This window comes from Megalobrama amblycephala, linkage group LG1 (genome assembly GCF_018812025.1).
Source record: "Megalobrama amblycephala isolate DHTTF-2021 linkage group LG1, ASM1881202v1, whole genome shotgun sequence".
NCBI lineage: Eukaryota > Metazoa > Chordata > Actinopteri > Cypriniformes > Xenocyprididae > Megalobrama > Megalobrama amblycephala.
In genome coordinates, this window is record NC_063044.1 from 57,036,409 (window position 1) to 57,106,647 (window position 70,239).

Here is a 70,239-nt window from a genome sequence, read left to right on the forward strand (position 1 = left end):
ACCCAGATGCCAGAGATGCTGAATGTTTGCAGGCTTTTCTTTAAATAATCCCTTTCCTCTTTCAAACGTATTTGTTAAAATCTAATAATGCTCTTAATTTGGCCTTTTAGGTCGAGGTTATTGCAGTTTGCTGCTTTGATGTTTAACCCGGAAATGAGTTAACATAATTCTTCAGATTTTATCGTCTTGGCAGCGTCTACAGTTGTAAGACCTCCAATTTCTTTGGATTAACTTCTCAGTCTCCTAGAGCTTGTTAAATCTTTGGTCAAGATGTGCACTTTGATTGGAACTCAGTCAAGACTTAAAGCGTGTCTGTCGCTGCTTTTTATTGATGTGTGCCCTCTCTCATGGGGGGTGACTGTACTGACCATGTTACATAAAGATGTCCAAGAAAGACATGAAGCAGGAAAGAAAGAATTAATTAGCATTTATAAAAACATACTTGAAAAATGTGGACTACAGCAAAGGATTTTCCAACTACAGCAAATAACAATTTACCATATCATATAACATATGTTAATATAAAGGTTTAATATTTATATAGGTAAACAAAGTGAAATACTGGGAAATACCTTATGGCAGTGATCTCCAACCTTAGGCCTTAGTGGATAAAAAGATGGAGTACCACCTGTTACATATTGTATAAAACATTGTTGAATTTAAACCCTGTCCTATAAAAATACTAGAGTACAATATTAATGTGATGTTTACTTTGCACAGAGTAAGTCTTTGGTATTAATTTATGATATCATGTGCATTGATCTCTCATCTACTTGATAGCTTGATAGTTGAAATCATTACTGCATTGCTGCCATATATCCAGTATGAATCTATTATGGATTTATGACAGTAATTCCAAATGCCCTCAGAGTCAATCCCCAGAGATCTTTCAAGCACACATTGCAGTTCACTTAGCTTGCAGTAGGAGGTGCTTTTTTTTTTAGTGCCATGACATTGTCTGAGCACTGGCCTTGAATCAAACTAGAGAGCTCAACAGAAACTAATAAATGTGGAACTTCATCATTCCAGTGCAGTCACTGTCCTTCCCAACTTCTTAAAATCGCCATCTCAATTTTACAATTGAGCTTTTGATTATGCTCTGTAAATGACTGAGGAATCAATAAAAGATGCCCCTTATGGGCATTTTCCCAGAACTAGGAGACTTGCATGACGTAAGTGGTCCATGACTCAAGGTTAAAGCAATACCAATTGTTCAAGCCATATAATTTATAAATGTTGAAAATGGTCAAAATGCTTTGCTCTGACCCTGGTTTGAAAGCTTCTTTTTTAAGTCAGAAGTGATCAATTAGTATTTCATGAGGCGTATCATATCTAAATTTCCCATGCACACCTGTTTGCAAATGCAATATGTTCACTGCGTGTGTTCATACAGTATCTTTAATATATTTCTATTATGTATAAGACATAACATTTATAAGAGTAAATGAAATAAATCTGTAAAAAGACAAAGACCTCAAGTTTTTAAAATGCATTGAGGACAAGGCCTCTGCTCCTGAAAGTATGGTTATTTCCAGGGTATTTTGTCTTACATAGCTTTTATTTCATTGTTCTTTGCATCTCCGAGGAACAGGCATTGTAACATCTCTAGCTAATACTGAAATGCTTTCTGATAAAAACTGATTATCAGTCAGATTTATTACTAAGCCATTTTTAAAGAGATATAGTGCATTTAAAAATGAAAATACCATTATTTACTCAACCTCATGTTGTTCCAAACCTTATGACTTATGCTTTGTCTTGCTTTCCTCTGTGGAACATAAATGGACTACTTTTATTGTGGTTTCTGGGCACTCTTTGTCATTGTTGGTGCTTGAAAGCCCTAGTCCCCAGCCACTATTATCGAATGGAAAAGAGCAGTGTGAACATTCTTACTAACATCTCCATTTATGTTCCACAGAAGGGCGTCATACAGAGTTGGAATGACATAAGGGTGAGTAAATGACTGAATTTTTATTTTTGTATGAACTATGCAGGTGTTTGTTAGCCTGCATGTGTGCTACAGTATGTATAATACCAGTAATGTGGATAAGCAACCAAGGAAGATCTGACGTGATACAGTCACACAAGACTTTCAGTAACTTTCAAATTCCTTTGCACCAGTGATGGATTACAGTCATGAAAATGAATTTACAGCTCAAGATACTTATGGGAATAAGAGATGAAGATGATTATACAATGTAGGGCTGTTTAACAATTTTTCTGCCCGCCTTTGAGTGAGATGCTTCATAAATCTTCAAAGATGTAAGAGACTTCCTTCTGAGATTTATGATGCCTCTGTCATCAATTGTACATTTATTTTTATATTTTGTGCTAATTTTGTCTGTTGGTGTTGTTCCGATGATGATATAACGGACATAAAAGATGTGGTATAGGTAACTGGTAACCTGAATGTATTATTTTGAGAAAAAAAGACTAATTTGAGAATTGAACGAAAGCGACTGAGAAAAACTGTAACATATACTCACAGAGAGACACAACACTGTATTTCCTCCTGGTGGTCACATATAAGCATCACAGTCTGTGGTTTGTGGGCCTCGTTCATGAAACATAAGCAGAATTTTTGTGTAAATCAATTGTAAAACTGCTTACATAAATTGTTTTATTGAACTGAATGCACCAATTTACATAAGACGTTTCATACATGAGGTCATGTGTATAGTATATGTAGAGTCACAAAATGATGTATTTGGACACTTTAGACACCTACGAATGAAAGTCTTTGTGTTATATAACAATATATATATATATATATTTTATTTTTTATTATGTTTGATCTATGCAATGAAAAACATTAATTGTATTTGGCCTTGATGTCCAAAAGTGTCAAAATACTTGTATAAGTCACTGCAGTTCTGCTGTTGATTGTGGAGCTGAGTCAATAAATGATAGCGCTGACTTGTGATTTTATGTGTTTTAATGAGAGGGTACATTTTGAATTATAGTAATAAAGTGCTACAGAAGACCTTATATTACCAAATCACTGGCCATAAAGTATGATATAAACAGTGACAAATAAAAAATGGACCTCTCGTCTAATGCTACTTGGTCTTCTTGATTCTTGACTGCAGAAAAACTGTATAGATAGATAGATAGATAGATAGATAGATAGATAGATAGATAGATAGATAGATAGATAGATAGATAGATAGATAGATAGATAGATAGATAGAATCATTATATTAAAGAGTTCAAATAAATAATGAAACAAAAAATGTTTTTGGAAGTGCTTCTTGTAAAAGTGTTTGTGATGCTGAGAAAAGAGAATGAGACAAACACAAATATAATGAAAACTAGTTGACTATTACACAAAATAAACACCACACTATTATGCACAAAGCTAATTATGTCAAAAGTTAGCTAACACACCGAAACTTAGGAGTGAATGCAACAGACTGAATTTATTATAGCTTACATGAGATGGCAAATATGAGCCAAGAGATATTAAGCATCTAATTACCATGCTCATCAGATTATAAGCATAAATATACAATGGAACAACACAATTTATTTTGTTCCTGAAATGTTCTTAACTTGTACATAATCAGTTTAAACCTGCATGAGTCATTGATCATTTTGAGAGCTACAAATACCACATATCACTTCACTGACAGTCATGCATATTTGAATATACTCATACAGACTAATTCCAACTACAGGTTTAAAGTCAGTGAAATTAAATACTCTTGTTCTGAATAACAAATGCGGGTAACACTTTAGATTAGGGTCCAATTCTCACAATTAAGTAACTATTAATTATGACTTTTGCCTCACTAAACTCCTAATTACAGCTTATTAATAGTTATTAAGGTAAGTTTAGATATTGGATAGGATTAAGGGATGTAGAATATGGTCATGCAGAATAAGGCATTAATATGTGCTTTAGAAGTATGAATATAACAGCCAATAATATGCATGCTAATAAGCAACTAGATAATAGCGAGAACTGGACCCTAAACTAAAGTGTCACCCAAATGCATATTTGTTTCTTTTTGATTAGGAGTAATAGAAGGTATTCTAAGAATAAAGTCCCATGGTAACAGCTGTGTCTTTTATTTTTTGCAACAGTAATTATGAGCAGGCTGTCACATTTTAAATTGCTGCTTTCAGATAAACCACATAGAGGGACATTCACCAAGTTCAGCATATTGTTTATTACCTGTTTCCCAGCAACATACAGCAACAAGATGCCAAAAGAGTGAGAAGCTCAAAGAAAGACTGCGAAACGAATCTATATGATAGTCGTTTGCTGTTAAGAGAGACCCAGCTCTACTCGAGCACAGAGCTTTTTAGGAGACAACAGGCGCCTTCTTAATGACCCGTCTGCGCACAGGGTTAGCAGGTGCTGCGCTCGCGCTGGCCCTCTCGGTCTTCAGTTCATCGATAAAGGTTTCCAATGGTCCAAACTTCTCTGTCAGCTCACCGAGATGAGTTTTCAGGGCATTGAACTCTTTGAACAAGTCATCTAGTGCCTCAGAGAGAGGTTGGATCCTGGAAAGAGTTAAAGAGTTAAGAGAAATATGAGAGGAGAACAGTATAGCGCAGTCACTGGTTGGCAAAGAGCATTGAGCAATATGAAGATGACTAGTTTCCAAACCATAAGGAGACAGGAAGTTCCCCATTAAGCACATAAAATATTTTGCAAAGTCTCCAGCATAATGAAATGTTCTGCTCTAAAAAGAACACAGTCCACATTTTGACATAACTGCTGATACCAAAATAACAATGTTGTGTTCCTGCTTTTTTTCTGTCTGTGCAAAGAAAGAACGCCTGAATCTGAGAGCTTGATGTGACACATTGAACCTCATGAAAGTCTACCTGGAGTAGTCAGGCAGCAAGGACTGATGGTCGTTCTGCAGGAGTCCTTTAACTTGGCTCAGGATGTCAAACCTCCAGTCATCAAGCACTTGAGTCAGATTTGCAACTCCTCGCATGCTTACTTTCTCAGCTGAGGACCCAAACAGCAATATTGTTTACATTCTTATCAAACAAAACAACAGTAATGTTATCTAGCGTATTTTTTTTTAGGTTCATATGAATGAAAAATTGTGAAACCATACTTCAAAGCATAGCAGCCAGAACATATAAATGCAAAAATAAACCGGTATGTGTTTATTAAACAAAAAAGACATCCGCTCACAGCCGTCACGGTAGTTCCACTCCTCTTTTGCAGGGCGTCTCCTCTGACCACAGACTATGACCACCACGGTCATGGTCAGGAACAACAGGCTCACCCTGAAACTCATTCTAGTTCTTGATGTTTCCTGCACAAGTACAACCAAAAAACTCCTGAAAGCAAATTTCTTTCCCAAGAAAATGTTAAAATCACTGCCCAGGTCTTTTTCTTTACTCTTCTAAGCAGATGATGTGTGTTTACTGAGAGATCAATCAAGCCCTGTGCTACTAAACTCACAATTAATCTTAATCCTAAAAATAATATTGGTGCATAAACACTATTTGGTTTCAGGGCACAATCTGTGCTGACGTGCCTGATAGCTGTGCATGAAATTTTCTTCATGGTCTGTAAGACCATGTGCATGTAAAAATTGAAAATATATCTATTCTTTTTTTTACATGCATGAAAAAAAATTCATTTATATATATATATATATGCATTTAAAAATAAATAAATAAATAAAATATGAAATCTTTAAACTGATACAAAGAACAAAAACAATCTAGATTCTTGGAATAATAAATAATAGAAGTGTGCAGGTCTAAATACCCATGTTTACATACCAGTCAGAGAGTTTGGGAAGATGTGTGCTCTTTACAAGTGCCCCTGTAGTTCTGTGTCTGAGTTGCTGCTCCAGTCTGTCCCAGGACTGCAGAACACTCCCTCCTGCTTTAAAACATTCCCTCATTACACACATCTTTTCCAAATACTTGGCTTGTATGAGCAAGCCACTATGGTTTGAATGTCAAAACTCGTCCTTGAGGTCCAAAGAGTTCTGTGAGGATTTGTTTGCTTATTTGTGACTTATTTGTTTGTTTGTTTGTAGCCTGACACGTTATGTTTTAGTATATTAAAGAGATTTATAAAAGCAGCCTCTTTTCATTTTAAAACTGCCTGGCATTTGAGAAGTTGGATATAATTGTTTTAGGCTATATAAAATGAAGAACTTCACAGCCATATTCCAATGCTGTATCTTATGAAAAAAAAAAAAAAAAAAAAAAAAAAAAAAGCACAAATAAGATGTCTTTCAGCCAAGCAGAGACCCACTGGAGTAATGATAAAATGATTACGTCACATCCGTTTTTGGGACGGTTGCTAAGCGACAGGATGGTTGCGTCGTGTCTCTGAAAAACAGAAGGCTGCATCTTTAACTTTAATCATTTTGACGTTTTGTTTAGAGGATAAAGTTACATGTAGCGCTTGTGTTCGATAATGCCGCTAACGACGATTAAAGACGGAGAATACACGGCCACCGTGTACAAAATGGTGAGTTATTAGCTGCAGATGCTAACAGGCTAGCTTAGTTACCACTGGTCTGTTATGCTGGTTGCTTGCATTCGCGCTTTTAGCGAAACGTTTGTCGTTTTATAGAAATGACTGGCTTTTTACTAATCCTTATTTCTTTTTATAAGATCAAAGAAGGGCGATATGGAGACGCAATTCATATTCTGAGCAAAGAACATCAGAAACATACTAAAGTAAGTCACAGCAGTCAAACTGGACTCGTTCTTTACACTGAATCAATCAGTAAATGTATTGCTCTCTGTTGTTAGGGAAAACAACCTAAACCTGCCTACCTATATATATATATATATATATTATAGAGAGAGAGAGAGAGCGAGAGCGCGAGAGATTTTATTTGACAAGCTCTCTGTTTCTGTCCAGTCCAGGGCTGCTCTGTCTCTCCTAGGCTACTGCTACTATCACATGCAGGACTTCACTAATGCAGCAGAGTGTTATGAACAGCTGACACAGCTTCACCCAGAGGTCGAAGACTACAAACTTTACTATGCCCAGTCTCTGTATGGAGCGTGTGCATTCCCAGAGGCCATGAAGGCTACTTTTCTCTTGGACAACACAGCTAGTCATACTAAGGTGGACCCGCATATCAACTTTTGTCACATCTGCAAAGAGCCTATATACAGTATATATATATATATATATATATATATATATATATATATATATATATATATATATATATATGTAGCTGTGTGTTTTTGGATAAAAATAGGATTCCTTTTTTTTCTTGCATATTTGAATGGTTATTCAGTTGCTTGTAGCATCAAATTTGAAGATTTTTGTTCATTTTATTTATTTATTTATTTTGGTGGCTTATTTTGAGGAGTTTCCCACATATTTTCACAGTTCTGGGGAAGGTAAAACAAGGTATCCTAGATTTTTATGGTAAATTTTGCATTCAGGTAAATGTTAGACGATCCATGAGTGACTAAAGTCACACAGAAGCTCAGCATCTGTAAAGATCATTAGGTAACACTTTACAATAAGGTTCATTAGTTAACATTAGTTAACCTCATTAGTTAACATGAACTAATAATGAACTGCACTTCTACAGCATTTATTAATCTTTGTTAATGTTAATTTCAATGTTTACTAATGCATTGTTTAAATCTTGTTAACATTCGTTAATGCACTGTGAACTAACATGAACACACAATGAACAACTGAATTTTAATTAACTAACGTTAACCAAGATTAGTGAATACAGTAACAAATGTATTGCTCATGGTTAGTTCATGTTAGTTAATACATTAACTAATGTTTAACTAATGAACCTTATTGTAAAGTGTTACCGATCATTATTAGACCGCTATTTTAGTAAAATGTTTGTATGTTACATCAGTTCCTCTACCATTCAAAAGTTATGGGTAAGGTTTTTTTTTTTTTTTTTTTTAAAAAGAAGAAGTGAATACTTTTATTCACCAAATATGCATTAAATTGATCAATTGATAATTGTTACAAAAATCTAAATAAATGCGTTTAAAAATGTTTTTGTTCATCAAAGAATCCTGAAAAATTTTCCACAAAAATATGAAGCAGTACAACTTTCAACATTGATAATAAGAAATGTTTCTTGAGCAGCAAATCATCATATCAGAATGATTTCTGAAGGATCATGTGACACTGAAGACTGGAGTAATGATGCTGAAAATTCAGCTTTGATCACAGGAATAAATTACATTTTAAAATATATTGAAATAGAAAACAGTTATTTTAAATTGTAATAATATTTTTTAGAAAAAATGCAGTCTTGATGGGCATAAGGGATTTCTTTTAAAAACACTTAAAAAAATCTTACTGACCCCAAACTTTTAAACAGTAGTGTCAGTTAAAAGAAAAGCTTTTTACTGTTTACTGGGAAGATCCTAACATGTCACATTGTATTCCTTATATTTTAAAAAGAAATATCATTATTTGTCCTATCTCTAAACAGATGGTCAAACTGCAAGCTGCAATTAAATATGGAGAGGAAGATTTTTCGGGAGCAAAGGTAACATCTTTCTTTCTTCCATCATTTTTTCACCCTCATGCCATTCCAAACCCTTTCCTTCTTCCATGGAACACATTTGGAGAGCATGTAGTGGTCCGGAGGAATTTCTTTTTTATATATATGTTTCTAAGTGCAGTTTTTGGATAAAAAAAGCTTTTTTGAGTGAACTATCCCTTTAAGTGTCCAAATACTTTTTGTGGCCACAGTATACATGAAATATCAAGTAAGAACTCTAAGGGAATGCCACATGTGGAAAATGAATCACCATATGACCACATGAATGACGGTTTGTTTTGTTGGAATATTTGGTTTTGCTTCTCCAGACTCTGGTTGAGCTGTTGCCTCAGGATGATCCAGACTACGATGTGGATCTCGGATGTTTGCTTTATAAGGAGGGCGAGTATGAAGAGGCTTGCAAAAAGTTTATGTCCTCCATGAATGTACTGGGCTACCAGCCAGGTGAGCATGAGCTTCTTTAGCACTGGTTGAGCTGAATTATAACTCTGTGTGTTTGTGGTGTCTACATGCAGAAGCTTAATAGACAAAACAGACAAAAACACAAACTGGTCTCTCCCAGTAAATGTTTTGCCAAGAGTAACAAAACATAACATTGACTGGTTGACCACACTGCGTAAAGGTAGTAATTTTGATTTTTATGGAAATGAATGTGGAAAGGAGACCTTTTGACACGCTGTGATGGTTTCTAAAACTAGCTGTGCTGGACTATGTCTGATTGTTTTTTCCGTTACAGATCTGGCATACAATATAGCACTCTGTTACTACAGTTTAAAGCAGTATGCTTCAGCGCTCAAATATATTGCAGAAATTATTGAACGAGGAATCAGAGAGCATCCAGGTATGTGTAACAGAAAATCCTTTAACAAGTGCGATGTTATACAATTAATTTCAATGAATGATTCTTATGTCTATAGAACTCAGTATTGGAATGACAACAGAAGGCATTGATGTAAGAAGTGTCGGCAACACCCTCGCCCTGCACGAAACCGCTTTGATTGAAGCCTTTAATCTGAAAGCAGCTATTGAATACCAGCTGAAGAACTGTAAGTATAGATAAACCTTCCGACCTGATGTTTCACTTAGGCGCCTTCCTATCATATACTTTTTGATGTGCACTCTATTTATTCATAGTGTATAATAAACCCCAAATCCGCCTCCCAGGATTACTAATGGCATTTGTATTAAGCATTGAAGTCCGCAGCAGTGTTTTGCTCAGTGGCTTTCTGCAAAATTTATTATGGAGTTCTGTTTTGACTGCTTACTGTAGTGGTAACTACTATTGAACTTTAGAGAATGTAATTCAGTGATACTGGCCTGTTATCTCTAAATCTTATTTGCAGATGCTGCAGCACAAGAAGCACTGACTGACATGCCCCCCAGATCAGAAGAGGTACTAATAATGTCACTTCTGTGGTAACTCCTTGCCCCCTTGACACTTGGCGTTCACATGCATTTTGTATCCGGATAGTTTCTGTTTAGCAAAATAGCATTTAAGTGTGTCTGTTTGCACTTATCCATTCGTTAGGAAAACAGCACTTACATAGTGCATCAGAGGTTGCATTTACCATACATTTTCTGCCATTTACCTCATTTTTAAAACAGTAATGGATCACTCAAAATGCTTTCTTTCATAAGGTATCTTGTCTATTGTGCTTTTCTGCTTAAGAGTAAAGGATGCTAATAGGGATTAAATCGGAAGAAAAAGGAGAAAAGTACATTTTAAAGTGCTCTGCAAAAACAGACCATGAAGGAGACGTGAGAAAGGATTTGGGGAGAGATATGAGAGATTCTAAGTGTAGTCGAGTGAAATAATTCATGGGATATTGTTCATTAAATTGGGCGAGCAGATTGCAAGACATCAGTGTCTGTTGACTTATTCATATTTTGCAAGCAGAATAAAAAGAGAAGAAGCTGCAAAAGCTCTTTAAAGGCTAATAAAATAGAGCATGATGGAAAATGTACAACCATGTACAAACAGTCCATCAAAGTGATGGATAATTATTATTTGTAGCGCCACCTCATTATATATTACTTAATCAACGTGATCATTAGATATTGCTTTAATCAAAATGCATTTGCATTTACACCTTGTGGCATTTATACTTGTCAAATACTATCTCTAACCATCTCCGAAGGTGGTTATTCAGTGATGCAAGCACAATCTGATCATATTGAGTGCATTTACACTTGACTTTAAATGTATTCAAGTGCTGTCCGATTGTAATCTGATCAACAAAAGCACCTGCTAATGTATTTATTGCACATTACTATTTATTCAAGTATATTTCCAGGTGATTTATCTAAAAAGATCCGAGTTCTGTTTTCTCATTTCTGTAGCAATTCAGAAAACAAAGGCTGCCAGATAAGATGAAATGCCTGTCAAGAGAATATTTTCTTCATTAGTTATGCTGTTTGATCTGAGCGTGCTCACTCTTGCAGGATAGCGTCTTATGAATCAATGTCATAGGCATGCCAATTCACATGCACACTCGTGGAACTTTTATCCTATATTGACAGACCATGTGATAGACCATGTCAGTTTTACTTGAATAGCACAATTTAAGTTTGATTTTCCTAAATACTTACAAGATTGTCCCTAGATATGCACTGGGAATTTTCTGTTTTTGTGATTCCGGTGCAGGTTTAATCCTTTTCTGCAGGGGTTTGTATTGTGAGAGCTGGTAAGCCCACACCTGCTGGCTGGAATGAGGGTGGGCTGCAGAGACATGTTTTTGTGCTAGTTTGTGCTGCACCTAAAAGTTAATGAGTCCAAACAGTGATCCATCTTACATAAGCACTTATTAAATACACTGTTTCTTCCCGCAGGACAGGTATTTTTAAACACTGCATCTGTAGCTAGGACTGTCGCAAGGAATGCACCAGATTTTAAAAAGAATTTCGGGTACTGCGCTAAGTAATCTTCACGGGGTTATGTTATTTCCGTGAAAAACATCCTAAATAGAAGGAAAATTTCTTACTTAACTGATTTATGATTGAACTAATAATTATACAGTGCAATTTCACTGTTAAGTTTATATATAGATAACCCTCCATGCTGAAGTCTTTAGTTTATCCAGAGAAGGAATTCTGCATATCTGTTTTGAGAAATGCACATGCAAACATAGCCATATGCTGCCCTCTAGTGAACCAGAATGTCACTGTGATGATTTACAATAAATACATTAGACAGTTTAAAGTTTTTTTTTTTAATGTCAATAGCAAGTTATCCTTTAGTATATTTCGCTCCTTTAGTCTCTTTCTATGTGTAAGAAATGCTTTTACATTAGAAAGTTGGTCCATATGATGATATAATGATTATGTCCATTGTAAGTATCTCTTTTTTTACATTTAGGAGCTGGATCCAGTCACTCTTCACAATCAGGCCCTAATGAACATGGACACCAAGCCCACAGAGGGTTTTGAGAAACTTGCTTTTCTTCTTCAGCAAAACCCCTTTCCTCCTGTCACTTTTGGCAACTTATTATTGCTTTACTGTAAATATGAGGTGAGTGTACTTCATTAATGAGTGTTCAGTTGCATAGAAATGATACACGTCAGCTTTAAAGAAACTATAAGAAACTGTATTATATTTTTCTTTCAAGAAGTGAGGTTTCTTTGTTTTGTTGTTTTTGTCTATAGTACTTTGACCTCGCCGCAGATGTCTTGGCCGAAAATGCTCATCTCACTTACAAGTTTCTCACACCGGTAAAGCAGAAATTTTATTTCCCATCAGCAATGCACAGAAAATGCAATCATGTAGAAACAAGTCTCTTCTTCTTATTAGCTCAGATAGTTGTTCCAGTAATAGCATCCACTTGATTCCTATGGCCATAAGCCATTTGCAAGTAATAACACACCAGGTGATAATTACAGAACTGCCTCATTCATATTGACATATCGGTCCGAATTCACATCAAAACTATAGGGCTCATTTTTGTTCTCCTTTATAGTATCTCTATGAATTCCTGGATGCCATGATCACATGCCAGACAGCGCCTGAGGAAGTGAGTGATCTTTTGCAGAGTTTTCTGAGTTGGCAAGTATCTAGAGAGCATTTGTTTTTTAACGAATTTAACTTTGTATGTCATGCAGGCTTTCCGAAAATTTGATGAAATTGCTGGAAAACTGACTGAGCAACTACGCAAGGTTACGAAACAGGTTACAGATTGGCATTTTGCCTTTCAAGAATTCACAGCATTTGTGACACTTATGTCAAATGTTACTCCCTGAATACACCATAAAATCAATATGTCTGACACTGAAAAGGCTAATTAGAATTTAGAAACTAAATTCTTTCCTCCAAGGTGCAGGAAGCAAGGCACAATCGTGATGATGAATCCTTAAAAAAATATGTCCAAGACTATGACGAGGTTCTTGAGAGGTAAACTTAAGACTAATTTATTATATTTATGCGTTTAGCAGATGCGACTTTCAAAAGAAGAAATTACTAAAGCTTCATTCTTTGATTTCTGTTCCTTACTTTATTTATGTAAATGCAAGTAAAATGGGCACTGTATGTAAATATTTTTCAGTGTTTTTTTTTACTTTTTTAAGGTACATTCCCGTGCTAATGGCACAGGCCAAAATCTACTGGAACCGTGAGAACTACAGCATGGTGGAAAAGATCTTCCACAAGTCACTGGAGTTCTGCAATGAGCATGATACTTGGAAACTTAATGTTGCTCATGTGCTCTTCATGCAAGATAACAAATATAAAGAAGCCATTGGTTTCTATGAGCCCATCGTTAAAAAGCATTATGAAAATGTAAGTATAATATTGCTGAATATGCTTTTTTTAGATGAAAATAAGAATAACTTATGAAATAAAAGTCCTCAGAAAGTCTGCACTCTGCAGTACCATAGTAATTTAGAAAATCAAAAGGATAGTTTAGTAAGAATCAAGGTTGAAAATAAATTGTGTACATTTTCCTTTTTCAGGTATCTTTGTGACTAAGTAAATATTGTGTAAAATTAGTGACATTTCATCAGTTCTATGTATATCTGCAGATATCTGTATCTGGAATGGTCATTAAAAACAATACCCTAAATCAGTCAACCAGTAGTGTTTAGCATAAACAGTGGGATCCTGATGTATTTTTAAAACATTAAAATAAGATAATAGCAGTGAACTTAAATATGATCTGAAGAGATGTAATTTATCTTTGATGACTCATGGATATATTGTGTATAAGATTTCCTGTGATGGTGGGTGATATTTCTATGTTGAAGTTCTTGGAAGACAATTATATAACAAATCTAAACATTTAAAATCAAAACATGTTCTTTACTTCTCTGCTTGCTAGCTGGAACAGTGTAACATTCAAGAGTGTCCCTGCAAAACAAAACCCTCGGTAAAATGATCTGTGACTCTAGGAGTCTTGCTGTGTGACTGCATGGAGTTTGCAGCATGATGGGGTTTTTTTCCCCCTTTTTTTCTTTTTTTGGAAGAGTGTCTGTTATTAGAATCCTTTCAATTGATTGTCACATTTTTTCCTGTAGATCCTTAACGTTAGTGCGATTGTTCTTGCTAACCTGTGCGTGTCATACATCATGACCAGCCAAAATGAAGAGGTAAAAATTTGAATCATATTTAAATAGAAATATTTATTACCAATAGAGCAGCCTTGTTTCATCATATTTTTCTCTTTCTGGGTTTTTTATTTTATTTTACCCATCTGGTGTTCCTCTATGTGTGTACAGGCAGAGGAACTGATGAGGAAGATAGAGAAAGAAGAGGAGCAGATCTCTTATGAAGAGCCAGACAAAAAAGTCTTTCATCTGTGTATTGTCAACCTTGTAATAGGGTACGTACAATATTTTTACATAATTGTATTGAATCAACCCATGAGAACGATCATCACAAGCATCAAGTTTTCACTTTACTTTGACTTTCTGAAATATCACACAAATAATACATCTGAAATATCAATATAACACAAGATGACATTATGAGAGCAGTCTTATGTAAATTACTACACTGTTCAAAAGGTTAGGGTCAGTATCTTTTTTTTAAAGAAATGGATACTTTATACATAATGGATACATAAAATTTATTAAAGTGACTGTAATAAAAAAAAATCTATTTCAAACTGAACTTTTTATTCATCAAATAATCCTGAAAAAAAAAAGATCATGGTTTCAACAAAAATATTAAGCTGTTATCAGCATTTTTAAAAAATAACAATAAGAAATGTTTCTTGAGCAGCAAATCAGCATATTAGAATGATTATCTGTAATACTTATAATTTCTTCCAGGACTTTGTATTGTGCTAAAGGGAACTATGACTTTGGTATTTCTCGTGTCATAAAGAGTCTTGAGCCATACAACAAAAAGGTAATCAATATTTCATTTAATGTTTTTAATAAAAGCCATGTTCAGACAGTGCATGAACTTTCATATTCCTTGCTTGCTGTATTTCTTTCAGTCTAGCTCAGTTACCATCCTCAACATGTTATTTTTGTGTATTCACAAAAATGTTGAAGAGGTCTTCACTGTATCCAGCTGCATAAACAGTGTTACTCAAGGAGTTCTCGCTCTCATGACACTGTAGCAGATGTACAGAACTGGATTGCTACTGCAATTCCTTTTGTCTTCTGTCACACATTTAGATGAGTCTGTACTGAATATGTAAATTTAAATCCCAAAAAAATTATGTTTGATTAGATCAAATCAAAGTCAATTAAAGCATGCCTATGTCAAAATATAGACATGCTTTCTATGCTGAATTTCCTAGGGTGGCAAGGTCTTTAGTCTCAAGTTGTTCTGATTTTACTGATGCGATTTCCATGTGATATTATATAGTAATTTTGAGCTTGGCATGACAATGCCATCCTGTGTTTTCAGCTTGGAACAGACACGTGGTTCTATGCTAAGAGATGTTTTCTCTCATTACTGGAAAACATGGCCAAACACATGATTATGCTCAGGGATTCAGTGGTGCAAGAGTGCATTCAGTTCCTTGAGCACTGTGAATGTAAGTATTTCCTCTAAAGAAATGGTCTGATCCCACAGATAGTACCTCTAAAACAGGTGCTGTATCCTGTTACTAATGTAGCAGGACTGTGTCAATGCAAAGCTATAATCCTCCTGTAATACGGAAAGTATCAAAATCTAATCCAGTGATTATGAATTTCCTGTTGTTTTGATTGTTTAATTCAGTGGGGATGAAATCCTGTTTTTTGAAAGTTGATACACTAATTAATTTTCAATCCTGAGATTCTCCATGGGACTAATTACTTTTTTGTAACCCTCCTTTCTAGTGTACGGCAAAGATGTGCCTGCCATCATAGAGCAGCCTCTGGAGGAGGACCGCATGCACATCGGCAAGAACACCGTCACATATGAATCACGCCTGATAAAAGCTCTCTTCCATGAAGTCACAGGATGGAATGAGTAATCCTTAAACATCAAATGTCTATATTAGAACAAGATATTGGGCAAATACTCATCACAGACCACAATTTTCATAGAAGGACTGTGGTTTGAGTAATAAGACATCTCAACATGGCAACTTTCTAAGCAGCTTTGGAGAGATCATGCTGTTTCTGGACTCGAGTCAAACATGCATTTTTAAGCATGCATTCTCTGTAATAATGAGCCCACAGGGGTTCACTCCCTCCAAACATGAAAGTGAAAATATTAACCAAAGAAGGGCATTTTTGTTTTTCATTTAATCTAAGCTGTGGTCATGTTAAAATGATGCTTCTATTTAACCTTTTATGCTCAATGCATTATCATAGAAGGCATTAAAATTGTACCGGCTTGGTTATTTTCCCTCATAATAAAAAAATGCATAATTGTAGATTTTCTTTATTAATTATCAAGTATACATTTTCTTTATTTGATTTTATTTAAATATATTTAAATGTTCCTGTAATTTATCATCAAAACCTGTTTTCCTGGTTATTTGCCCTTTTTTGCATCATGTTGTTTTCACCTACACAGCATTAAATCTACCACACATTCACAGAGAAGTGATCATAGAGGAAAGAACAAATACCAAATTCATCTAAAGCCTGATCTCATTAAGCATGGCCCTTAAATTAAGGGTCTCTTCGTTATGTCCTGCTCTGAAAGGTAATAGTTGAGAAAACCTCCCAATGCGCTCACTGCAACTCCTGTCATATGACTTGAGCAGCCATCTATGAAAAGAAACGTATATGAGTTAGTTTCAGACAGTATCACTGTGTGAGGTTAACTAAATAATTCTTCATTTTTATTAACAACTGCATTGTTAAAAGCAAACAAAGACCTGTCAGTGTTTTTTCCCTTCTTTTCACCCGGTTGTGGGGTGCATCCAAAAATTCCTCAAAGACCTGGGAGATGTCCTCTGAGGGGGAAATACAATATTGCAACTGACAACTTAAAAGGTCATTTACACCTCTGGCTTAAAGATTATTTATGTTCATTATGATGAGTTTTTTTTTTTTTTTGTAATGTATATTTAACATGATTAATATAATTTTTACTGATTACAATAACTCACCTTCTTTGCCAAAACATCCCACTTCTTGATCTTGCCATGTTAGAATAGACTGCAACCAATCCAGTTTATAGAAGTCTGAGAATCCCACTAAACCACATAAAAGAACTGTAAAATAATATAATAAAAAATATATTATATATTATATACACTTATGTTATAAGATGACCAAATTTTTCTCCATTCATTTGTTCACTCTATAGCGTATACTAACTGTTTTCTATAAAGATGTCCTGCATTTGGCCAGTAAGACCATTCTTGAAAATATCCTGGTTGCTTTTCATCATGTTGGAGCAGAAGATTCTCTTATAATGTTCCACAGTTATGTTGACACGAGACAATCTCAGGTCCCCATTGAGCATTCTGGAGCACCCTTTCTGAGGACACAAGTGTCAGACTGAAGGCACACAGATTTACTTCAGGCAGAGTACACCAGAAATGTTATTCTTTCTCTGTTCTAAAAGGGATAGTTCGCCCAAAACAAATGATGAAAATTGTCATCATTTACTCACCCTCATGTTGTTAACAAACCTGTTTGAGTTTCTTCTGTTGAACACAAAAGAAGATATTTTAAAGTATGCTGGTAATCAAACATTTGTCGGTAGCCATTGATTTCCATAGTATTTTGTTCCTACCATGGAAGTCAATGGCTAATGTCAACTGGTTACCAACTTTAAAATATCTTCTTTTGTGTTCAGCATAAGAAAGAAACTCACACAGGTTTGGAACAACTTGAGGGTGAGTAAGTAATGACAAAATTTTCATTTTTGCGTGAACAATCCCTTTAAAGCGTTAGTTCACCCAAAAATGAAAATTCTGTCATTCCTCACCCTCATGTTATTCCAAACCTGTAAGACCTTCGTTCATCTTCAGAACACAAATTAAGATATTTTTGATCAAATCCAATGGCTCAGTGAGGCCTCCACTGACAACAAGATAATTAACACTTTCAATGCCCAGAAAGCTACTAAAGACATATTTAAAACAGTTCATGTGACTACAGTGGTTCAACCTTAATGTTATGAAGCGACGAGAATACTTTTTGTGCACCAAAAAAAACAAAATAATTACTTTATTCAACAATATCTAGTGATGGGTGATTTCAAAACACTGATTCATGAGGTTTTAAAGCTTTACGAATCTTTTGTTTCGAATCAGTGGTTCGGAGCGTGTATCAAACTGCCAAAGTCACATGATTTCAGTAAACGAGGTTGAACCACTGTAGTCACATGAACTGTTTTAAATACATCTTTAGTAGCTTTCTGGGCATCTGAAAGTGTTAATTATCTTGCTGTCAATGAAGGCCTCACAGAGCCATCGGATTTTATCAAAAATATCTTAATTTGTGTTCTGAAGATGAACGAAGGTCTTGCGGGTGTGGAACGACATGAGGGTGAGTAATTAATGACAGAATTTCTATTTTTGGGTGAACTAACCCTTTAACTAAAGGTAAACAATCATTTGCTTATATTCAGTAAAGATTAATAGAGTGGTTACCATTGTTCCTATCATGAAGTACAGTAGCTGGTGAGACAGGGAATAGTGTGGACATCCAAACTGCGTCATTGTGTCTCTACAAGACTTAGTCACAATACATGGGGTTCCATTGTCTTTCCTTTCAATAAAATAACAGTTACCATATTGACTGATTTTATCATTTTTTGATTATATATTTTTTTTATTTTAGTCAACCATTTTCTCACCATGTTCCTAGAAGCAGAGTCATGCACTTGTCACTCAGGTGCTCATCGTAGCACTCCATAGACCTCACTGAGGTATAAACCAGCGAGGAGTCTGTGGAGCTCCATTCTGCAGGCAGGGACCAAAAGGAGCTGTCCAAAATGGGCTCAAACTCTGTTCAGGGGAAACACTTCAGGTTTTCTGTCATTATTAGACTATTCTGAATAGTGTTTCTGTTCGAAGAGTATTACCTTTGAAGTAATTGTGGTCTGTCTCCTGAAGAGCGTGGACGGCAGTAGAAAGGCTCTTGTTCAGTCTCTTCAGCATAGAAACGGCAGCTGCGCGCTGAGAGAGACTCAGAAAATCTGAATGCGGCCAAGTTCGTGTTGCCTCCCGCAGCTGCTCTGAATTATATAAGTAGACATACGCCTAATGGTGAACCAATGATGGATTTTTTACTTCAGACCATCAGATTATGGAGGGTTTGGGCCCCTAATAAGCACTGAACCCTCCAAAAAGAGGTCAAAATAAAACATTGGAGTTAAAAATGTTAACTTTTTTAAATATATATATATATATATATATATATATATATATATATATATATATATATATAATAAATATTTTCAGACAATGTGTCAGTAAGCAGAAAGGTTACAGAAACCAGAACAGAATCAGTAGCGTTCGCCTGAAGGTGTAACGTAACCATAGCAACACTGTTCGAGCTCCTGGACGGTAAAAAGACAAAACTGTCGTTATCTTCTTTATTAAATTTACATATCACAGATATAACCATGAAAAAGCTTTAATGTTTTGTTTAAAAGGTCTTTAAAATAAATGATGGTTAGCTAACAGTGCAAGAGGCACCAAAATACGATTTTAATTGCGCGAGGAGAACCTGCGCCACAAAACAAATTACTGACAGAAATTCAGTTAGAAATTGACAATCTTTAATCAAACCGTATTCAATTAATTTTACAACCGAGTTCAATGTCAAGTAAATCGGTCCATTAAAATAAGACTCTCTAGAAAAGATGAAAAGAAAACATGGGATATCGAGCTTTTTGTTCTGCACATTGCAAACGTAGGCTATAGGCTAATCAATAAAAAAAGTTGAATTATGGCACTCAAACGAGTAAACAAAGTGATTTTTAAAACATAGCCTATTCAACCTGTAACATAGTGGCTTACCTTGAAGTATTATGTATCCAACAACACCGTCCAGGTTGATGTTTCTGCCCTGCATCTCAAAGTATGTGATTCCCTTGGATAAACTCATAAGTATGTTATCAATCACATCCTGCTTTGATAAATCAATTGTAGACGAGAGAAAAATAAGTACAAGGAAAGGAAACCACATTTTAAGAGCTTTAAGAATAGAAAACAAACGGGGAAATCGTTATTGGACGAGTAGTCTATCCAGTAGCCTTTTTCCCCTCTTATTTCAAAGGCGAAGGAAGCTGTTTGACAAAACAAACCCATCACGTGGCTCAGATTTAGGGCTGTAGAGACCCTGGGGTGCCACATAGTTTGAATATTATTGCTTTTGCTGAAAATATTCCGTTTTGGCTGGGCTTTCTCCTAATTTCTTAGACAGTTTAACCATTTCTTTCTTTCTTTCTTTCTTTCTTTCTTTCTTTCTTTCTTTCTTTCTTTCTTTCTTTTTTTCTTTCTAAAAAAGGTTCTCTGAAATTTTATTTTGTATTTTAGCTACATCATCTGACAATCAAAAACTGAAATAATAATAATAATAGCAAGGCGCAAAAATATTGGTAATATTTTAATAATGTATTATATTACAGTAGATATGTTTTACCCGTGACCAGTAGGCTCTAATTAGATTTTTTTTCTTTGGATATGGAATTTCATAGGCTAATATTCCTAACTAATATTCCTAATATTTACTTGCTTCTGCCTACATATGTCTCTCGTGTCGTAAATCTCCTTGCACTCCAGTGCGCGCGAATGGAAATACAGAGAATTATTATGACATCCGAAATTATGTGATGATGTTTAATTCATTTATTGGTAGTAGCTATATAGGTTTTAGCGATCTTGAAGAATGTTAATGCAACTATAATTAGCCGTATTCGCCTGTGGTTCGTGTCTCTTTAAATTTCCTGTCCTACTTTCAGCCACGTCATATTCAGGAAAACACAATGGCGGATGCCAATGCGGCAGTAGCTGTAGTGACAGTTTCATTGGTTGTTTTAGGGTTATTATCAGGGTTAAGCTTGTCGTGGGCTCTTCTGCCAGTCGCTGTAGTGGTGCTTATTTTTGTACTAGCCAGTGGATTAAGGGGACGCGATGAACTTGCACATTTGAACGTTTGCGTGTTGGTGCTGGGAGATATAGGGCGCAGTCCTCGCATGCAGTATCATGCGCTCTCTCTCAGCAGACATGGATACAGTGTCACCTTAATTGGCTTTCTTGGTATATACATTTTAACGCATGCACTTCTCATTGCATCATTATTTGCTATTATGCATGATACAAAATGCCCATAAATGTAGCCCCCATGTCTGAATTTAAGGCATGCTAATAAACTGTAAATATGCATTACATATACAGGTCACAGTGCTAGTTTTTAGCACCTCTAACACTAGCATGTTGCTCACGTAGGTACTAAACCTCATCAAGACATTCTTGAAGATGACAGGATAGACATACTTCCAATTTCAGAACTAAAGGGGCTTAGAGGTAATACAAACATATAAAATATGTTTAAAAAGATTACTGGCAAGCACAGCAGAACATGCACAGTCATTCTGATATAAAGAATGTGATCTGCATTTTTCTTTCAGTTGGCCCAAAAATTTTCAGGTACATTTCAAAAGTGATACTCCAGTCTTTCCAGCTGTTCTATGTGTTGATGAAGATTGAGGACCAAGGCTATATCCTTATGCAGGTGTCTGTCTCTTGTATTTAGCAAAGTAATTTCTATATTTGATTTCTATATCTCTTAAAGTGACATTCTAAGTCACATTTGTGCATTCTGCAGAACCCTCCTGGACTGCCAGCTATAGCAGTGACATGGGTGGCGAGTCGTTTCAGGGGAAACCAGTTCATCATAGACTGGCACAACTATGGATACACCATAATGGCTCTTACTCATGGAGAGAATCATCTAATTGTCAAGGTGGCAAAATGGTAAGTAACACATGAAAATATCTCTTAAAGGAACACTCCACTTTTTTTGAAAATAGGCTCATTTTCCAACTCCCCTAGAGTTAAACAGTTGAGTTTTAACCGTTTTCGAATCCATTCAGCCGATCTCCAGGTCTGGCAGTACCACTTTTAGCATAGCTTAGCATAGTTCATTGAATCTGATTTGAATCTGATTTCATTGCGCCTGCTGCACTCATGGTACGGCAGCAAAGTTCCTTGATTATTACGCTGGGATGAGAGTATAGTTCCTAGCCATACTGGCCTAGAAAATTGCAACTTTTCATTTTCCGTCAGTCTCAGTACACGATGTAACTACAGAAGCGTCAAGTTTTAAATAGGAAAAATATCAAAACTCTTTTGTCATTTTTGAGCGAGATGCTAACGGTCTAATCAGATTCAATGAACTATGCTAAGCTATGCTAAAAGTGGTACCGCCAGACCCGGAGATCGGCTGAATGGATTCAAAAACAGTAAAAAAAAAAACTGTTTAACTCTAGGGGAACTTGAAAATGAGTCAATTTTCCAAAAAAGTTGAGTGTTCCTTTAAGGACAGTGTGTTTTAACCGGTATTTGGGAATCGTCTGAACTGTGCTTTGTGTTGTTGGCAGGTATGAGAAGCTCTTTGGATGTTTCTCGGATCATAACTTATGTGTCACTAATGCAATGAGGGAAGATCTTCAGAAGAACTGGAATATTGAGTATGCTGTATTACATGTTTTTTTATCAAATAATATTTGGATCTTTATTATTTTTTATTAAATCAATAAAACTTTAATTTCTTTATAAGACAAGGCAGTTAATCAATCTTGCAATTGTAGGGCAACCACATTATATGACAAGCCACCCTCGATATTTAGAGAAACACCTTTGAAACTTCAACATGAGCTGTTTGTCAGAATGGGCAGTGTTTATTCACCATTTAGGCCTAGGTAAGTATTTTCATGTAGAGCCATTTGCTCTCATTCCATTAAGTCGCACAAATAGTATTTAATACAACTCAGCTCTGTTGTCATTTTGATTTTTTAATTTTATTAATATTTTACACATTCCACTTTATGATTTCTTAGTTGTGATGTCACTAAAGAGCACATGGAACTGACAGCCTTTACAGAGCGTAACACTCAAACAGGTGCTGTGACGCGCTCTGCTGGACGACCTGCTCTGCTTATCAGCAGCACCAGCTGGACTGGTCAGTGCCGTTTACACTGAGCTCTAGGGATATTATCCTTTGTTTGTTTAATTGAAATGTCCTAACATTCATTATTTGTGTTCTCTAACAGAGGATGAAGACTTTTCAATTCTTTTACAAGCCCTTGAAGGTTATTATTTTTATTTATTTATTTATCTTTCCATATACAGTACTGTTTGAAGTTAGTAAGATTTTTTTTAAATGAATACGTCCATTCAGCAAGGATATTTTACAAAAAAAAAAAAGAAAATACAAATAAATGGTGTTCTTTTGAATCAAAAAAGTATTAGTTTCCAAATGATAATAATTTACAATATTATTGTTTTTACTGTATTTTTTTTTTTCGAATAAACTTTTTAAAAATATTTAAGAAATCTTACTGACATCAGACTTATGAACTATACGCCTGGTTTCACAGACTAGGTTTAGCCTAGTCCCAGACTAAAATGCATGTTTGAGCTGTTTTACCTAAAAACAACTTGCACTGACATGTTAAAATATGTCCCTGCCATTGTTTTGTCTCAGGATGCACACCAATAATGTTTTTTTCTTTTTCTTTTTCTAAGATACATTTATAAAAGCTACTGAAATGTCCTAATTGAACTAATCCTGAACCTAATCCTGGTTTAATTTTAGCCCTGTCTGTGAAACCAGGCCATAGTGTACCACAACCTTTTCTGTAATTTACAGTTGCACTACAGTTTATGTATTCAAACCTATTACACTATGTAATCTCCAACATTTGATCTCCAATAGAGTATGAAAAGTTTGTTGAGGAAGAGGACAAACTTCCATCATTGGTCTGCGTGATTACAGGTACACAACACTAGAATTGGGTATCATTTGAATTTTAGTGATTTCAATTCCGATTCTTATCAATTCCCAGTTTCAATTCCAATATGATAAAAAAAAGTCAAACATGTTTGTCTATTTATGTCATATTTCTGTCTTTTTGCAAGACATTCTTTTGCAGCTGAATACCATGAACAAAAATCAGCAGCCTAAAGAACAAATAACTAATAAACTAGACTAATATATATATATAAAATTTATTTATATATATATATATATATATATATATATATATATATATATATATATATATATATATATATATATATATATATATATATATATAAATTATATATATATATAATTTAAAGTATACAGTCAGTATTACAATAAGAATAAATTAGCAATAGTACAAATGAATACAACTGAACAAAGTTAAGAAATTGAAATCAAATGTAAAATAACACTGCATAGTTTTCTTTTTATGAATTATAGATTAATCCTTATTAAAATTACAAAAATTATTCAGTCAAGATCCATGAGTGATTTCCTTTTTCTTTTGTTACTGTTCAAAAGTAATGACAGATGTCATTTTAAGACCTAATGCACGGATCCATAATACAGTTAAACATGCGTTTTCTTTCTCAACTGTTTATGTACACTGAAGACATAACCAAATGTTTAAAAGGATATTTTGACATAATTTTTTGTGGTTTTGTCCATTTAAGTACAAAAAGACGTGAAAGAGAACTCAATTCAGTATTAGTACACTATATGAGAGGCGGCTTTTTGTGCGCACTGATGTGCCCAGCCCAAAAAACAGTGCACAAGTGCCAAATTGAGTTCTCTTTCTGTGTTCTTGAATGGTTTAAAACCACATTAAATTGCCCATACAGAAATCGATTAGTGGAATCGAAATTTCATTTTATAATAACTTTCTGATTCCAGAATTGGAATCGATTTTTGATTCCCAACCCTACACAGCACTGAGTCTAGTATGAATAAATGCCCATAAAGTCATCCGTGGACCAATGCCTGTGTTTGTGTTTTAATACAGGTAAAGGTCCTCAGAAGGAGTATTACAAGAAGCTGATTGACTCTAAAGAATTTCAACATGTCAAGATTTGCACTCCATGGCTGGAAGCAGAGGATTATCCAGTTTTACTTGGTAAGAGGAACTCATTAACAGCAATGGGTCAGGTGTTCATTTTTTGCTAACTGCTGATTGTATTGGCTTAAAATACATGCATTTACACAAGTGTGCTGTTCTTTGATGTTTTCGACGCAGGTTCGGCTGATCTTGGGGTATGCTTGCACAAATCATCCAGTGGTCTTGACCTTCCAATGAAAGTGGTTGACATGTTTGGATGTTGCCTGCCAGTCTGTGCCATACACTTTCAGTGGTAAGATTGTGAGATTGATCTGTAATGCTAACATATGTTAGTTGTCATGCAGGAAACAATTACATCAGCTCATTCTGTATCATGTTAGCTTGCATGAGTTGGTGAAACATGAGGAAAACGGGCTCATTTTCAAAGACTCCAGCGAGCTGTCTGAACAGTTAAAGGTAAGACTTATGTTAATAAAAAGCAGCGTGAGATACAAGATCAAGACTTTTTCTTAAACATCTTGAATCCCTTGTGATAAATGTTGATGGCTAATTCTAGTATCTCTGTAGCTTCTGTTTTCAGACTTCCCTGGTGATCAGGGGAAACTGGGCATCTTCAGGAAGAATCTAAGGGAAAGTGGGCAGCAGCGCTGGGATGAGAACTGGGACCATAACGTTCTTCCGCTTATTAAAGAGCACTGCGACTGAACATCTTGGTGATGGGCTCATGTAGCATCCTCTCAAATCCTTTGACTCCCATTCTATGGAAAGTTACTGTCAGGTATTTGCACAGGGTACATATTTTTAAGCTAACAGTCCCCACAATGGGACAATCAGCATTCCAGCAATGCCATTGGGAAAGACTTGAATATGAGAATAAAAAGCACACTTTCCTTGTAAATAATATGTAAATAAACACTTTATTACAAAGAGATTGTTTCTGTCATACATATATTTTGGTCATTTCTATAGTAGAGGCTCGGTTGTATGGAAATACTTGAGTAACAGAATCTTTCAAGATGACATGTCTCAGTCCAGCTCTTTCTGTAAATAAAAGAAATGTATCATTCAAATCATTCATTATGAAGGGAATAATGAATATGTTTTAAATCAATAGTGTAATGGAATAAAATATTAATATGAAACCAACCTAATTCTTTCTTGAAACAGTCATACGTCTGTGGGTTACGTACAGCAGATGCAATGTAAACATCAGGATGGTTTTCTTGAACTTTGTCTTTCAGAAGCCTGCTCAGCAGCTTCACCAAACAAGCAATTACATCAGGATCGTACACCACATCTGGTTCAAATAAACAGCAATGTTACTGAAAACTTCTCAAGCATTATACTTTCATTTGAATAGGCATGATTCAGAGAACTTCTAATCATTAAATGAGAATAAATCACATTTGAAAATGTGTGTGTAATCTTGAAAATATCCCTGGGTTTTGTGTCACCTGCAGCAATGATGGTGTTGGCCTGTATTCTTTGCAGCTGCTCGTCAGACACATTTTCCCAGTCCAGTTCCTCCACGCTCACTGACGCACTGTTGCTGTCAGAGTTAGTTAAGCAGTTTGTGATATTGTCCTTCAGCCTCTGAAGCACAGTTTGATGGCAGTCGCTGAAGATGTATTTGGTTGGGCTGGATGACCGACATACTACAATGCCTGTAAGTCCAATTCCACTGCCCAGCTCTAGCACTGTCCTGCATGTACAGCCCAAATGTAAAGTTATAGCAGCATAAATGTAATAATTTAAACAATTAACTAAACAAAGTCACTTCAATCACTCCTTTATAAGTAGCTTCAGTCACTCTGTTCTTGTTTCTCATACTATATACTACATTACATAATATATACACTACTGTTCAAATGTTTGGGGTCGGTAAGATTTTTTTTTTTTTTTACTGTTTTTGAAAGAAATTTTATGCTCACCAAGGATACATTTTATTTGATCAAAAATAAAAATTATATTGTAAAATATTACAAATTAAAATAGCTGATTAAATATAGTTTAATATAAACTTATAATATAAAGTTTAATTTATTCCTGTGATGCAAAGCTGAATTTTCAGCATAATTACTCCAGTCTTCAGTGTTACATGATCCTTCAGAAATCAATCTAATATGATTTGATTTTCTTATTATTGGTTGAAAACAGTTGTGCTGCCTAATATTTTTTATAGAAACCAATTTTTTTAAGATTCTTTGACTAATATAAAGTTCAAAAGAACAGCATTCATTGGAAATACAATTTATTTTAGTAATCGTAAGAAATTGTAGTCTGCCTCAACCCATATTCCACTCCAAACTATTAGAATGAGCTCATCCCCAAAATGGCTTAATTATCATAGAGAATTAGAAAGTCATCAGTTATCTTGTTTCTGCACCATTTGGGGTGATCACATCCTGAGCAAATGGTCATCAATTGTAGAATGGGAATAAGTGTGGGATACCGAGAACCATCTCAGACAATGGGAAATCTCAACTTCGTTAACATACAGACCACAGCCGTTACGACAGGAGCAACTTTATATACATGAGGAGTGGTAATCTGTAACAGGATAAAAGGTTTGGGATTTTGATATTCAGGGGTTCATTCCGACTCCAATGAACCCAAGGTGCTCCAAGTACTTTGTCACTGCTACACTGCAATAAACTTCAAGATCTTCAATGTCCACATCATTTTATCTTACACAATGTAGAAGTCAGAGTTATTTTTGATAAATTTAATGTATCAATTCTGAAAAAAAAAAAAAAAAATTCTGACCCAAAACCTTTGAACAGTATATATGTATATATACTATATATGATTAGAAACAATTGTAAATTACTAATTATGTTATCAATAAAATAATGTAAGTGGATTTTTTATATCATTGCTATTTTTGTACTTACTTGGTTAATGACAGAGCAATAGTGCAGCATCTTAAATATTTGTAATTGCATTTTTTTTTCTCTTTTTTTCCCCCCAAAAAGATTCTAAATATTACTTAAACATTAAATGGCAGTAATCCCAGATTTTCAGTCTCAGATTTTTGGAGATGTATCCACTGTATCTCATAAAATCATATAATATAAAGAAATAAATGTAATCAAGCAGAGAGTTATGAAGTGTCAGACTTGCTTGCTTTTGAAGATGTGTGTATTTTCCAGAGCCCATTCAGCCAGGTACAAGGCAGCCTCCCAGGTAACCAGACCGGTGGTGCCCTGAGAGATGAGGGCCACGTTCTCTGCTAGACTAACTGCATCTCCTGTTGGCTTTTGAGATTGAACAATTTCTGATATTAAATTCTGTTATAAGGAATAAGGTACAGTGCTAAAGTGATTTAACTTACCAGTAAGTAGGTTTTGTAGCACAAGTCCTCCTCCTGAGCAAACATGAGTTCTCCTAGTGCTTCATACAGTACATCCAAAGGTTCAGCGGCTATCGTCTCATGCTGCAAAACAACAACAAAAAAACTTAACTAAACAAACAGTATCCCAAAATCAGTTGAAAATGTGTGAAACGTTTTATGATTGTAAAGAAACAAAGCCAACCCTTTTTATCAATTCTCTTAGGAAGCGTCTTCTGTACTTTAAAGAGGGGGGATTCTTGAGACAAATGGGATGCAAACATGTCTGCGAAAAAAAAAAAAATCTTTAATTTTATTGATTAAAGGCAGGGTAGGTAAGAAATTTTGTTCCAAATTTGTTTAAACTTTCTATATATATACATGCATAATTAAAATGTAAGAACTCTGATAAAAAGAGTATAAAAATCGAGTGACTCTAGACCGTTTAATCTGTATTAAACACAGCTCATTATTTCCATCCGGGACGAAACATAGGATTGGCTTAGGCGGCTGTCACTCTCTCGCAACCATGGCAACCACCCTTTTGCCACACATGACCTGCCCACTTGCGCGCACACGTTTGATTTGGGGAATCCAAGAGGCATGGATCCTAGGAATACCAAAACAATGGCAGAGAAACAGCAAGCTAAATTCACAGTACCGGCCTATGCAGTTAGTGAAGGCAAACCAGGCAAAAAAAGGAAGACAGTAACAGTACAAGAAAAGGCAATGAACAAAAAGTCTTTGGATAAACAAAGAAATAAAACGCGAGTTAATATCGGCGTGGCTTTCCAGCGATGGCGAGAACTGAGGGAACTCAAGGGGCTGAAAAGTGACTCCTTGATGGCTTTATTTCTGCTGGACAGGTAAATCTTTCTTTTTGTATTTTGATCATACATATTTTTTTGTTTATTTTTTCATGAAGCATGTGTCATTAGCACACGTAGCTGCGTAATATAGCTAACATAACATTACTTAGCGAGCCGTAGTAGAGACGATAAATAATGATAGCTATAGTGTTGAATTGTGCATAATTTTACCCTCTGTCTAAGTCTTTTACCATGTTCACCTGTAAGTTTACCTGCACGTTTTTTTCGCCTTTGTTTTGTTTTTATATTCTCTACCTATGTTTACTGATGTCTTTATCTTGTATCTGTGTGTGTCGTACACACTTTGTTGTATGTGTGTGTTATTATTTTGTGTCTGCAATGCAGTTGTGAGTTGATATTTGAGTGTATGTTACTCTGTTGATCTGTAGAACAACGTATATGTTATGAATCTTACACGAAATTCATCTTCATCACAGTGTAAATGATGGTAATGGAAAAACGTGTATCATGCAACCTGTTTTTAGCTTTGCCTTATAGATAACTAGCTCGTTAGCGATTCAAAAAATATATATTTTAAACTTTACCAATATCAATATGCTAGCTTGATAGTGAGTACTAAAATACATCTTGTTTATCTTCATAATTATAAAGTTATTTTTATTACATGTGATTCTGACATGATGTCACTACATGCACTGTGCTCCTTCCTCTCCGCTCGTCTCAGGTAAATAATGCGTCTTCCAGCTCAGTGGTCGGAGTCACACGTTCATGCGTTTTGGGGGCGTGGCTTTGGAAGGAGCCCAGAAGGGAGGGGGTGGAGTGAATGGAAATAATGAGCTGTCTTTAAAACAGTCGTGAGAGGTCTACAGACACTCGATTTTTATACTTTCTTTTTCAGAGTACTTACATTTTAATTATGTATTGATATATAAATAAAGTTTAAACAAATTTTGAAAAAAAGTTTTTTATACATTTTTTTGCCTACCCTGCCTTTAACTCATTCATTCGCTTTCACAGTAGCTTCTTTACCTTCTGAAGAATGTCTATTATGATGTCTGAAGTTTCTGAAGTTGTAAGTTCTTTGTCTAAAAACTACAAAAACATTGCGTTATTAATGAAACAAAAGATGACCTAAAAAATACATTGTCGCAAGTAAAATGTGCTACTTACATCCCATGGAAATGCATTTAAATGACCCATAGCGAAGAAGTTCACTTGAAAGGTGTGTATAACGTCTTTTCTAGTTTTATGGCCCATTCCTTCCTCCTCTTCAACTTTCATTGGAACTAATATCTTTAAAACACACAAATATGCTTGCTACTAGAGACTGCGGAAGATGCATGTGTGAACTCTATGGTGAATTTCTTCGTGTGTCTCAGTCCACATATTTTGTGGTTCCAGCGCCACCTGCCGGGTTGGTTGTGCATCAACTTTAAATCATATGGTTGTGATGATTGTCATTTGGACCTTTCTGGATTACAATCCGCCATCAAAATAAGTTTAAAGGGTTAGTTAACCCAAAAATGAAACTAATGTAATTTATTACTCACCCTCATGTCGTTCTACACCCTTAAGACCTTCGTTCATCTTCGGAACACAAATTAAGATATTTTTGATGAAATCCATTGGCTCAGCGAGGCCTCCATAGACAGCAATGGTACTTCCTATCCCAAGATCCATAAAGGTACTAATAACATATTTAAAACAGTTCATGTGACTACAGTGGTTCTATCTTAATTATTATAAAACTCAAAAACGAATTTTTAACAATATCTAGTGATGGCCGATTTCAAAACACTGCTTCAGAGCATTATGAATCTTTTGAGTTTTACACAAAAAGATATTCTCATCGCTTTATAATATTAAGATAGAACCACTGTACTCACATGAACCGATTTAAATATGTATTTAGTACCATTATGGATCTTGAGAGAGGAAATGTCATTGCTTTGAATGCAGGCCTCACTGAGCCATCGGATTTAATCAAAATAAATATCTTAATTTGTGTTCTGAAGATGAACGAAAGTCTTAGGGGTGTAGAACGACATGAGGGTGAGTAATAAATGAATTAATTTTAATTTTTGGGTGAACTAACCCTTTAATTATTGCAGCTGCTGTGAGAAATGATCCGCCATCCTCACATGTGATTTAGCATACTAGCTGGGACTCTTCTTTCTGTTTACAGACGTGACGTAATGACACAAAGACGAATGGCAGAATGCTCGAATTTGCCGTGGAAACCTACCAGTACCACCCAAATTATAAAACATTATTTTAAGCTTACCGTTGTGAATCCTGCTAAGGTAGGGAGATCGTTTTGAACACTGGCTGGTTATGTACTTGCTCAAAATGTGATTTTTACGGAGCTCCTAAAGGGACATGGTGGTAGAAAAAGAAATGGGAAGGAAGGAAATTTTACGTGGTGGTGGAAAAAAATTTGGATGGGAGGAATTTTTTTTTTTCAAATCTTTTGTGTTCCCTCGCAAAGATGTTTTGCGTTCCCTCGCAAAGATGTTTGCGTTCCATCGCAAAGTTATAATCGTTCCCTTGCTGTGAGCTTGGACAAACACTTCCTCTTTAATGTCCCGCTGGCTGGCAGTAGTGTTTCAGTTAGTAACATACGTTAATAATGCACACAAATAATGCGCGGCTCATAGAGTTTGAACTTGTTGGACTCAAAAATGAAGAAATGCAGTCAGCCCCTGCTGGCACAAAATGCGGCATCGGCATCTCGCAGCGGCACTTCCGGCGGCATCTCCAGCGGCCAGGGACTTCTTCGGCAGCTGTCGCTTGAGCGGCATCTCCAACGGCCGCGGCATCGGCATCTCGCAGCGGCACTTCCGGCGGCATCTCCAGCGGCCAGGGACTTCTTCGGCAGCTCTCCCTACAGCGGCATCTCCAGCGGCCGCGGCATCGGCATCTCATAGCGGCACTTCCGGCGGCATCTCCAGCGGCCAGTGACTTCTTCGGCAGCTGTCGCTTGAGCGGCATCTCCTAGCGGCCGCGGCATTGGCATCTCATAGCGGCACTTCCGGCGGCATCTCCAGCGGCCAGTGACTTCTTCGGCAGCTGTCGCTAGAGCGGCATCTCCAGCGGCCGCGGCATCGGCATCTAGAGCAGCCAGGGACTTTATTCGGCAGCACCTGCCGCTGGCCATTTTAATTCAATGTTGTTTTTTGTTTTATTTTAAAAACTACATTTAATCAAAATAACATAATATACCAGAAGACTATCATTTGTAAGCATTTATCACAAATTTTGTTAATAACGTTCTGATGCTCCACTACATAAGAGAAAGTAAATCACATGCTTTGATAAAATAAAATTGCAATGTTATCCATTGCTTTGAAATGCACATGAATATAAACTGATATTTATACAGAAATTAATTTCTGATAGACTATGCTGCACAAAGCTGAAATTGCGGCATCTCGTAGCGGCATTTCAGGTGGCATCTCCAGCAGCCACGGATATTCTTCTAATTTTAAAAAGCTACATTGCAACAAAATAGCATTATATATCACAGGACTGTCATTTATCATTAATTTTTGTTAATATATAGGCATTTTCTGACGCTGCAGTTGCTATCAGAGCACGCTGAAATTACTGCGTGTGTATATGAGTCATTCTACGAAACGGGTGCTATTTGGGTCAGCAACGTTTGATCAGATGCATAAGGCACAAAAAATGTCCCAAAGTCTGTTTCCAAAGCTTAAAGTTATTAATTCAAGTGTTCTTTTTAACATGATATATGATCAAATGTTTTTTTTTTTTTTGAAGATTAGCATACTATTTTTAATCATTTTTCATTATTACATAGCCAATTTCACATGTCCGTGTTAACCCAACATGACACTTGCATCTAAAGTATCACCAAATAAGTTATATATTTTTTTTCAAACATATACTATTTTCAGGATTATATTTGTGTCCCTGTTTACACAAAATATATTTATTCACAATAAACCTTATTTTTTTGGTAAATATTTTATGATTTGTGCACGTCCCTCAGTTTGACTTACCACCCCGTCACACTAACTTGTTTTATCTATAAATAATGCTCTGTTCCTTTAAATGACATCACAAAGCCTAAGTGACATCATTTGAGCCTTATAGCCACCAAGAACAAAAGAAGGCAACTATGCACATTTTTTTTACATTGTTTATTTGTTGCTTTTTCATGTTAGGCAGGGCCCGTCAAGCTTAAACTTACCACCCCGGTGGTGGTAAATTTCATCCCAAAATGTCCCCTGATAAAAATCATATTCTGGGGGGGTAAAACTTTTTTTTTTGGCAGGTTTCCTTTGGTAAAATTTACATTCCAAGGGCTAAATATCATGTTATTTGGGCTCGCTTCAACCCGCGGACATGAAAAACAACCCACGGCAACAGTGTAAAAGTAGCCTAGCCCAATTTCGCAGGAAAAATGCAGACTTGGCAACAATGTTTGGTTCATTAATTCACTCATTCACTCACTCACTCACACACTTTTTACTCAATTTGAAGGTATCTCCCCTCCCCCAGTTTTTAAAGTTTAAAACCAGCAGATCATATAGAGAAACACTTCGTCCATTCCACCCCGTCACATCAGTTACCACCCCGTTACAGGGTCATTTTGTTAAAGGTTTTTGGAAAGAAAATGAAATATTACATAAATTAACGTTGAATGATGTTCTTGTTGTGTGGACTGATCAGATAAATGTAACTTTATTTGTATTTTTTAAGTACAAACAATGAGGCCATTGAAAGGTCAAAAGGTCAATTTCAAGATTAAAAGTCTAAAAATAAGAAATATATATGAAATGACAGACTTTCTACTGATGGTTTCCAAAAAAAGGGACATTTTTCTATTATTAGGAAAACATTAGATTTTAAAAATCTGTTTCTTGTTTTACTATTCCAATGGACAAAGCTGAAATTGCTGAAATTGCGGCATCTGCAGCCATGGACTTTCTCTGGCAGCTGTCGCTGTTTGTGGCACCTGCCGCTAATTCGGTGTAATATTTTCACTTTAAAACTACGTTTGAAGAAATTAATATTAAGCTGCTATATACACAGGACTGTCATTACATTATATAGCTTCCATAAGTCATATACACACGCAGTAATTTCAGCGTGCTCTGATAGCAACTGCAGCATCAGAAAAGGCCTACATAACAAAATTAATGATAAATGCTTACAAATGACAGTCCTGTGATATATAATGCTATTTTGTTGCAATGTAGCCTTTTAAAATTAGAAGAATATCCGTGGCTGCTGGAGATGCCACCTGAAATGCCGCTACGAGATGCCGCAATTTCAGCTTTGTGCAGCATAGTCTATCAGAAATTAATTTCTGTATTAACAAAATATCAGTTTATATTCATGTGCATTTCAAAGCAATGGATAACACTGCAGTTTTATTTTATCAAAACATGTGATTTACTTTCTCTTATGTAGTGGAGCATCAGAACGTTATTAACAAAATTTGTGATAAATGCTTACAAATGATAGTCTTCTGTTATATTATGTTATTTTGATTAAATGTAGTTTTTAAAATAAAACAAAAAACAACATTGAATTATAATGGTCAGCGGCAGGTGCTGCCGAATAAAGTCCCTGGCTGCTCTAGATGCCGATGCCGCGGCCGCTCTAGCGACAGCTGCCGAAGAAGTCACTGGCCGCTGGAGATGCCGCCGGAAGTGCCGCTATGAGATGCCAATGCCGCGGCCGCTGGAGATGCCGCTCAAGCGACAGCTGCCGAAGAAGTCCCTGGCCGCTGGAGATGCCGCCGGAAGTGCCGCTGCGAGATGCCGATGCCGCATTTTGCGCCAGCCCTCTCTCGTCAGTGCTTATGTCAAGCAGTTCGGTTGGTAATATATTCACAGATTCGAGCTTCCCGGATTAGTAACTCGTGAGCTAAACGTTGTTAAAAACACAAATGAAGCTACTTCCAATCATAGTAACCTAGACAACAAGCTACAACAACCCAATTTTCCTCAAATGTGTTTTATAATAAATTGGTCTCTATGAGCAGGCGGCGGAGATACACGCCTGAAGGGACCGTCTGAAAAGTGCAAAACCAACACTTAGTTTGATTAAAAAAAAAAAAAGCATAACGTTTATGATTATTAATTATTAAATAAAATAATATAATAATAACTTCACTGTTATTAGTAAAAATATTAAATAAATTGTAATGCCATCAAATCCAGTAAGCCATTATCATGCAAAAGCTGCATGTAAGCTGTGTACCAACATCATTTGTGTAAAGAAGGCCTTTAAGTGCTACTTGCCAAACTAAGTGTTGTAGTACCTATAACCAGCAGGAGAGCAGTGATGTATGAACTGAATTGGTGCCAGTACAGTGTGTTACAGTTAAGTTATTGAGTATTTTTCGTAATATAAAATGAGCAAAAGGGTTTCGGGTTTTGCACTTTTCAGACGGTCCCTTCAGGCGTGTATCTCCGCCGCTTGCTCATAGAGACCAATTTATTATAAAACACATTTTAGGAAAATTGGGTTGTTGTAGCTTGTTGTCTAGGCTACTATGATTGGAAGTAGCTGCATTTGTGTTTTAACAACGTTTAGCTCACGAGTTATTAATCCGGGAAGCTCGAATCTGTGAATATATTACCAACCGAACTGCTTGACATAAGCACTGACTGCATTTCTTCATTTTTGAGTCCAACAAGTTCAAACTCTATGAGCCGCGCATTATTTGTGTGCATTATTAACGTATGTTACTAACTAAAACACTACTGCCAGCCAGCGGGACATTAAAGAGGAAGTGTTTGTCCGAGCTCACAGCAAGGGAACGATTATAACTTTGCGAGGGAACGCAAACATCTTTGCGTGGGAACGTAAAACATCTTTGCGAGGGAACGCAATCTTTGCGAGGGAACGCAAAACATCTTTGCGAGGGAACGCAATCTTTGCGAGGGAACGCAAAACATCTTTGCGAGGGAACACAAAATATCTTTGCGAGGGAACGCAAAACATCTTTGCGAGGGAACGCAAAACATCTTTGCGAGGGAACGCAATCTTTGAACGCAAAACATCTTTGCGAGGGAACGCAATCTTTGAACGCAAAACATCTTTGCTAGGGAACGCAAAACATCTTTGCGAGGGAACGTAAAAGATTTGAAAAAAAAAATTCCTCCCATCCCAAATTTGTTTCCACCACCAAGTAAAATTTCCTTCCTTCCCATTTTTTTTCCCCGTAGATTTTGAATAATTTTAACAAAAAAAAAAAAAAAAGATATGACCTGCAGCTTTAAGTATACAATTTATGTAGAAGGCGTTCTTTGCAGATGTGACGGGCGTGGTTGGTGTTGGCGTAGCTTTGCGTGGGCGTGGCTTGGACGTGCAGGACGCACAGTAGACTCTTCTCTTCCTGAGCATCTTGATGATGATATAATAAAGATGGGCATGCAGCTGCTATCTGAGGTTGCTGCTGCCAAAACATTTTATTGCCTGTGCATAACTGTATAAATACTTTCTAAATATTTTCTCTGACTGACCAGATGACAAAACAGAAATCCTGAGATGAGTTATTATTTTTCATTTTCTCAGTTGGACATTATTATTATTTTTTTAATTAATCGGTGTTTTCGCTCTGTGTGAGAAAAGGGTCATATACTATTTGTATATGACAATGTTTAAAAATCAATAAAACTGTAAAAATTTACTGAATGACATATTGCAGATAGGCTATTTATTTGGGGGTCTCTCACTTCTCTAAAGCATCCTCAGTTTGCGGTCAGTACTCTTAAGACACATTCTGGAGCCCTATAAAAACATTTTTTTGCGGTTACACTAATAAATAACTTACTTTCAAAACAAACCTGTTGCTATAGCCTATGTGCTGAAATTGGTTGTACAGTTCAGGTAAATAAGTACCCTAACCGACACAGTCGTGTTAAAATGCTCGTCAGTTTCGCAAAGCAGCGCAAATGGTCAGTACCACACCCTTTTGTCACCAGCTCCAATATTACTAAGTATTCCAGCACTCAGACCACAAATACATCACCTCTGATACCAACAACTCATCATTACGAATTTTCCTTAAATGATCAATGTATTTTACAACGTGTGACATTTTTCAATACCTTCATAAGCCTGTCAATTTTATTACGTGTTTAATTATCATGGAAACTGAAGCCAATTATTTTAATAAAGCCATAATAAGTAGATTAGTTATGGGGTACAAGAGTATAACTACATTAATTATGTTCTGCTCGCAACGTACAGCAGCATTAACTGTGGTTAAAACTTTGTTTTAATTAGTTAAATGTATTTATAGCGTATTACCAGGGTATGCCTAGAAATAGACTCCATACAGCAACTCCACATAACTCTTTTACGATTGGTCGAGGTTGAGTAGACAAAGAAATCCAATTGGGTGAAATAAAGATCGGTCATCTGAAGATCTGAACACTCCTAGCTCTCAGTGGACATAAGAAGCCCTCCACAGCTCGCAACTTTTCTCCCAGACACTTGATTTCACTTCACAGTGGGGCTCAAAGGAAGTCAAAATGAACGTGAGTAATTTTAAAAAACATCGTCGATACATTATTCCTTTCTTTTTATGTCAAATGGTCTGCATATGAGTTGTTTAGAGAGAGCATATGTCACAATGTATTCTGCATATCATAAGTTACATCAAATAGCCTAGCTAATATCTTACAGTATGTACTCGTAGCAGCTGGAGTCAGGTGTTTATGTCTGTTGATACTGTTTGTGTGTTTGTGTGTTTGGTGTATAGTTATGATAGAATCGTGTCTACTGATATGCATTGCTCATGGGTGTGACCTGCTCATATCTGACTGCACTTAAACGGTCGCCGTGATTTTGCCAACATGGTGACCCACTTAAACCGTTATACTGCTAAATTGTTAGTTCTGTCATCAGATTCATTTTCTATCATAATGTTGTACTGGTCAGTGACGTTTCCCCCCCTCGTAAATATTAAGAAATGCAATTCATAAATAAATATTTTACCTCAGATAGAAAGAGTAGAAAATTGGAACAAAATAGTTCGAAAGATTTTTCTTACGTAGGCTAAATTAATACTTTTATTCAGCAATGATGCATTAAATTGACCAAAAGTGACAGTAGAGACTTTTACGTTATATAAAGAAGTAACACTGTTTCCACAAAAATATGAACAACTGTGATAATAATAAGAAAAAAATTTGAGCGTCAAATCAGTATATTAGTGCGATTTTTGAAATATCACGTGACACTGAAGACCGGAGGGAAGACTTTTTTTTTTTTTTTTTTTTTTTTTTTTGCAATTTAGAGTCATTGAGTTTAGTTTTATATGTGAGCCTTTTCATGGAGCAATGCAGCCATAATCAAATAATAGAAAGTGAATTATGGTACATTTAAGACAGAGGTTAGTTTTATAGCTTAGGTTATTGGGTTTGCAATGCATGTAGTCTGTAACCCTTTAGGGTAATTTTAGGGTAATTTATCATACTTTAACATGTTTAATCCTCTGGCATTTCTACAGATGAAGCAAGACTGGCCAATTTGAGCCCAACTATGGTCTAAAACCAGTACCCAGGGGCATTGAAAAGGAGACCTTTAGCTCACTTTCTCTCTTCTTTCTCTCTCTTTCTCTCTTCTCTTCACTTTCTCAGAGGAAGCAGTGTGACTCATTCTTTCTTCACAAGTATCACCAGCCAGTTTCGCTTTTGCAGTTAAATTAAGCAGTTTAAAAAAGTTGAGAAAAAAAGAGCGAGACGTAGCGCACTGCTCTGAGAGTGTCGTTCTACACACCAAATAATGTGGAAAGAATTCACCTCTGTTACACACCTGTTCTTTCACATTCTCAATCTAAGTGCCTTTTCCCTTCTTTGTCTTCTCCATTCTCTCTTTTGACCATCTTTTCTGTCCACTTTTTCAGCCAGCTGTAGCCAATCTCTTTTGCCATCTTTAATACAGCTGTAAAATCTACTTTCCTTGGCAGCTGTGAATCACAAAAGAGCCTTTGTATAATTTAACTTGTGATTTTGCAGCTGCTGACCCAACTTGGCTTCTCAACTTACCCCAGATCTGCACAGAGATGGCATGGCCACTGGTTTTTACAAGATTGAATGACTAAGTCGTCATGAAACGGAAGTTGCGATAGTCTTTTCTTCCCTGTTGTGATGTAGGGATATCTGAGTGAAACGGATCCTCGAACAAGAACAGACTTAATTTTGTCCATTGGGAATTGACCCTTTGCCAGAAGTTTCATTGACAAACGATCTAACCAATCATAATGCCAAATCTGCCATTTTGTCCGACAAAGCAGTCAGGAGTTAGAAGATTAACCTCGGTGGACTTGAACTTGAAAAATGGTGTGTACATACGTCTTTCCGTGTTTGAAACAACATTCCTTCTCATGTTCATTCATGTTTATTTGATGCTATAAATGAACTAATAAGAAGAGATGATCGGTTCATGAGCCGCTTGAGCTGAGGTGCTACAGCGATCTGTCACGGCACATTAAAGAGCCACAAAACGGTTTTTATTGTTAGAATTTCTTAAAAAATTACACAATTTGAAAGCTGGGCCTTTGTTTAATATCATAAGTAACCTGTTCTGTCGACGTGTTGTCAGTGTCCTCTTTGCTCCGCAATGTATTTTTCACTCTGTGTGGCGTGACAGCACCAGGCTTGTCGGACAAAGCAACAGTAACTAAGGGGGGTGGGTCTTTTCGAAGGGTCAATTGATTGGATTGTTGGATGGTTGTGGTTGCTATTGATGTGATGTCATGTCAGGGACAGGTTGTCCCACTCTCGCACCAGTAAACACATCACCAGAGAAGAGAAGAGATGTCACTGCAAAAGGGAGAGGAAGTGATTTTGATATCTAGTTATTTTTAATTTTATAGAAAAAAAAATATGTGTACAGGTAATTTTTTTTTTAATGAATACTGCAAAATTCCATTAAAAAAAAGAATTGTCCATTTTGATTTCATGCTGACTTTATGCTATAGCTCTTCTTGTATCCATCTTGTAGCACAGAGGTTTTCCAATAGAGCAACCAAGCCACATCTGCAGTTTTTTGAAGTCTGGCTCTTTGCCTTTTACCATTGGGCCAGGATTTTCCTTTCAATGCATAGGAAAATGTGACTTTTGTGAGGCTGATTCTGTGCACTCCATCATTACAGCTACAATCTCTCTTTGGTCTCTAGGGAAAACCAGGCACAGTGCCCAGCTGTACAAGTCAAATTTAAGTGGATACACATGTTCTGCTATTTATACTAGTAGTGTGTATCCCAAACAAATCAGTCTGTGAGATATACAACAATCAAATGACTGTAGATAGAATAAAGTGTAACATGAGCTCTCACTCTGTCTAACAGGGTGTGATTGTGCAGAATATGTCCTTCAAGGTGGGACAGACTTTGACTGTTACGGGAATCCCCAAGGCCGATTCTACAAAGTAAGCCTCTGCAAAGTAACTTTTTGAATTCAAGATGTTAACAGCAACAAGAGTTATACTGTATCTCTCATTTGCTCTATTGCAGTTTTGCCATTAACATTGGTCACAGCGCTGATGACATCGCTCTACACTTGAACCCTCGTTTTGACGCCCATGGTGACCACCGCACTATAGTGTGCAATTCATTCCATGGTGGCAACTGGTGCGAGGAGCAGAGAGAGAGCAGCTTTCCATTTAATCTGAATGAGGATTACCAGGCAAGACACAAGACTTTCATATATATCTTAATGAAGCTGCTGTTTAAGCATAAACTTAAAGATAATAATAATAAATGAGCTGTGGGTGAAATATAATGGCCATTATATCAAGATTTTAAAAAGGAACTATTATGCTTTTTTACATTTTCAGCTTTATTTTGTGTGTAGTGTTACTGGTTGAGTATGAAAAAGGTCTGCAAAGTTACAAAGCTCAAAGTGACTCCAAAGGGAGTTATTGTCTATATCAGTAAGCTCTGTTTCTAAACTTGATGTCTTGAGTTTTCTTTTGGGAATGAACACATCACAATATTTCTCATTTAAATAATTCCCACCAAAGCATATGCAAAAAAACTCAAGCTTGGTTTGAGAGCTGGTTGAGTTGCATTAGTAGTGTGTTGAAATTCGCTGTTATGGTAAGGATTGTGACATTTCCATAACACACTTGAAATGGTTAACCAATTACAACACACTGGTCCAGCCAACCAATCAGAGCACATTGTGCTATTCAGAGTAAGGTCCTTCATTGAGACAGGAACTAAACAGAGCGATACTGACAGACTGGAAAGAAAGGTGCTGCAACAATGTCAAATATGTGAAAAATAATGTGTTTTTTGAACATACAAGCATGAAAGCCTATTCTAGTAGAGCCCAAAAACAAGATCAAGATCAAGAAGGTCCTCTTTAACTAGCATGCTATCTTATTTCTTTTCTTCCTTTAGATAAAAATCACATTCACCAATGAGGATTTCCTGGTGACTCTTCCTGATGGTTCTGAATTTCACTTCCCTAACCGTCAAGGTGCTGAGAAGTACAAGTATATGCACTTTGATGGCGAGGCCAAGATCTATGGATTTGAAATCAAGTAGACTAATCAAAATAATAAAAAAAAAGGCTCACTGTTGTATCCTGAATGCTGAATGATTCTTTGCCTTATTTTGTCACTTATCCAGCTCTGTTCTTCCACAGTTTTCACTTACTCAATATGGAGTGTCTCAATCACAATCCTATCATTTGTATTCCAAATCAGCATTATAATTTTGCTGTGGCACTGCCTATCTTAATCACTAGAGGGAGCACAACTACAAAAAATTGCTGTGAGCTTTAGAGGTAGGACTACATGTAAACCAATATCAGAGGTGGTTGACATTTTCCAACTAGTTTATTTTTCCTACTACTTTTCTATAATACAGCATCATGTTCTTAAATCTGGTTTATAACTAAAGCAAGTTCACAAACTATAGCTGTTGGCAGATATAAATAAAAATAAAATCCTGTTTTCTCCAATAAACTAAGCCTCTTAGTCTTTTTGTCTGTTTAAATGTGTTCAGGCAGAAATGTCTTTTCTTCATGTTATGTTTAAGTTTTGTTATGCTTCGTTTTCAATATAAGAGGATAAACAAACTGATGGACAAGATTGAGATTGAAACAAAAGCTTTAATTACATCAGGTGCTTATCATACAAACATGTCAGAAATAGGAAGTCCCACTGCCAGTTTAAAATAGGTCATTCATGACATGAATTCAATATTCAGTGCATGAGAAATAACAAGCACAGTTCAAAGGTTTGAACACACACACACACAGGTTTGTTTTGCTATCAAAGTGAGGTTTTTATACTGTTTTTATACTGTACAAACTGTTCATTCTATCCCCCTACACTACCCCTACCCCTAAACCTACCCATCACAAAAAGCTGTCTGCATTTCTACATTTTTAATAAAACATTGTTTAGTATGTTTTAAAGCTATTTTAAATATGAGGACTCATGAAATGTCCTCATGTTTCATGTTTACGTCGTAATACCAGTGTAATGCCCATGTCGTTATCCAAATTTGTGCCCTCATAAATCATGAAAACAAGTGAACACACACACACACACACACACACACACACACACATATATATATATATATATATATTTATTTATGTGTGTATATATACCATCACTTTGATGGTATGATTAAGTATTGGTTGAAAATGTACTATTACTAGACTGACAGTTCAAGCTCTGCAGTTAATGAGTGCACTGTATTGTAAAATAAAAATATTACATGATGAACTTCCAATGTGTTCATCATATACTGTAAGTTCAAATGTTTTTTTTTCCATCTGTGAAAGAATATCAATGATTTCCATAAGTTTCAATTGTTTTTTTTTACCATATAGAGCCAATAAATTAAATTGCATATGTGTCTTTTTTTTTAGTCCTGGCTTCAGAAAGAAAAAAAAACCCTGAACTACTTGGAGAGATTGAGAGAACACTCAACTGATACATCCAGTTACAATGAAATTGTAAACTGCTTACTGTCTCTTCAAAAGGAAGAGGCCAATGCCCTGCATATTTCCTGTACTGCCAAAGAAATCTTTTAAAATAGACACTTCAGATCTCAACACCTTCTTGGCTTTGGGAGATGAATACCCAGCATACCTTCACAGAATCTCTTATGTAAATTGGACATACTGTATGCCTCAAATTCAGTCTTGGCCAAGGGTAAACTGCTCAGTGCCTTGATTTTAACCTTTGAGGTTTCAACTGGTATTTTTTTTTTCACTTGCATTTTAGACTGCATACAGAAACACACTGAAGTAAGGCTCAAGTAGTATTGGCAGTTAAAAGTGTAGTTATACAGTGATAAAAAATAAACATGCACTATTACAAGAATTCACTTTATTTTTTCAATGCCCCAATTATACAAATTGTATCTTTTTTATTAATTAAAGAAACAGAAATTATAATGTACATTATAATGTACCTTCATTATAATTTCTGTTTCTTTAATTAATAAAGATGGGCAACTAGATTATTTTGCATTTAGCAACAAGGGGCTCCAATCCTTGTTCTTTCATCTTTTTTCATTCTGTTTGATTTTCAAAACTAATTACATGATATTTGCCTCAAGAAGAAAACATTTAAACTAGAAGAAAACATTTGACCCTGATAAAAAGGCCTATATTAACTACAAAAGTTGCAATGAGATGAACATATACCTCAACACACCACAAATCTTAAACATGGTGATGAGATCAACAAATGTTAATTCAGTAAAAATATGAACTCTGAACCTAAATAACAGTGACAACAACAGCAGTATAAATTTAGCCAGTAAAAAATGCAAATCAATGATCTTTATATTCAAGCTGCAATGGATGCTGGGAACAGACACAACATCGTTCAACATAAAATTGTTTGAACTGTAGGCTACGATATGACACCATGTCTACTACACCGGATGGGAGTAGCGCGACAAACCCATTATAATCAGGGATGTTGTCTACACTGGAAGCGGCGCAGTGTTGCCAAGTCCGCGGTTTTCCAGAGGAATTGGGCTACTTTTACCCTGTTGCCGCTGGTGGTTTTTCATGTCCGCGGGTTGAATCGACCCAAAATAACGTGATATTATAGCCCCCGGAACGCGAATTGTACCAGGGAAGCCCACTGAAATGCGATTGGGCTAGTTTTGAGGGCGGTTTTTGTTGTGAAAACCTGGCAACCCTGAAGCGGCGCGACTTGGGCGACAAATCTCCGACAGTAAACTCGTTCTATTTATGACGTTGGCCTGCTGACACGGAGGACACATGTTTTAGCTCTTGCGACGCGAGCGACAACGGTCGCGTCCGGTGTAGACACGGTAACGGCTCGAGCGAACACGACAGCACCTTGACCTCTAGAAATATGCGCGTACGGAGCCGTTATATCGTACAATTCAAATATAAACATCAAGATACCCACTAGTCGCTGACGTTTTCCAACGGCTCTGGCTGAAGTTAAAGGACAGCACACAGTTTTGTACACAATTTGTTTTTGCGTTTCTGTAACTCTCACTAAAGAGGATGTTATTGAAAGGAAATATGAATAAGATGGATTTGTTTATTGACAACTAGAAAATGGAGAAGAAGCAGAGATGTTGTAGTGGTAAGAATTTTTCTAGCTAATATTAGCTTAATCTAGTCGCTTTTGTATGAAAGGCATTAACTCTCTATGGTACGGTGTTGCCTCCAGGCAACATGGTCTATTTTAGTTTGTTTTTAATAAAATAAGGCACCAATTGATTGATCAAACGTATCTCAGGACAGAATAACTCAAATACTAATAAATAAAAGTGCAAAAAAAGACCAAAACATGACCAACGGGGGTCCATTTTGTGTCCTGTTTCAGCACGTCACATGACTCCATGTTTTCTCCAATGAAAAGTGCTTTTTTCACTTGTTTGTAACCATTTAATCACCCACAAAAAATATGAGTCACCTTCACTGGCAAGTAAAGAAGTATTTTTAAGAACTTTACATTATATATCATCAAATGTTTTAGAGACAATAACAAAAAACTGTGTGTTGCCTCAAGGCAACATTGTACCATAACGGAATCGCATAAGGCCATACTGTCATAATAGGTTTGAATACAAATGTGTCATATTTGTAAGGAAAAGAGCGAGAATTATCTAAATATATTTGGATGTTCACATGATTTTGTAATGCACTTATAATAATAGTAATTCACATACTGTATCTGCATATATAATGATCTGCACATTTTCTATAGCACTTCAAAAAGGTATAAAACACAGGTATCACTGGCAGTTGATAAGGGTGAGGATGAGGGGTCACACTGTGATGAGGAAGATAAAATCATAGTGACAATCCGTCAGGGAGAGAGAGAGGGTGAGAGAGAAGATGGAGATGAGGATGAAGATGAATATGATAACTTGATATAATAACATAATAATATGATGGTTTGGTAATACTTGTGTTCCACTATGGTACAATGTTGCCTGAGGGCAACAGCTGGATATAAAATGTTACTTTTTATTAAATATGAAACTTTTAATACATTAAAAACTAGATAAATTTGTTTGTTCAAGTGTCTAGTTAAAGAAACTGATGTTTTCAATAAATACATTTCTTTTTTCTACATGAAAATGCCAAATGTTTAGATTTTTCCATTGTGGTACAATGTTGCCTCGAGGCAACAAACTTATAAAAAATAAATAAATTAAAAATGTATGAAAATGTTTATTGATATTGTTAAAGTATCCAATTTTAAGCAGGAAAAACAACACAAATAATTTTTTCCTCATTGATATCATATTGCGTACTATAGAGGGTTAAACTATTTTGACTGGGAAACAGATTAAAACCCACACACATTTAATTGACTGTCTGAGAAAGTACCTTTACAGCCAAACAGTTTTCTAGAATAGGCTAAGTATTGTTATTTACAATGCAGACAATATATAATAGGTTAATAATTACTAATTCTGGCTGTTAATGTTAATAAAGTACAAGATGTTTTGGATTCTTTTAGTTTCATGTAGCCTACATGAGCTGCAAATAGGCCTTCATACACTGTTATGCTTTGTTTTGTTCAGATGCAGCTTTCGTAATCATTACAGTATCACTATACATTGTTTTTGTTTTTAGCACTGCTGAACTACGACAGAAGAGTTCTCTGCTGTTTTACATATTCCTCAACAGAGGTAAGTGCACAGCTTCAGTATCATATCTTGACATTGTTAGCGCCATGCTCTACCAGTTGAACAACAGGAAGCAACAATATAACCCTTGTTGGTTATAAATAATATATAGGCTAACCCTTGTTGGTTATAAATAACATGATCACGTTGAATGGAAATGCTATGATTACCTTTTGCTGTTGTCACAGTGTCATATATTTATACTCGTACTTTGGCGTACTCATATTATTTCTAATGATTTCACTCACTTTCCCTGCCTATCTGGATTTTTGTACCATAGGAAACTTAGAACATCTTTAATTTACAAACTGTGCATGTAAAGGAGAAGAAAGAGTCATTTTTATTTGAATAACTGACCCTATGATTATAATAATGTCACTTTTTTTTTTTAAATGACTAATTTCTGGAATGTGTGTTTCTCTGCACAGTGAATAGCTTACATTTCCGCTTTACAAAAGTGTTCATTCTGTCACAGTATCATAATAGCAAACTCACAAATGCTGGGCTCCTCTGTCTCTGTTTTTGCATTTCCTTTGATCACTTTGTTGTTCTATTGGATGTTAATTCATTGCCATGGAATGTCTTCTGTCATTGACTGGGCGCTTTTAAGGGGTCTGGTTTCCATGGAGAGCTGACATTCTGAGTGTTGAGAGTGGACCTGCATAATCGGGAAGGACGGTCTGTACTGGGCATGTGCGCAGAGAAGTGCAGTGGTTATTAGCATGTTTTAACATTCACAGAGGTCAGACTGTGGCATTTAGCCTAAATCATCATCTGCAATGCCAGCCACAGCAGTACAGGCAAGGGGCAAGACAAGTGATTAGCTGTCTGACTGTGTTATCACATAAATGAAATAATACTCACTCTTGTGAAAGAGATACTGTGACGTGCAATGCTTGAAGAATGAACATCTTTGTTGTGGAACTAAATAACTCTTTTAAATAGTTATTTTTTAAGTCTTAACAATGGAGTGTATTCTTAAATGAACTATATGATTTTGACCAGTTGATCAAAGCATATATAAGATTATACTAATTACTATAATTAAGGAGCGGAAAATCAGTTAATGGGGCAATCAGTGCAATGATTTCTTCATTTTACGGTCTTTTAACTACTGTGATGAATCAGATGGCAGCCAGCTTGAGGAATGGGGTGGCCTTAGTACTTACAATTTATTTTATTTTAGTTGATTTATTGCAGAAGTTATATACATTTCTCTTATATGCCATACTGTAACAAGTGGAATTTTCTATCCTCACCAGTTCCATTTTTTCTATTGCCTATGCAGAACAAGATCGTTTAAAGCTTTACATTAAAAATTGTACCTCTCTGACACAAAATACGGTTTCGAAAAAAACCACTATATGCCACTAGGAAACCAAGAACAAGTAACAATATTGGCATCAATGGTCTTTCTTTTGCTTTTGGCCATTTGTATGTACATGGTGTGACGTTCTGTCTCAGGCTGTACCTATTGTACAGCGTCTTAAGCCTTAGTCAGGTATGCCATACTGAATTTTACTCTGCTGAAAATCAGGCTGTGAAGGATGAGGGTTTTCGATGGCATGAATTTTTGAAATGTTCTAGATTACATGTAATTTTCAAAACTCACAACTTTCAAAACTGTTTTATGGAGTTTTTGTCTACTAAATGTGACACAGAACCAGTCATATCTGAAATCTGAATAAATAAGCTTTCCATTGATGTATGGTTTGTTAGGATAGGACAATATTTGGCTGAGATACAACTATTCGAAAATCTAAAATCTGAGGGTAAAAGAAAAAAAAAAAATTGACAAAATCGCCTTTAAAGTTGTCCAAATGAAGTTCTTAGCAATGCATATCCACTCACGAAAATATATTTTTGATATATTTATGGTAGGAAATTTACAAAATATCTTCATGTAACATGATCTTTACTTAACTGATTTTTGGCATAAAAGAAAAATCGATAATTTTGACCCATATAATGTATTGTTGGCTATTGCTGCAAATATACCTGTGCGACTTATGACTAGTTTTGTGGTCCAGGGTCACAAATGTTTTTTAGAAAAATGTTTCATTATTGACGTTGACCGTACAATCCATTGAACTCAATGTACTTCTATCCCTCCTCACTGCCTCCTTTCATTCCTGGAAAAATTAAATATGGTCATACCCTTTGCAAAGGTCTGTGCTGTGTACAATCACATTTTCTTTCTCATGCCTTGTCTCATCATCACTGTGTCAATCATGTCACGCAGCACACAACATAATATGAAAACTGAGTCTTATTTTATAAATATCAAATTGTATGACTTGCTCTTTTCTCTTTGTCTGCCTTTTTCTTTTTCTCTTCCACAGTCACGCAAACAGACTGCATATGCATTATCCGTTTAAACGGATGGAGTGACAGTGTCAGAATCCTGACAGGAAAAACAAATGGAATAAGTAACCAGCGCAGAGAAATGTGTTTAGTGGCAGTGAGAGAGTAAGGCGATAATGGGACCCATCCGTTACGTCGGTGCATGGGTGCTGGGCTGAGTCTAAGTGAGATGGATGACTGTGTGTTCAAACCCCATTGAAGCTCGGAGGTCTGAGTCCTACACAGACCCTCTCAGCCAAGTCTATTGGAGAAGAGTGCGCCTTTATCAAGGCGAGGGCTGTGTTTAGAGGGTTAGTTCACCCAAAAATGAAAATTCTCTCAATTACTCACCCTCTTGTCGGCCCAAACCCATAAAACTTCGTTCATCAGTGGAACAGAGTGAATCAGTCTGTTCACTCTGACGCTTTAAAACATTCATAAATAGATCATAAAACAAATTCATATCAATCGAGTGGTTCAGTTCAAGTCTTCTGAAGCGACACAATCATCTTACAATGATAAACATATTTAATTTAGGCTTTTACTCTCATATAAACATTGATCAGCGAACAAAAGTCAAAAGTGAACAAAAGTCTTATGGCTTTGGAATGAAATGAGAGTGAGTAAGTGATGATATAATTTTCATTTTTGGGTGAACTAACCCTTTAAATCCTTTTGATATCTAAAAATGCATTTCTCAACATACTCAAGTTCTGTCCTGTTTATCCATGTTAAAACCCATAATAGAGATGTCTGTTATTTTAAGCAGTGGTCAGACTCTGAGGAGTCATCCAGACGCCTGTCTCATGTTACAGCGTATGCAGAGCGGGAGTCCCTTGTTGCCCTTGGCTCTGATCAAAAGCCTGTAATTGACTCATTTATTCAGTGCAAAGCTGGGAGGCAGAAAGAAGCAAGTCCGTGACCTGACATGGTGGTTGCAGCCGCTGGATGCTCAGGCTGCAGCAGTGGGATGGAGAGAAGAATTTTTTTCCTGGGTGGCGCTGCCTTAGGCTCCTAGCATGATGTGTTGCTTTTGCTGGCTGATAAAAAGAGCTGCTTGTTTCAGTGATACGGGGGGTTGTGTCCATAGTGATTAAGAGCTGCTGGCCTTTCTGGTTCTCTCCTCTCTCCTCATGTTATCATCAACCTTTTTGTGTGCTCCTGAATCACTTTACTATTCCACCTTTTCGGGATCAAACTATCTTTTTTCAGTGCTTTTTTTTTGTGCCTCAGTTCCATCCTCTTTCCTCTCTGCATCTCCCTATCGCAGTCCATCTTTCACGTCCCGCTGCACTTGACTTGGCCTCGTCAGATCCTCTTACTCTTGTGTCACTAGACCTCGGTGGCTGTAATTTACTGCAGTATCACCAATGTACTGTATGCTTGTATCTGGCTCCTAATCATGTAATCTGATGTAAGATAATGCAATCTCTTGAAAGTCCTTGGATTATGGCTAACAAATGAGAGGATGGGCAGACAAACAGGACTCATTTGCAACAAAGCAAATACAAGATGCTTTTTTGGGCTTTATATTAAATCCTGACTAGTTTGACAACGACGTACACAGGCTTCTACCAGGTCTACAGTATATCTTGGTTGAGAATTGAACGGCATTAAGAATTTATTCAGTGAGCTGTATGTCCGCTATTTTTCCTGACATGACCCTGCTGAAAGCACCAGATGAAGTGCAGCCATGTTGTGTTTGAGATGCTGGTCCCCAGCATGCAATAAATGCGATTTTTGGTTCTCCAGCTTGAAATTCTGTCCCAGCAGTCTCTTCTCATAACTCAAGAGATGCTACACACATACACAGAGAGACTGCTGTCTGTTACTTTGTGTTGTGTATATGTATGATTACTCATGAGAAACAGTGTGATGGAGACAGACAGATGGTGTGTGTGTGTGTGTGTGTGTGTGAATGGAGGACATGTTCTTTCTCTTTATCTGAGTTTTTGTTTTTATGTGTCTCAGGTGTGTGCATGGCAATCAGCTCACTAGGGTTAGAGGTCATCTCCCTGGAGAAGTGCAGGGTTTTGGATACCATGGTGACCAGGTTACTGCCACCCATGTCACTGCTTTCTCGCTCTCTCTCTCTCTGACTATGAATCTCTTCCTGTTTCTCCCATTCATCTCCCATCACCTTTGTCTTTTGCTTGTGGAAATTTAGCTTGGCCTAGAGAAACATGGTTAGGAAAATTAGTAAAAATAAACAAACAAAAAAATCCCCTAACCCTGTGTATCAAATGTCTTTTTGTGGATAGTTTAAGGTTTAGGCAAAAAAAGATCAGTGGTGTAGTGAGTAGTGTAGCTCACACAGAAGTCACTTTCAAACCAAGCAGCTTTCTTGAACTTGTAGAATTCGTAGGCTAAATTCCTGGTCTCATGGATTCCTATTTAAATGACTTTATTTTACCCGTGAAAATTTGTCAAACAACTGTAAATGTGCCCACACCTTTACACTGTGTCATAACTAGACGCCATGCAGCAAAGCGACAAGCAATAAGAGTTATTTCTAAGTAGTTTCATTTTTTTTTTCTAACCACCTGCAACAATCGATAGGACTTTTGTCGTTCTTGCGGGAGCACAAACGTTTTTGTGGGGGAACGCAGTTTCTCGGAGGAACGCAAATATTTGCGAGAAAGCAAAAGCATGTTCCTCCCATGATCTAATTTTTTTCAACCACCATGTCCTCTTAAGGGTCTAAAATCACATTCCATTTTAACATAAAGTATTAGATATGTTTTATTTGGTTGTTATTGTGTTACTGGAAACTTAAAAACACACATGGTTTGGACAAAGTGAGGAGAGCTATCTATTTTTGAAAACTTAGTCAACATAAAATAAAAATTCACCCTTTTTCTAAATGGATGTTATTGGTCTTACTGTGAACAATTCATCCTTGTATACATACTACTAATTTTTATTTAAAATGTCATCTTAAAATATGTAAAATACTTAAAATGTCATAACGTAAAATACTCTGAATATTAATATGAGACTGATAGTAATTTAACAATATAGAATATTCAGAGTATCTTCAGATTAGCCGATAGTGATGACTTTATTGTTATATTTGGGTACTGAATTGCGATTTGGTCTTTCTTATGTCTCTTTTAATACTGAATTTTTGATTAGCATTGCCCTTTTTTATATATTTAAGTTTCAATTTGACTTTACACTGTGCAGTGACTGCTTGTCTTGATTCTTCTGTGCAGGTGACCGAAAACAAGACAGGCAATATTTCCATAACTAAAGCTAAAACTTAAAGGCATCTTTAACACATTTATATTGCTGCTTTGCAAAGCTCTGTTATTTCTTTCAAGATGTGCATATCTATATTTTTTTCTCTTCCATGGTTCACTTAGTGCATATTACCATGCTAAATTCCTCTGTTCAGCTCTGTGCAGGTGTATGGTACATGCTAGTATAGAGATTGTGTGGGTGTGTGTGTTTGTTGCATCAGTGAGATGATGTTTGTAACCTTGTTTTATACATGTCTTAGACAGAAATTTCAGACCAGACGACTTTTTTTTTAACTTTAGATAGACATTAGACATTAGACAAAATAGACATTTTGTGTCTATGTGTGTGTGTGAACTCCATGAAAGCGCGAAAGCATTGAGTTCAGCAACCAGATATTTTTATCCCTGTCTCGAGACCTCTCTCTTCCTTCGCATTTCTCCTCTCTTCCTCGGGCCTGTCCTCAACCCTCCCCTACCCCACTCTGATATGTGTTTATCTACGTATTTGTGTGTATGTCGTGAGTGACAGCAAGAGAGTGACAATAAGAGTGAGTGATGATTGAATTCATCAGTTGGAGCAGTTGTTTCCAGCATAGCATTTTGTTTGGAAAAGCCCACCTTCCGAATCGTTCTCATTAAGACATGATTATTCTCATCAGCTGGACCTCTTAAAAGCTGACCACTCAAACGCTTTCATAAGCTACATTTATAATCGGGTTGATGGCTCAAGTACACTGAAAAGCATTTATATATACACCACAGTTGATCTGGATTGAGCTTGATCCAAATGAAATTTCGATCAGATTGAAAAGGGTGTTGTAAACCTGAAATAATTTAATCAGCAGGAAAAAATTAAGCATGTAAATGCTTGAATCAGACTATTTTCTCAATCGGATTCAAAAATGCTGTGATGTGTATGTTTACATATTTTACTTCTTACAAATGTGCTTGTGTTTATTTTTGTCTTATAATCTGGTCAGTGGAGGAGACTGAATGTTTACTAAATATTTGATAAAATGCTCTTCTTACATTATGAATGTCAGAAGAGCTGACATAAAATGTAAGCAGCTTACATTTTAGACATGCCACCAATGACGGTAGCTCTGGTGACATTGTGGTGGCTTTTTCTGGTTCTGAACATGCCGACTGGCCACTACGCATGTGCTGAAGTTTTGTTCAACAATACTTATAATGCAATACTTTTAATGCATGTATTAACAAATATGTGAAGCTGAGTGCAACATTTAGGCTTCATATAAACAGAACTTTCAGAATCTGAAATCTAATTGGATAGATTCCGAGTCTGACTGAGGAAAATAAACACATTTTCACAAAGTAGCAGAGGACACAGAAATGTAAATTGGTTTAAAGGGATTCACCCAAAAATGAAAATTATCCCATGATTTACTCACCCTCAAGCCATTCTAGGTGTATGATCTTCTTTCAGACGAACACAATCATCAGAGGTCACTCTTCCACCGTAATTCGATGCATACGGCTGTTTGCCAGAAGCTAGTTATTATATTTTATAAAGTTTTATATGGATTTATTTTCTTACAAAACCCATCGCTTCACATCAGAAGGCCTTTATTAACCCCCTGGATTACTTTTATGAAGGATCATGGATGCACTTTTTTGGGCTTCCAAACACAGTGCCCCGTTCACTACCATTATAAAGCTTTGAAGAGCCAGGATATTTTTTAATATAACTCTGACTGTGTTCATCTGATAGAAGATAGTCATACACCTAGGATGGCTTGAGGGTGAGTAAATCATAGTATAATTTTCATTTTTTGGGTGAAGTATCCCTTTAACATTAGCTGAGAGTCATTGTTATTATCTCACATGAACAGGTATATTTAAGGGGGTAATGAAGTCTGAATATTTCATATATTCAAGCAGCACTTGTACTTCCCTTCAACGGTATGTGCTCCTGCCTTATCATTCAACAGATGGCAAAGATTTTGCCATTCCTGTTTGATGGGGCTAGTGTGAGTGTAATCAGGTTAATATGTTTGACAGCAGTGCTGCCACAGTATGTCATTATAGATATTACACCCACCCTTACTAAGAGCAATTTCCCACATCGCTGAATTTAGAGGAGATTACACAGCACAGGAGTGAGCATGCTAGTGAATGTTTGTGTGCTGTAAGAGCTAGAAACGAAGATGTAAAACTTCCTGTTTATATGTTGTGTACTTGTGTATGCATTTGCGTACTATTCAGATATGACTGAAATCTATTTCGTACTTTCTTTGCAGGGCTGTTTGATTGTATTTTTAACAGCCGTAGGTTATTGAGATGTGATTCGAGGTACAGAGAGAGAAAGAGAGGGCGGGTGTGTGTGAAGGAATCTGTGGAAAGGAGTTATTCACCTAGACTTACATAAACCCTAGCTCTATATTTAGACAGCGTGACTTCAGATTTCTGCACCAGAGTGATCGACCACATTGATATGCGTGTGGGCTTCAGTGTTCCTCATGCACAAACTGCAGTCGGAATGCTTCTGCCTGGCTGTATCAGGCTATATGGTGCTTTGTTGTAGATAAATATGTATTGGACTGCTGCTTTGCTGTGTGTTGCTGTGTATGAGTCTGTTGAGCTTCTATATAATACTGAATGTTAGTATTTATCAGGCTGGTGAAGCTCAGTGCTTTGTTGGTGTTTATCAGACTGCTGCTGCTGTCGGCTGATTGTGAGCTTGTTTTGATTAGGAGCATAGTGTAGCTTAGACTGGTGTGTAAAGTGAAAGTGGCATGTGAAGGCCAAGCATGGTAACCCTTACTCGAAATTTGTTCTCTGCATTTAACCCATGCAAGTTAGTGTACGCATTAGGGCTGGGTATCGATTCAGATGTCCCAATTCGATTCGATTTCGATTCTCAATGTCTAAATCTGATTCGATTTTGATTTTCCATTTTGATTCTCGATTCGATTTTCAGATTCGAGTCTTGATTTTTATCAATACATTTTCACTGGCCCCACCACAATAAATAAATAAATAAATAAATAAATAAATAAATAAATGAATGAATGAATGAATGAATGAATAAAATAGTTATTGTTTTTGTTGTTTTTGACCCATGTATACCTATATTGTAATAAATAAGGTTATGACACACAAGATTTTAGATACAAGTGAAATTTAACAATTCTTGACAATTCTTGACCACAGCTAAAACTACTAATATAAATTCAAAGATTATTAAAGACAAGTAAACAGTCATTAATAAAAAAGAACAAATAATTAAACTACAAGCAATAGCACAAATAAATAAATACAATAGAACAAAAATACAAATTAAATAATCAGTGCTTTTAAGGTTTTTCAGGTAGATCTAACAGTAGTTTTCAGGTACATAAACTGAATAATCAAATGTAAAATAACACTGCAGAAAAAATCTTCACTGTACAAATTAAATAAAGGTTAATCGTTATTCAATGAAGAACAGGGAGTGATTTTCTCTTTTGTTTGATTAACATTAAAACACAGACAGTTGCAGGAATATTCGGTTGTTCTCACTTTAAAACTAATGCACATACAATAATGATACACATGCGTTCTTTCTCTGCTGCTTACCATAACCGTAACTGACTATGTTTACCTAGATACTCGCAAAGGCGGGGATTTTGAGATAAATTTGTGTGAATTTGTTCGTTTAGGCAGAAGGGGAGGTGAAAGAGAATTGATTTTATTATTTGCATGCTGTCTGAGGTGCACAGCTCGTATCGACAACATTTTAAAAAATGATAAATTGAAAAATCTTCTTTTTTTTTGCCCCGCTCTAGTACGCATTAGGAGTAGCGAGTATTGAACACACACACTGCAAACCGTGGACAACACACACCCGGAGCAATGGGCAGCCATTTTGCTGTGGCGCCCGGTGAAGTTTGTATCACACTTGTATCACACTGGCTTTAAAAACAATGACAGATATTTCAAACTGCTTTTTGCCATTTTGACATGGGGTAGCATTTATATAAAATGTACAGGGTTAGTTCACCTCAAAATGAAAATTCTGTTATTAATTACTCACCCTCATGTCATTCCACACCCGTAAGACTTTCGTTTGTCTTCGGAAGACCAATTAAAGGTGCTAAAGAGGTTCTTTTTGTCGACTGAGTTTTTGAAATGAGCGCATGGGTAAGAACAACCCCCCTCCTTCACAGCTCATTTAGAGGGAACGCCTCCCAAAACTTGTGCACGAGTATCGGAACACGAGTGTTTACCACCGGCATTCGCTGTGTTATTAAGCCGGGCACACATTTAACGACTAGCTAAAACATTCTGACTATGCTCAACATACAGCGATTGTTTCCTGATCCTGAAGCAGATTTATATTCTTTCACATGGAATTTGAACACCGACTGTAATCGCAGACTGATCGCAACTGGCTCTGACTGGACGCGTTTGAGCGCGATCAGTCATAAGTATCAATTTACATTCATAATCGGCCTTACAATCGTTAAATGTGTGCGCGACTTAAAGCTGTGGATTCATTATGTCGGACTCACCGCAGGTAACTCATAATCTGCAATTGTTACTTCTGTCTCCTGACAAAAACATTGCATGCGGCGCTGTGGAGTGTAGAAAGTTACTGGAGCGCGCAGCCACGTGTCTCTCACAAGGAACGTCACGGCAGTGATTGACAAGCCAGAGGGCCAATTGTTTACGCAATGATCGCGTAAACGATTGGCTGATGTTTTTAAGGCCCTACCTCGTGCACAGATGATGTATATTAATATTATTACTTTCAGTGCACCCAATAAATAGTCTTTTATCAGTTAGTAAAGACAGTTTCAAGTAATATTGCAAAAATGTATAAAACAAAACATCCTCTTTAGCACCTTTAAGACATTTTTGATAACAGAATGCTGTCAGATTTCCTTCCATTGACTGCCTTTGCAACTACCACTTTTGACGCTTCAAAAAGTTCATAAAGAGATTGGAAAACTAATCCATATGAATTGAGTGGTTTAGTCCAAATTTTCTGAAGTGAATCGATCGCTTATCATGACAAACAGATTTAATTTAGGCTTTTACTCACATGCAAACATTAATCAGCCAACGTAAGCAGATGCTCAACCAAGCCAATCAAATAAATCAAGTAAACCTCTTCTGGAAGCTCAAACGTGCTGCGTAACACATCGTTTTTGAAGCGTCAAAGTGGTTGTTGCAAAGGCAGTCTATGGAAGGACATCTGACAGCATTCTATCTTCAAAAATATCTTAATTTGTCTTCCAAAGAAGAACAAAAGTTGAAACCAGGTGTGCTGCTTAATATTATTTGGGTAACACTTTACAATAAAGTTAATTTGTTAACATTAGTTAAAGGTCCCGTTTTTCGTGTTTTTTTTGAAGATTTGATTGTGTTTATAGTGTGCAATATAACATGTGTTCATGTTTCACGTGTAAAAAAACACAGTATTTTTCACATAATTTACTTATCTGTATACCACTGTTTCCACTGTCATAAAAACGGGCTGATGACTTCCTTGTTCTATGAAGTCCCTCCTTCAGAAATACGTAACGAGTTCTGATTGTGCCAGCGGTTCCTGTGTTGTGATTCGACAGCAGCTTAGCGAACCTTGCCCGGAAAGGTCACGCCTCTTACCATAACGTGGAGATGCACACGCTCAGTGTTATTGTAAACATGTCTTTAATTTTACCCTATCAATTTGAGCCGGAATCAGACCCGGTGATTGGACTGCGGGATGAAAATAACAGCGTTTCGACGACATGGCGACAAATACACTCAACAAACACAACTCTTGTGAATTCCTGTGGGCGGAGGTTAGTCAAAAAACTGTTTTAGTGACGTCATTAAAGAAGGAAGTAGAGGGATGTAGTCCAAACTGGCCATTCGATGTAGGCGACTTCTGTTAAATAAAGTATCTCGCTTGGCATTGAACTTTGAGCTTTAAAATTTTACAGATTTTATTTATACTCTAACAACAACATTACACACTAACTAAAGTTTGAAACATGGGATCACGAAGAACGGGACCTTTAATGTATTAACTAACATGAACTAACAATGAGCAATACATTTGTTACAGTATTTATTCATCTTTGTTAATATTAGTTAATAAAAATACAGCCCAGAGATGGGCACTCGAGTTGATGGCTGCGTCCGAAAACTGTAAAATGCTGCCTTCTGAGGACACATTTGAAGGTAGGAAGGCATCAAGGCACGTCCGAATCCAATGTTAGCTTCACTTCCTGTTTCATGAGATACCTTCATCTGATCGATTTTTCAAGGAAGCATAGATGTATCCTTAGCTGCCTTTGATATCCCACAATCCTGTGCTTTCCATTCTGTGACAGTTGAGCTAGAAAAATAAAGATGGCGTCCGACAGTTGCGTTTGCTGCTCAGTTTGTGTATAAATGTACGATTTTGACCAACATTTTTCAATTTTGATATCATTTCTATCGAGAAATTACTACTGTAATAATTAAATATTTGTTTAGTTCTAACCAAAGCTCGCGCTATATTGCTGTAGATCATTAAACTGTTATGCTGCCTCAGATGTCTGTCCGAAATCAGTTTCGTGACGTACCTTCATGTACAAACACTGCCGTACAAGTCATTCTCTTATAAGACAGCGAGGCAGCAAGACAGCTACCTAGGTTTTCGGACGCAGCCAGAGATTCGGACTCGAGTCGCATTTTAACAGACTTCAGACTCGGACTCGACATGAAATGACTTCAGACTTGACTCGGCACAAAAGACTCGGAATATTTTAAAAACGACTCAAGTCTTTTACCCTTAACTACTGATATAATAAAGAAAGAATCTGTGTTGTGTTTAAATGGTTTTATAATATCTGCATCACATATATTTCCTTACGTTTTGTGGTAGATTGGACTCTATTTGATTACGTATGTCCGTGCGCATAAACTCCGAAATGTTGCATGGGACTCTCATTATGACATGACGGGAGCCACTGTGCCATATGTTCTTTCGTTTGGGTTTATTATCACGTCAGATCAGCTAGACGCACAGAATGTGGGAAAACAATTAAAGACACCGGAATAACATCATCAAATTTTATGAGACATCGCATCCACAAACTTTAAACCTAGCACTACGTTTTTATCAATCTTCGTATTATATGCAGCTTTTCTATTTCTTAATGTGTGTCCATAAGAGAGAGAGATAGAAAGAGATGTTAATCCATTTATTACTTAAAGCTCATATTTTAACATATCACAATCAGCATGTGTAGAGTTTTATATTGACATTCTTAAACATTCCGAAGTTTGATATTTTCTGATAATGACTGTCGTCAATAACAACGAAGCTGTATAACAAACAGCTGTATAACAAACTCACTGGCGCCATCTTGTGTCCGTTTAGCGACTGTATTGAAAATGAATACTCGTGTTGTCAGGACGACTGTTTTGTACATTGTAATGGATTTTAAAGTAACAAACTGGATGTACATTATCCCTTACATCATAGGACCTTAATTTCAAATAAAACAGATTATAGAAAGATCATATATTTTTTCTATATAATACAACTAGGATAAACTAGGGTTTGATTATGAGAATTTTTTTTTTTTTTATTGACTCCAGACTTGACTCAGACTCCAGTGATAAAGACTCCAGATTTGAGTCAGACTCCAGCTTAAAGACTTCAGACTTGACTTGGACTCCAGATAAAAGACTCGTGAACATCTCTGATACAGCCATTGCTCACATTGTATTAACTAATGTTAACAAATACAACTTTTGATTTTAGTAATGCATTAGTAAATGTGGAAATTAACATTAACTAAAATTAATAAATGCTGTAGAAGTGCAGTTCATTATTAGTTCATCTTAACTGAAGTTAACTATTGTTAATGAAACCTTATTGTAAAGTGTTACCATTTTTTTTTTTATAACCGTGATCCTTTTGAAGGATTCTTTGAATGGAAAGCTCAAAAGAATGTCAATAATGATAATAATGAATAATTGTTATTGAATAAATGAATAATTGAATAATAATAATAATAATAATAATAATAATAAAAATCTTCTGTTGCATTTAAAAATGACCTTCAGAAAATTCTTTTTCAGAAAAAATTCTGAGCAGTAGTATATGTCATTAACAGGTTTGTACTGTAGCTTTTTTATTCTTCTTCTGTTAATTACTAATGTTTTCCCAGTGATAAAACAAAGAAGGTGTCTTGTCTATTATAAAGTTATGAAACTCACAACACAGCACTGGGTAAGACTAAAAGAGCTCTTGCCACAGCAGTTCTTGTGGTGATGAGATGACACTCAAATAGCAAGCATTACAATATTTTACTGACAGATAAAAGTGCAGCATGAAGGAAAATTTACAACCCACTCCATCAAAATGATGGATAATGGTTATTTGTAGCGCAACATCTGTTCGTGAGTGCACAAAATGCGAATGTGTTTTTGAGTTTGTTTGTTTTTTGCTGAAATTCCACAAATTTAGCATACTCAAGGGAGAGAAAATAGAGAATCCATACACATTTCTGACCTGATCAGGATGTAACTGTGATGTTTTATGATTCAGTATACCAGTTATCATTTTTTTTTAGAAGAATAGAAGTTGTTGATGTTCTCATATCAAAGATAATCAGTGTAATCACAGGTGATGTAATCTCTCAGACTGCAAATCCTTATTAATAATAACAATAATATTACTACTAAAATTATATAGGCCTAATAACAGTCTTTAGGTCGGAGCACAGCACAACAATCAATCATTGATAAAAATCAAAAACAGCTTCAAACACAGATAGAAGATAAGATAGTTGTTATACCATTATCAGCATCGAGGTAGATTCAACTTTTGTTGCGTCTGAGAGAATTAATGCACCATGCAGCATCATGGAATAATTGACTGTGGTATGAAAATCCTTCACAGGCATAACTCTTGTGCAAAGTATGCAAATTGCATGTGTGATATCCAGGGGCTCGCCTTTTGAGTGAAATATTTCTATGCAATGTGACATTTTTCTACATCATCAACTCCATCTTTGCTTGTAAAATTCTAAAAAAAGATTCCCATGCTAATAAGATGAAGTAAATAATTAGGTAAATAAATAAGCCCCTAAGTGCGATAATATTGTGTATCGCAATCTCACATGCTGATGTCACATGACATATGACGTGGAAGCATATAACCCAACATTACTTGGAGTAATGGAAGAAGGTCACCTGGTCCGATGAATCCTGTTTCCCTTTCGTGGGAACTGTCGACGCTGCGTCATGACGCATTGGGAACCTTCTGCGTGATTACGTCATTGAAGCACTCTTGTATCTAACCAGTCGTGTAGCGAGACGTCAGAGGCGGGTGACGTCACGGACCAGGAAACTATAAAGCATACCGGGATTCAGAGAACGCCAGCTTCTGTTGTCTTCAGCAAGCGCTGAAGATGTTATCTCGTGTGTCTTATTTGGTGTTATTTGTCTGCTTTATTCAAAGTCCCGATCTGCCGAGGCACAGCGGCGGCTCGATTCGTGGGGTTCACAGATGGATCTGGTGGAGGGGTTTGAGATGGGCCCAGCCTTATCTCAGCCCTCACCTGCCAGATCCAGCGTCTCTCCTCTGGTGGCTGAAGCACGCGCTGCAGTTTCTTCCCCTCGGAGAGAGACACCGGCGCTTCATCTATCTTCCTCCGAGGAGGTTGTTGTGATGAGCGTCGAGACTGGGGATGAGGACCCACCATCCTCATCTCCAGTATATGAGGAGCTCTTGGAGGTAGTGACCAGGGCTGTGGATAAATTAAAAATTGACTGGCCAGCAGAGAGGGGAGAAACAAAACCAAAAAGCAAATTAGACGAGTGCTTTCTCCCTGCACGGTCACTACCTCAAGCGTTGGGATCTGCCTTTCTTTCCCGATCTCCACACAGAGGTGTCGAGTTTGTGGAAAAGACCAGTGCAGTATTGAGTTTTCAGCCCCCAGACATCCACTGAAACAGCATGGATATGGGGCGATGCCTCGGGTCGAGGAGACGCTTGCGAGCTATCTCTCGCTCTAGTCTGCCTCATTCCTAAAAACCCCGACACTGCCCACCAAGCCCCTAAAGACAACATCAGGTTTGGTGGGCAAAGCTTATGCGGCGGCAGGTCAGGTGGCGGCATGTCTCCATACCATGTCGATCCTCCAGGCATATCAAGCTGACCTGCTGGGGGAGATAGATGAGAGCGGGGAAGCCACATTTGAATATATTCAGGAGATTAGGAAGGCAACTGATCTAGCTCTCCGGGCCACCAAGGAGACAGCCAAGTCAATAGGCCGTTCTATGGCAGCCCTGGTGGCCACGGAGAGGCATTTGTGGTTAAATCTTTCTGATCTGAGAGACGGAGACAAAACTGCTCTCATGGATTCGCCGCTCTCTCCTGCGGGTCTCTTCGGCGACGCCGTAACATTGGTCGTCGAGAGGTTCCAGGAGATGAAAAAGCAATCTGCGGCATTCCAAAGATTTCTTCCCCGCCGCACCGTACATCCCCCGAGGCTGCTGAGCGGGAGCAGCCTCGGCCGTCCACGAGCTCCTCAGCGTGCAGAGCGCAACAAAAAACTCAGTGTGGCCACCCGCACTCCCCGGCAGAAAGCCTGGGGATCAGGGCGGTCAGCACAGGCGAAGCCTTCGAGGGGTAAAACGGATCTGAGGACCGTTATTATCACCAAGAAAGCTTCATAGAGAAGCTTTCTTTCCAACAGAAACTGTTGGATCTGATGGCAGCTGTGTCCAACGTGATACCTTTTGGCCTTCTGCACATGAGACCCTTACAGTGGTGGCTCAGGACCAGGGGGTTTTCTCCGAGGGGAAATCCTTTTTGCATGATCAAAGTCACGCGGCGATGCCTTCGTGCTCTGGTCATGTGGAAAAATCCCTGGTTCCTGTCCCAGGGACCTGTGCTGGAAAATTCTCGTCTCGTTCCCTACTCAGGGAACCAGGGTTACATACGTAACCTGAGAGGTTTTTTTTTTTTTACATCACGTGGATGTTTAGCTGGGGAAGAGATGGCACCTGGATGCACTGTGGTAGGACGACAAGCTGGTGGAGGGAGTGTGAAGCTCTGGGCAATGTTCTGCTGGCAAACCTTGGGTCCGGCCATTCATGTGGATGTAAATTTGACAGGTGCCACCTACCTAAACATTATTGCAGACCAGCTACACCCCTTCATGACAATGGAAGTGGCCTCTTTCAGCAGGATAATTCACCCTGCCATACTGCACACATTGTTCAGGAATGGTCAGAGGAACATAATGAAGATTTTAAGGTGTTGCCCTGGCCGCTAGATTCCACAGACCTCAATCCAGTTAAGCATATGTGGGATGTGTTATACCAACAAGTTTGATCCACAGATGCTCCACCTCACAACCTACAGGACTTGAAAGATCTGCTGCTAATGTTTTTGGTGCCAGATACCACAGGACTCCTTCAGGGGTCTTGTAGAATCTGCTGTTTGGTGCTGTTTTAGGCACTCTTTTGGCAGGACCAACTGCATATCAGACAGGTAGTTATAATGTTTTGGCTCATCCTTATATATACATACAGTGCACAGCATAAATGAGTACACCCCCTCTGAACTAATACAAAAGATGTATTTTCTTTATGATAACTAATCCAATTCATGGAAAGATGGCAAAACTAAAATATATTAAACATATACATAATAAAAACTGAGAAATATATGTCATTAATAGCCATAAAATAAGTATATTTGCCAATTTTGTTTAAATTAAGGATTGCAGAAATGAGTACACCCTAGATTTAATTCAACAAATGTATAATATTCTAGTACTTAGTATGCTCGCATAATTGTCACATAATTGTCACATCTGTCCTGTTTAACTCCTGGATGATGAGCTCCTTAAATGCCCTGATCTTTAATGGGGAGTGTTGCTCAACTCATCTCTACAGAATCCCCCACAGGCGCTCAAGAGTGTTAAGACTGAGTGCAATACATGTCCATAGAAAGTTTTTCACCTTGAGAGAATGCATATCCTCATTGTCATGTTGAAAAATGCCCAACAATGCAGGGAATGAGGAAAGGGTAACATCTTCTTATTCAAGTTTGTGTATTAAATTACACAGTGTTGTGGGAATTCATGACAGCATTGATAAAGCACAACTCCCTCACACCTTCAGCACTCATACATCCTTATATAAGAGCTTTACTACCACTGAACTTTACTGTGGGAACCAGGCACTTCTCACTGTACTCCTCCTCTAGTAACACCAGAACATTTTGGATGCTGTTAGATCCAAAATGATTGGAGTATTGATTCTCAGAATCTATATTTTGTAAATATGGGCTTTGGAAATGGCTAACTGACTTTATTGTGCTTTGGCTACAGTAGGTAGTTCCAGTGAGAACAACAACCATGAATGTAATTTCTGCAGGCTGTATCTTACTCTGTGAGATAAACAATCACTCTTTTCATAGCTTTTGCTGGCTCTGATACACTTGCTTGGTATTTCTCCTGCTCTTTGTCTAAATCCCTCATCACTAAATGAAAGCTTAAAAATGAAGGCCTGATTATTTCAGGGGCATTGTCAAGAAATTACTTCTCTTTAAATTTTTTGGTTCAACATACTTACCTGCTGATCAAACATTGCCTTAAACTTACACCAGAAATTTTTTTATTTTGTTTTATTTAGTAACTTTTGGGAGGGTGTACTCATTTTTGCTACACAACATTTTATCACCTTGATAAGAAAATCTTATTTTCCTGAATAATTTTGACATGCTTCTTTGGTAATTGATTAAGCAGACTTGCTGGAACATTACATCTCTAAAGAACCCTAACATGTCTTCTAAGTACTTTTTTGTGTGTCTGTTCCATTTCTATGTACATGTTTATGCATTTTTGACCACACTGACCTTCATCCCTAATGGTGCCATTGAGGTGGTGTTAAATGTGTAAAGACGTGCTCCCTGCTGCTGCCACTCTCACTCTCAGTGAGATCACTCCTGCAGCTGTGCATGGAGCCCCTGTTCTAATGTGACCTTCAGCTCTCTCAAACTAGCCCTTACTATTCCCCTTCTGCTCTCCCTTTCAATGTCACACTCATATACGCACAGTGTGAGACTCCATGTAGAACAGCAGACTGTGATTAAATCATTTCCTCTCTATAGGATGCTTGGCCAAGGATCCCAGTAGCCTTTAATATTAATATGCAATGAGATTAGACCTACAACAACTAAAGCTCGTTTAATGTCTCCTGCTGGCATTCCAACTAATCCATTACAGTCCAAATTGAGTGCTGGTGAGTTAAAATGAGCATGCCAATGCAACAAAGCTTTATATTGTATAATGGATGTCTTTTTAAAGCTGAATCTCTTTTAATTTTAAAGCTCTTTATGCTTGCACTCAAGTACCTTACACTGACTGAATAAATGCTTCCTCTGGTAAGGCCATCAGATACCGGATATACTACACAAATACTCTAATTCAGTATCTAATGCACAACGTAGTTTGTAAATCTTTGTACAACAGCAATGAATTCTCTTAATCTGGCATTAAATATTAGTTTTAATTTCTATTTATAGTGAATTATTCGGGGGGCTACACAGTATGTAACAATATTTCAGCATGAGTCAGTTAGAGAGGTCTTGGTGGTCTCGTTCAGTACCAGTTTTTATTGGGTACCAGTGCATCAGACCTCAGCTGCTCATTGACCCAGACAGATAATGAAAGGTAATGAAAGTCTGTTTATATAGCTTTGTGCTTTAGAGAGAGAGAGCTGCCTGAAGGCAGAGCAATTCATGAGAATACCTGCATGTGGCTGAGTCTGCAACCACATCCAAGCACAATGGCAATGTTTACATGGAACCCAGTGTTGGTATCGAGTTATTTATTGGCTTTAAGATAAGACAGTAATACAAAAATATTTACACAAGCAGCTTAAACTGTTTCATATTGTTTTCATAAATTTAACATTTCCCTGTTGAGGACTGGAAATACTGAAAGTTAGAATAGGAATCAATCATATGTAGTTTGTTGCTAAATATCCAAAGGCTGTAATAGAGAGTCATATTCTTGTGATTCTGCTTGATTATGGTTATGGATTAACCACAGATATGGATCTCATTGTTTATTCCATATCTGTGGTTCTCAGCTGGCTTTCCTTCGGGCATTAAGTGATGGTCAAATATAGTCCCAAAGTTGTTTGTTGCAAAGTAAACAAAAATATCCTTACATTTAATTATTGAACTTTATCTGATGATATTCTGAATTATTACCATGACATATGCTGAATAGGAAAAACAACAATCTTTGATTTTTAAATCTTCTTAAATAATTTCATGCTCTCAGCCAGTGATTCACTGCCTAAGACAAATTCTGGTCGACACAAAGCAAATTTATCCTTATTGCTAGTGAACTTGTCTATAACAGTCTTGTCCATATTTGCTTTTGTCTTACATAATTTATTTTGCTTGGTATTTGAAGATGAGGGCATGTCAAGGAGTCTGACTTTAAATGCAAATAATCTTGTGCTCCCCGCCCCAAGCTCGCCAAGTAGGGCTCGCTCGTCATTCCAATACACTGAGGCAAACATAATACAGAAACTCACTAACTCACAAAATGGATCATTACAAACTGTTCGTGATGCTGCATATAACATACAGTCGTGCTCAAAATTATTCATACCCTTGGTAAATATGACCAAAGAAGGCTGTGAAAATAAATCTGCATTGTTAATACTTTTGATCTTTTATTTAAAAAAATCTACAAAAAATCCAACCTTTCATTGGAGAATAATAATTTTAAATGGGGGGAAAAACTCATTATGAGAGAAATGTTTTTCTCTAATACACACTGCTCACAATTAATCATACCCTTTTATTCAATACTTTTTGCAACCTCCTTTTCCCAAGATAACAGCTCTGAGTCTTCACCTATAATGCCTGCTGAGTTTGGAGAACACCTGACAAGACATCAGAGACCATTCCTTCATACAGAATCTCTCCAGATCATTCAGATTCCAGCTCCATGTTGGTGCTTCTTCTCTTCAGTTCACTCCACTCATTTTCTTTAGGGTTCAGGTCAGAGGACTGGGATGTCCATGGCAGTGTGAGCAGTGTGTATTAGAGAAAAAACATTTCTCTTATAATGAATGAAAGGTTGGATTTTTGTAGATTTTTTAAATAAAAGATCAAAAGTATTCTTTGGCTTCTTTGGTCATATTTACCAAGGGTATGAATAATTTTGAGCATGACTGTAGGTATGGCATACAGTATATTTTGTGGATGTTTGCTAACATTCGATTCTGGATGAGTTTTATAGTGTGCTGCACGGCTAACATGGCTAAAGCTACACACTGTTGGAGAGACTCAATAAGAATGATGCATTTATGAATTATACAGACTGCAAGCGTTTTCAGGTTAAAGATGAAAATAACGACATGGCTTTGGTCTCCATGAATACAGTAAGAAACAATGGTAACTTTAGCCACATTTAACAGTACATTAGCAACGTGCTAACAAAACACATTCAGAAAGACGATCATGAAATATATATGAAATTGGATCATGAACAGTTGGTATCGATCCATCTTTGAGAATCAACTTCTGTGCAAATCTTGTGTTTTACTGACCCTCCTGTGCAAGCAATGGTGTAAAATACCTCACACATACTGGTATATAAATTTAGCTAGACACATTCCCTTCATAAATAAAATGACACCACTGCGTCCTTTGTGGCTCAGATGCCAGGAGTTTATGGAGACTGTTTACTATGTTTACTATTATAGTCGTTAACAGATCAGTGATAATGTTTACATGTTTACATAGCTGAGATATCAGAAGCTCAGGAATGGTCGTTCTTGAGTGCTGCTGTCCTACAGAGTTTTGCTCCGACACAACTCACCTTGCTTCACATAGCTTTAGTAATCCTGAAGTCATTCAAGTGTGTTTGATCAGGGTTGAAGCTAAACTGTGCAGAACAGCTGCATTCCAGAACCAGTGTTAGTGGTACACCGTTGTCGCTTACGAAAACATTGGCGGTGCCGTGGGTGGAAACATACAGATTCAGGAGGCGGTAATATTATAATAAGATCCCCTTCCTACGTCACAAGGGGAGCGAAATCAGAATCAGGCCCAATTTTCCACATGCTTGCAGAGAAAGGCTTACCAAAACAAAATTACTAGGTTATCCTTTTTCACGTTTTCTGTGTTGGTAGATGCACCGGAGACCCGATTATAGCACTTAAACAAGGGAAAAGTCAGATTTTCATGATATATCCCCTTTAAGACTAATAAGTCTATTCATTTACTAATTACAGGTGCTGGTCATATAATTAGAATATCGTGAAAGTTCATTTTTTTTATTGTAAATTATTTTAAAAAATGAAACTTTTATTTATACTAGATTCCCTACATGTAAAGTAAAACATTTCAAAAGTTTTTTTTTTTTAATTTGTTGATTAGAGCGTACAGCTCATGAAAGTCCATAATCCAGTATCTCAAAATATTAGAATATTTACATTTGAGTTTCATTAAATGACCATCACTACAGTATAAATTCCGAGTATCTCTTGTTCTTTGAAACCACACTAATGGGGAAGACTGCTGACTTGGCAATAGTCCAGGAGACAATCATTGACACCCTCCACAAAGAGATTAAGTCACAGATGGTCATTACTGAATGTGGTGGCTGTTTACAGAGTGATGTATCAAAGCATATTAAATGCAAAGTTGACTAGAAGGAAGAAATTGGGTAGGCAAAGGTGCACAAGCAACAGGGATGACCACAAGCTTGAGAATACTGTCAAGTAAAGCCGATTCAAACACTTGGGAGAGCTTTACAATGAGTCAAATGAAGCCAGAGTCAGCGCATCAAGAGTTACCACACTCAGACATCTTCAGGAAAAGGACTACCAAGCCACTTCTGAAACAGAAACAACGTCAGAAGAATCTTACCTGTGCTAAGGAGAAAAAGAACTGGACAGTGAACAGTGGTCGAAAGTCCTCTTTTCAGATAAAAGTAAATTTTGCATTTCATGTTGAAATCATGGTCCCAGAGTCTGAAGGAAGACTGGAGAGGCACAGAATCCAAGCTGCTTGAAGTCTAGTGGGAAGTTTCTGAAGTTAGTAATGATTTGGGGGGCCGTGACATCTGCTGGTGTTGGTCCATTGTGTTTTATCAAGTGCAAAGTCAATGCAGCCATCTTGCAGGAGATTTTGGAGCACTTTATGCTCCATCTGCTGACAAGCTTTATGGAGATGCTGTTTTCCTTTTCCAGCAGGACTTTAGCACCTGCCCACAGTGCAAAAACCACTTCCAAGTGGTTTGCTGACCATGATATTACTGTGTTTTATTGGCCAGCCAACATGCCTGACCCCTGAATCTATGGGATATTTTCAAGAGAAAGATGAGAAACAGTCGATCCAACAATATACAGATGATCTGAAGGCTCAATAGTGCCTCAGCAGTGCCACAGGCTGATCACTTCCATGCCACACTTCACTGATGCTGTAATTTGTGCTAGAGCAAGTCATTTGCTGTAATATGTGCTGCCGACCAAGTATTGAGTGTACAAATGAACATACTTTAAAGAACTTGAACTTTTCTGTTTTGAAAATCCATTTTTTGATTGATCTTAGGAAATATTCTAATATTTTGAGATACTGGATTTTGGACTTTCATGAGCTGTACGCTCTAATCATCAAAATTAAAAAAAAAAAAAAAAAAACCTGAAATGTTTTACTTTACATGTAGGGAATCTAGAATATATGAAAGTTTCATTTTAAAAAATAATTTACAATAAAAAAATGAACTTTTTCACGATATTCTAATTATATGACCTGCACCTGTACATCGTTAGTTGCAGTTTTTTTATTTGCATTTAGCAGTTTTTGTCTTCTCTCCTTGACTTTATCAGAACAGACTTGTTGCAAATTGCAAAAATATGATTCTGCTTGGGTTAAATATAGAGCTCAAAACCATCTATTTACATTTCTTACTCAGTATATTGCCAGTATTTGCAGTCATTTACCTTCCAGCGCTGTTTACAGTCCACACACAGTTTTACTGGAAACTTCAGTATCTCTTCATGTTTGAAATCGGCACATTTCAAAACCGTATTTTACACCAAATGTATCTGCACTCTCTGTTGTCAAGGTTTCATTTTATCAGTTGTGTGCATGAGGGAACTCTCGCCCTTGAGAGCAGTGGTGGGTAACTCCAGATTTTCCCTTTTTTTTCACACACACCCTCTCTGTCTATCACACAGTGTCTCTCACTTTCTACTGCTAACTCTCTCTCTCCCTTTCTTTTTCTCTCATCTTGTCACTTTCTCACTCTGGTCCCATTTGACTCACCGGGTTCGAGCTGATAAGCACCTTGTCATCTCTGTCAGGCCACCCAGGTGCTGTAAAGTCTCTTTAAAGTGTAAATGTGTGTATGTGCATGTGAGAGTCTTTGTATTATCTGTGTG

The 70,239-nt window shown here is 36.8% G+C and overlaps 6 protein-coding genes and 1 long non-coding RNA gene across 15 annotated transcripts; 4 read left to right on the top strand and 3 right to left on the bottom strand.

Moving 5' to 3' along the window:
* Positions 1–3,400: 3,400 nt before the first annotated feature.
* si:ch211-76l23.4 lies at positions 3,401–5,898 on the bottom strand. Its single transcript, XM_048203310.1, has 4 exons — positions 5,758–5,898; positions 5,159–5,282; positions 4,837–4,966; positions 3,401–4,509 (listed from the first exon to the last, which is right to left on the bottom strand). The coding sequence occupies exons 2-4, from the start codon at positions 5,262–5,264 to the stop codon at positions 4,308–4,310; spliced, it is 438 nt and encodes a 145-aa protein (XP_048059267.1). The 5' UTR covers positions 5,265–5,282; positions 5,758–5,898; the 3' UTR covers positions 3,401–4,307.
* Positions 5,899–6,260: 362 nt separating this feature from the next.
* On the top strand, positions 6,261–16,306 carry flr (fleer). 6 transcript variants are annotated; one of them, XM_048203321.1, is made up of 20 exons: positions 6,261–6,460; positions 6,607–6,672; positions 6,860–7,069; positions 8,430–8,486; positions 8,810–8,945; positions 9,238–9,342; positions 9,419–9,547; positions 9,845–9,894; positions 11,857–12,009; positions 12,144–12,209; positions 12,455–12,508; positions 12,597–12,662; positions 12,809–12,885; positions 13,059–13,269; positions 13,808–13,855; positions 14,004–14,075; positions 14,205–14,308; positions 14,760–14,838; positions 15,349–15,478; positions 15,765–16,306. In XM_048203321.1, exons 1-20 carry the CDS (start codon positions 6,407–6,409, stop codon positions 15,899–15,901), a joined length of 2,004 nt encoding a protein of 667 aa, XP_048059278.1. In that variant the 5' UTR covers positions 6,261–6,406; the 3' UTR covers positions 15,902–16,306. The 6 variants fall into 6 exon arrangements, with proteins under 6 accessions (XP_048059278.1, XP_048059279.1, XP_048059287.1 ...); XM_048203322.1 differs by having other exon boundaries at positions 12,815–12,885; XM_048203330.1 differs by having other exon boundaries at positions 12,597–12,650.
* A 218-nt stretch (positions 16,307–16,524) lies between these two features.
* lg1h16orf89 (linkage group 1 C16orf89 homolog) lies at positions 16,525–20,276 on the bottom strand. Of its 3 annotated transcripts, none has more exons than XM_048203397.1 (8): positions 19,859–20,276; positions 18,919–19,071; positions 18,691–18,796; positions 18,485–18,602; positions 17,202–17,364; positions 16,991–17,095; positions 16,757–16,834; positions 16,525–16,646 (listed from the first exon to the last, which is right to left on the bottom strand). In XM_048203397.1, the coding sequence occupies exons 1-8, from the start codon at positions 20,025–20,027 to the stop codon at positions 16,543–16,545; spliced, it is 996 nt and encodes a 331-aa protein (XP_048059354.1). In that variant the 5' UTR covers positions 20,028–20,276; the 3' UTR covers positions 16,525–16,542. The 3 variants fall into 3 exon arrangements, with proteins under 3 accessions (XP_048059354.1, XP_048059347.1, XP_048059338.1); XM_048203390.1 differs by having other exon boundaries at positions 16,991–17,077; positions 18,691–18,841; positions 19,859–20,275; XM_048203381.1 differs by having other exon boundaries at positions 18,691–18,841; positions 19,859–20,166.
* A 516-nt stretch (positions 20,277–20,792) lies between these two features.
* alg1 (ALG1 chitobiosyldiphosphodolichol beta-mannosyltransferase) lies at positions 20,793–25,854 on the top strand. 2 transcript variants are annotated; one of them, XM_048203359.1, is made up of 13 exons: positions 20,794–21,100; positions 21,290–21,367; positions 21,472–21,575; positions 21,669–21,817; positions 22,444–22,533; positions 22,654–22,764; positions 22,903–23,024; positions 23,116–23,154; positions 23,781–23,840; positions 24,874–24,984; positions 25,105–25,219; positions 25,308–25,383; positions 25,495–25,854. In XM_048203359.1, exons 1-13 carry the CDS (start codon positions 20,827–20,829, stop codon positions 25,630–25,632), a joined length of 1,467 nt encoding a protein of 488 aa, XP_048059316.1. In that variant the 5' UTR covers positions 20,794–20,826; the 3' UTR covers positions 25,633–25,854. The 2 variants fall into 2 exon arrangements, with proteins under 2 accessions (XP_048059324.1, XP_048059316.1); XM_048203367.1 differs by lacking the exon at positions 21,290–21,367 and having other exon boundaries at positions 20,793–21,100.
* On the bottom strand, positions 25,826–30,503 carry eef2kmt (eukaryotic elongation factor 2 lysine methyltransferase). Its single transcript, XM_048203410.1, has 8 exons — positions 30,259–30,503; positions 30,118–30,180; positions 28,464–28,544; positions 28,262–28,363; positions 28,051–28,184; positions 26,382–26,629; positions 26,075–26,224; positions 25,826–25,968 (listed from the first exon to the last, which is right to left on the bottom strand). Exons 1-8 carry the CDS (start codon positions 30,367–30,369, stop codon positions 25,868–25,870), a joined length of 990 nt encoding a protein of 329 aa, XP_048059367.1. The 5' UTR covers positions 30,370–30,503; the 3' UTR covers positions 25,826–25,867.
* A 6,955-nt stretch (positions 30,504–37,458) lies between these two features.
* On the top strand, positions 37,459–42,051 carry LOC125276018 (beta-galactoside-binding lectin-like). The gene is made up of 4 exons (XM_048203419.1): positions 37,459–37,610; positions 40,427–40,506; positions 40,592–40,763; positions 41,483–42,051. Exons 1-4 carry the CDS (start codon positions 37,605–37,607, stop codon positions 41,627–41,629), a joined length of 405 nt encoding a protein of 134 aa, XP_048059376.1. The 5' UTR covers positions 37,459–37,604; the 3' UTR covers positions 41,630–42,051.
* Positions 42,052–43,663: 1,612 nt separating this feature from the next.
* Positions 43,664–52,846, top strand: LOC125276030. The gene is made up of 3 exons (XR_007186571.1): positions 43,664–44,676; positions 46,182–46,237; positions 50,549–52,846. It is a non-coding gene; the product is annotated as an uncharacterized LOC125276030 (long non-coding RNA).
* Positions 52,847–70,239: the final 17,393 nt, after the last annotated feature.

What these genes read in the sequence shown, in the direction of transcription:
- si:ch211-76l23.4 (XM_048203310.1), bottom strand. Translation starts at nt 5,264, where the DNA reads ATGAGTTTCAGGGTGAGCCTGTTGTTCCTGACCATGACCGTGGTGGTC. An exon ending in GTGGAACTACCGTGACGGCT is followed by an intron (nt 4,967 to 5,158) that starts GTGAGCGGATGT and finishes TTGGGTCCTCAG; the next exon opens with CTGAGAAAGTAAGCATGCGA. An exon ending in TTGCTGCCTGACTACTCCAG is followed by an intron (nt 4,510 to 4,836) that starts GTAGACTTTCAT and finishes AACTCTTTCCAG; the next exon opens with GATCCAACCTCTCTCTGAGG.
- flr (XM_048203321.1), top strand. Translation starts at nt 6,407, where the DNA reads ATGCCGCTAACGACGATTAAAGACGGAGAATACACGGCCACCGTGTAC. An exon ending in ACACAGCTAGTCATACTAAG is followed by an intron (nt 7,070 to 8,429) that starts GTGGACCCGCAT and finishes ATCTCTAAACAG; the next exon opens with ATGGTCAAACTGCAAGCTGC. An exon ending in ATTGTCAACCTTGTAATAGG is followed by an intron (nt 14,309 to 14,759) that starts GTACGTACAATA and finishes AATTTCTTCCAG; the next exon opens with GACTTTGTATTGTGCTAAAG.
- lg1h16orf89 (XM_048203381.1), bottom strand. Translation starts at nt 20,027, where the DNA reads ATGTGGTTTCCTTTCCTTGTACTTATTTTTCTCTCGTCTACAATTGAT. An exon ending in TGGATACATAATACTTCAAG is followed by an intron (nt 19,072 to 19,858) that starts GTAAGCCACTAT and finishes TATATAATTCAG; the next exon opens with AGCAGCTGCGGGAGGCAACA. An exon ending in AAGGGAAAAAACACTGACAG is followed by an intron (nt 16,647 to 16,756) that starts GTCTTTGTTTGC and finishes TTCTTTTCATAG; the next exon opens with ATGGCTGCTCAAGTCATATG.
- alg1 (XM_048203359.1), top strand. Translation starts at nt 20,827, where the DNA reads ATGGCGGATGCCAATGCGGCAGTAGCTGTAGTGACAGTTTCATTGGTT. An exon ending in TATTCACCATTTAGGCCTAG is followed by an intron (nt 22,765 to 22,902) that starts GTAAGTATTTTC and finishes ATGATTTCTTAG; the next exon opens with TTGTGATGTCACTAAAGAGC. An exon ending in TCTTTTACAAGCCCTTGAAG is followed by an intron (nt 23,155 to 23,780) that starts GTTATTATTTTT and finishes GATCTCCAATAG; the next exon opens with AGTATGAAAAGTTTGTTGAG.
- eef2kmt (XM_048203410.1), bottom strand. Translation starts at nt 30,369, where the DNA reads ATGAAAGTTGAAGAGGAGGAAGGAATGGGCCATAAAACTAGAAAAGAC. An exon ending in TAATAGACATTCTTCAGAAG is followed by an intron (nt 28,545 to 30,117) that starts GTAAAGAAGCTA and finishes TTTTTTTCGCAG; the next exon opens with ACATGTTTGCATCCCATTTG. An exon ending in CTGTTTCAAGAAAGAATTAG is followed by an intron (nt 25,969 to 26,074) that starts GTTGGTTTCATA and finishes TTTTATTTACAG; the next exon opens with AAAGAGCTGGACTGAGACAT.
- LOC125276018 (XM_048203419.1), top strand. An exon ending in CCCAAGGCCGATTCTACAAA is followed by an intron (nt 40,507 to 40,591) that starts GTAAGCCTCTGC and finishes GCTCTATTGCAG; the next exon opens with TTTTGCCATTAACATTGGTC. An exon ending in ATCTGAATGAGGATTACCAG is followed by an intron (nt 40,764 to 41,482) that starts GCAAGACACAAG and finishes TTCTTCCTTTAG; the next exon opens with ATAAAAATCACATTCACCAA.